At 35.5% G+C, this 72,089-nt stretch overlaps 1 protein-coding gene across 4 annotated transcripts; it reads right to left on the bottom strand.

The window, feature by feature from the left end:
• Nucleotides 1-20,133: 20,133 nt before the first annotated feature.
• LOC138705163 (uncharacterized) lies at nucleotides 20,134-62,606 on the bottom strand. Of its 4 annotated transcripts, none has more exons than XR_011333646.1 (3): nucleotides 52,600-52,620; nucleotides 23,526-23,819; nucleotides 20,134-21,925 (listed from the first exon to the last, which is right to left on the bottom strand). XR_011333646.1 is itself a non-coding variant. In XM_069833833.1 (3 exons), the coding sequence occupies exons 1-3, from the start codon at nucleotides 62,460-62,462 to the stop codon at nucleotides 21,773-21,775; spliced, it is 453 nt and encodes a 150-aa protein (XP_069689934.1). In that variant the 5' UTR covers nucleotides 62,463-62,606; the 3' UTR covers nucleotides 20,134-21,772. The 4 variants fall into 4 exon arrangements, 3 of the variants coding, with proteins under 3 accessions (XP_069689934.1, XP_069689931.1, XP_069689933.1); XM_069833833.1 differs by lacking the exon at nucleotides 52,600-52,620 and adding an exon at nucleotides 62,457-62,606; XM_069833830.1 differs by lacking the exon at nucleotides 52,600-52,620 and adding an exon at nucleotides 28,076-28,204.
• Nucleotides 62,607-72,089: the final 9,483 nt, after the last annotated feature.

Genomic DNA, 72,089 nt, shown 5'->3' with positions numbered 1-72,089 from the left:
GCGCGACCAAGTCGTACGCAGGGTATTTGTTATCATCGGTTGCGTACGGCAACATTCCACAATACAAATCAAATGCCCCGTGTCCATGTTGACCGTCGAAGTTAATGTCAACAAATACGTAAGTAATCGTCTTAACCCTCTCCCCATATCCCGACAGTAAGAAAAAATTCACCTCAGTATATGTTTCGAAACAGTTCACATTCCAGCCACTACCGGCGTTAAGGTACGTATCGGTAAGTACTCTTCTGAAAGAACGCCGTACTTGCTAGGCAACTTCTCTAGCAGATAAGTAATACACCTCTGCGGAAGTGTAGGAAGATTGAATTCTCTAGGCTCATCGACTAGCCACGTGACGACATACAGCGATCCATGACACACTTTGAACTGAACACCCAGTAATCTCTTCCTTTTCCAGAGGTCCGCAGAAGATGCTCCTTTTTCTATTAAAAGCTTCCTTTGCCATTGCTAACCTCCTTTTGACTTCCTGGCAGCAACTCATGTTACTACTTACAGTATATCCGAAGTATTTGAAGCTGTTCATTTGTTCCACAGCTTCATTTCCAATTCGAATAGTGTGTAATTAACTCTTTAATATCTTTCAACGGAACGTTGAAAACGGAGTGAGACAAGTGGTGCAACAGGTTAGGAGGTGACATAAATTCTTCCTCAAAATCTCAAATTTCCTTGCAAGAAAACTTGATCGCGTACTTTTTAATTCTTTCTCCTCTCATTTCGCCTTCTAATGTCATCGTAGTCATCATAATCATTATTCCAATTTTATAAGTATTTTGTTTTCAGTTCTTTGTCTTTCTTTAATCTGATATTTTCCATAATTTATTTATTTTCGACAATCGATTTACTCTTAATACTGTACGGTTTCCTTATTACAGTAGAGCGTCTCGTTTAGGCACAGTGAAAACGTAAAGAAAGTACAGGTGACGTGTGGAGGGAGGACGAGCCGTACGATAAACATGAGGGATGCACAAGGTTTTGGTTACAACATTTATGGCGAAGCATTATTTGAAATTATATTTTCCAAAACACACAAAACAAAAGAACACAAATTGCATAACGTTATCACATATACATTTTAACAAGCGAATGATTGTAAAGTTGAAATAATTCAATATAAGAAATCAAATTTTGCTACTTATATGATGTTGCTTTCAGGCATGAAATTTTATGGTCGTGAATTTCATTCTCTGTATGACTGACATAATATCACCGTCTTCTATGGCTGAATTAACAAAACTACAGTATGTTAGTCTGAAGTGACAACACTATTTCCTCGTACTTAATGGTATAAAAACAAACTGACTAGTCATACTAGTCGAGCAAAATATAATGAGGTGGGCGAGACCTCATTCATATTTGATACATATATGATGTTAACAGTTTAAAGAAACTGTTGTTGAATATGGCCATAAAGTCATGTAATATGCGCTCCTGTACATATATGACGTGTATCGTCTTAAGTGCAGGCAGTAAGGCCGTAACACGTTACTACGAGAGGAGTTCGGCCGGCGTCGTGAATCGGGTCCCGGCATAGCTCAGTTGGTTAGAGAGCACTCAGCGCGCACAGCTGAGAGGTCCTGGGTTCGATTCCCGGTGCCGGTACGAATTTTTCTCTTACTTAATGGTATAAAAATAATTACAGTGTTAATTCGGCCACAGAAGACGGTGATATTATGTTAGTCATATAGAGAACGAAATTCCTGACCGTAAAAAATGCTCTTGAAAGCAACATCGTATAAGTAGCAAAATTTGATTTGTTGTGTTGAATTACGAGTATTTCAACGTTACAATTGCCTGTTTGTTAAATGTGTAGCCTAGGGATGTATAAAATATATTATTGAATTCGTCCGTATACTCTTAGTTTGCTAACCTATTGTTTCCCGATATATTGTTACTTAGTATGTTAATAAATGTATAAAACAAAATGGATTTCTATTATTATCACAACAGCCATCATCATCGAAAACATCATTATTATTCTTCATTCCGAAACGAAATGAATGAGAAATTACATGTAACAATAAGTGGAGAAACATCTCGCTGCGTGATAGTGTTGTGTCTGGTATAAGAGCTGCGCGGCTAAATTTGGCCCTGTAATGAGGGATTAATGACAAGTGCTGACAATAGTGGGCGGCTTAGCCCGGAGTGGTACGAGCTGGTTTCAACATGCAGCCCCACGTACGCGATGTCCTCTCTCTGTAGGTCAACTCGCAAGCAGCACTGAAGGGCAAACGCGCTGTTACAGTGGCAGTACTACTGTGTTGAAATATACTGTAGCATGAGGCGGTGACGCATGCTTCTGTACATAAACAAGTGAAGACGTACTTGGCGTACTTTTCGCCTTCGTCATCATTCCACAGACAAGGAAATAACAAGGAAATCGAAATAAGGCTCTTTCTTTGTAAAGTACGTTGTAAAAAAATACATTCATATTTTTGAAATGCAATTTATGATTATATGACGTTTCAGGAAGATGTAGGAGCTTGCAACATGTCTAATATTTGTATAGAATTTTACATTAGTGTATCACATATTCAATCAGATCAGTTCAAAGATATTTTTTAAGGATAGCATTGATTATTTTCCCTTTGGCACGGAGGAAATTAATTTTTAAGTCCGAACAGTCACGCTTTTGAAGATGTTGGGACTCAGCTGTGTCGTGCTATCTGTCGATTCAGCCTGCAGTTATCCATTAGAGTTCTTCTTAATGTTATTCGACCCTTTTCAATCTGCTATTCAATATGTGACCTGTTGTGCGAAAATGGACCTAAAGTCGTGAAAGGAAATTTCAGAAATTTTACAGGAGAAGAAAATAACGAATTTGCAGTTTAAAAACGGCATTTCTATATTTTGACATCTTGTGCTATCTGTAGGCTTTTTCACATGCTAAACTAGGACGTAGTTTTACACAGTGCTTCTTAAATAGGCCTACCTAAATCTTTCTTTTAGTTGCTAAGAAAACAAATGAAAACTTTAATTTGCATTTTTCTCGAAAAGTACATAAATTAATATCAATATTCAGTAAGTAATATATTTAAAATTATAGCACCTAGAACCATGATTTTTTTAATGCTCAGTATTTCATCCTCTTTTTGAAACCACAAAAAAAAAATGAAAAATCCGACTTTAGGTCCCATTTCTGCAACTAGTCACAATATGGCATTATTGTTTGGGGCAGGAATTACAAAAACTAATCTTAATCCATTAAAGCATTAACGTTTCATATTGGAATGGAATTGGAATTTACAGGGAGGGGCACTATGACCCAGCACTGCGACCTGTTAGGATCTATTGCACTAACCCTCAAACTTGACGCAATCCCAAACCCACACCGGCTGACTGCAACAAGGTTCGCTGCGTACCCAGGTTTCGAACAGGCAACCTCCCTCGTCCCTAGGCCAGCCCCCTCCGTGCGTAGCCAGCCGGCGATCGGAGAATGCTATGGAATGATGACGAAATGTAGAAATGGTGACGGAATGATATAGATGTCATATGGGGAAAAATGGGAGAAACCCCAACTACGACCTTGTCTGCCACAAGAGTCGCTATGGATTTTTCAGTGAAAATCAGCCACCGCAAGGGTAACGTTTCATATTACTGATAATAAAAAAATAAGAATACAGTTGTCAAATGAACTGTGACTATCGTACAGGTTCCAAAACCGCAGATTTTTGTCTTTTTAGATACAATTCATAATTTATAGGTCTATCTTTTTAATGCAGTCAGATTTTGTTTACCTCAACTTAAAACATAAAAATAATTAAACGAAAGTTTTAAGGTTTACAATAACAAATACATTATAAATGGAATAGATTAGAACCTAACAATTCGGGGTTTAGGCCTACTTATCGCTATCATTAATGTCGTCACAACCACCACCACCACCACCTTGTATTCACCACTTCTAGCCTAGGTAGGTTAGCTAACGAATGCCAGTCTATGAATGCCGGTAACACCTTATAAGATTCTACGAGATTTCTAATAAAAGATACAAAGTAGTAAACCTGAAGGCATAACACACATGAAGAAATCTTCTCCGTTATTTGGTTGAATTAAAAAGGAAAAATATAAGAGCATGTGTACAAGTTGGATATTGGTCACACAAGAATGTGGATATTTTCTTTAGGAACAGCCTGTATAAGATGATGGTCAACGCGAGCGTGATAAGAAAGTTTAACACTCCTCACATGAACTTACATTTGCATGACTAAAATACAAAAACAAGAAGAGATAACGAAGCTGGAAGTTTATGGACAAAGTATGGTCATTAAATGCCGGTAAACACCAGGACAAGCTGCTTTAATTTTTAAAAGAGCACACACTCAACAGAATAGCGGGTAGGTAACACTGTAAACACTGTACTAACATTCACAGTATCCTTCTGTTGCTATTCCTGCCATTTTATTCTTGGCGATCTGAATAATTTATGAAGTTAAAAATAAGCGTTAAATAAATAAGAATAAACTGTTAGGGCCGAATTCAAAAGCGAATCATCATTTTCCAGTGTTTATTTCTTTTGCTTTTTCATTAAACAGCCTTGATAGCTTAATTGACACGGGCTGATGAACGAGTTCAAATCCCGGCGATGGTGGAGCTATATTTGTGGTGGAAAGAGTCAAGGTTATGAGCGGTTTTCTCGAGGTTTTTCCTTCTTCATTATACTAATGTTCTTCATAAGTCCCTTTTCATTATCGTCTCTGTTTTGAAAACAGGGAACAATTGTGTTTGTTCGCGTCAGATCGGCCGTCCGTCGTGGCAAGTGTTCCTCGTGACAGTGTTGGTAAATTTATAAACGACTCAGAAATCTGCAGAGAAAAACGGGAGTCCCGTGAAACATGGCGGGGACTTGAGTCCTCTTAAAAATACAAATTGGCAATATACAACCAGTTCTAAAGATTTTTGCATGAATTTGTTTCTTACATGAAATTATGTGTTATTGTGAAATGTCTCCAAAAAGTCCCTCCCCCAGGTAAATGAACTATTTGTAATTTAGTCGTGTTTCCATTCACAAATTTCTTCAGATATAGGCCTAAATATCAGTACTGAAGGATAGGCCTAATCTATGTGCATCAATGACTTTCAAAATTAACATTGACATAGCCGTTAAAAATTACTTTATACAGAGTGAGTGATTCACGAGAATTTACTGTCACTTACGAAGGTTATTTCCGAAGGAATACTGAACAAAAAATTTCATATAAATATGTGTCCTAATCTCAATATTTTCAGAGTTACACTAATTTGAAGTTCTTAGTAAAATAATTTTTTCTTTAGTTTTAAGAGTAAAAAAAAAATCACAAATAGAGAATGAACTATTCAGAAGTAAAATTTTTTTAATTGGCTTGTGTTCTGAAGCTTTGTACAGATTTTGGTTTTCAATTTTTAACTAAAAATTACATTATTCTTACGCACTTATCACAAAAATTGTTACAATCATACGACTTTAGAAAATTGATTCTTTACAGTTTAATAAATGCATCCTAATGTACAGTCTTGAAGAATTTACAAGAGCGGCGTGATTTGTAACAATTGTTGTGATAAATGCATAAGAAAATGTAATTTTGTTGTTAAAAATCGGAAAAAATTCTTTACAAGGCAACTATGGAATTCACAACACATTTTTAGCTTCAGAATACTAGCCAATTAAAGAAATGATAGGGTAAATTATGGTCTGTTGGACAGTCGGGCATGTTGGACACTCTGTACTTTAACGTGTTACCACGCCACTTGTGGGCACCACATTCTGCTAGAAGTCAATGACGGAAGTAGCCCCACTCGTGCCTACTTCCGTCATTGACTTATAGCTGAATGTGGTGCCCACAAGTGGCGTGGTAACACGTTAAAGTACGGAGTGTCCAACATGCCCGACTATCCAACAGACCCTAGTTTACCCTACTCCTGAATAGTTCATTCTTTATCTGTAATATTCTTTTTTAAATCAGTGTAGCTCTGAAAATATTGAGATTAGGACACATGTTTATATGACATTTTTCGCTCAGAATGTCTTCGGAAATAAGCTCCGTAAGTGCCGGTAAATCCTCGTGAATCACTCTGTATAGGCCTATTTATCTTCAAAAATCTAATTATCAATAGAATTTAGCCTGTAATTAACTGAACATTTCTTCAGACAAGAATGTTATAATTTACAAAATTACCATGTCTAGTCGTTACGGAAATAGAGTAAATTAAAAATGTCGTATATCTCTGTGAAAGACTTCTGTAAACGAAGTCATAAATGGGTCTGTGGTCTAAACCAGCGGTTCCCAACCTTTTTCGACTCGCGAACCCTTTCCACAACGATCAGAGTTGGGTGAACCACTGACTTTTAAATATACATACAGCAGACATACATACAATTTAATTCCAAGCAAAATGTATAATAACTTTAAATTAACTTAACCGTTAACGGTTAAACCTATAGTTACTCTAGTTACGGCTTAAAAGTTACACAACGTGTAGACCTAGTTGCAATAATAAATAAAAGTTTCCATTGTAATTACTCACCTCTTCCTTGGAGTTCAGTGAGAAGGTTGCGCCTGCTTTCCATGGCACAGAGCTTTGAAGTGAGGAACCACAGAAGTTAAATAAAGTCTCAAATCACTTTCAGCACAAAGTCTGTTTTCTGTATTTATTTTTTAAATAGGCATGTGAAGAAAACGACTTTTCGCACAAATATGTGGATGAAAAGGGCAATAAAGCCGTTATGGCTTTATTCGCTAACACTGGGAACTCCTTTAAACTCAACCAAAAACCAATTAATGACAAAGATTTATAACTTTTCTGTAACTGAAAATTAGTGGAAATTTCAAGAAGCTGCTCTTTTTCATCTACGCTTAATGTGGATTCTAAAATTGTTGTCTCTTCGAAGGGATTGCGAATCCAATTGTTATAATTGGACATAGCAAGGAAATATTCTCTGGTTCTTTAATCATGTTCTTGACATTTTTGTCCAAATAAAGATGATTTTCCACCAGGAAGTCGTGAAGGGTATCAAAGCACTCAGTTTGATTGCTATTGAAACACGTTTCCCAAAAATTAAGTTTTTTAATGACTGATTCGATACGGTCTTGCACAATATAAACGTTTACATTTGACCCCTGGAGAGATAAGTTTAAACTGTTAATTTTTTAGAAAATATCTGCCAAATAAGCTAAAGTCTGAAGCCAGATTTCATCTTCCTTGCACTTTGCTTGGTGAAAGGCATGGCTGGTGAGAAAAACGTAAACTTCGTCTTTAAGCTCATACAGTCTGGAAATAATTCTACCTCGAGATAGCCACCTAACTTCAGTGTGAGACAATAAACACTTATAAATGCTTCCCATTTCCTCACAAAGCACTGCAAAGATGAGGGAATTTGTAGGGCGAGCATTAATAAAATTAAGCATTTTCACTGCATCGTCCAGCACACATTTCAATCCATCGGGCATGCGTTTAGAAACAAGAGCCTGTCTATGAATGCAACAATGTGTCCAAGATGCGTTCGGCGCTACCGATTTCACTTTGACAAAAAAAAAAAAAAAAAAAAAAAACAGCATAACACCCTCCCATAGATTTCGCACCATCTGAACAAATGCCTTCACAACGAGTCCAGTCTATTGAATTTTTGCTAAAGTATTCGTCGGTTAACTTAAATATATCTCTTCCCGTAGTTCTCTCTCTTAAGGGTTTGCAGAATAGTAGCCTCTCTTCTACAGACTCCCCATTAATATAACGGATGAAAAGTAACAAAATGGCCAAATTGGCAACATCAGTCGATGCGTCAAGTTAAACCGCATAAGAAAGACTGGCACGAACTCTTTCCAAAATTTCATTTTCGACATATTTGCCATGTCTTTAATCCGGCGGTTGATGACAATGGTACCATATTGACTTTTTTGTGAAAGATTCTCTAAGCATGCACTGTACTACATCATCTATACATGGCCGCACTAAATCTTCAGCTATTGAATGAGCTTTTGCAGTTTTAGCAATTCTGTAGCTAACGCGATAAGACGCTTCAAGAGCATTCTCATTGTCACTGTTTGCAGCGGATACAAAAGTAATTAAATCATTTTTCCACTCGTTAGCTTTTCGTGTTAAAAAATCAGCAGATTTGTTTACGTGGGTGGGGTGTTTAGTTCCTAAATGGCGTTTAAGTAGAGAAGGTTTCAGACTATTGTTAACAAGAATGTCGCCACAAAAAACACATTGTGGTCTTGGACAGTTCTTGTCACCTCTATATGAAAATCCAAATCTAATGTAATCATCATCGTACTTTCTTTTCTTTACACGCGGTTCACTTTTGTCGGATTGACACACATCACTAGAAGCTGAATGACCTGTTGACACAACACTAACTTGCAATTTTTTCAAACCCTGTTTCCCTTTGAAACTTCCACTTTTCAACCAGTTATCCATCTTACTGTGAACGGAAACGATTCTGATACACAACTGACAACTTACTGCATTTGCCACAAGGAAAGAAGAAGTAGGCTATTGTTGAAAATACAAAATTAAATATAAATTTGTTGACATTCCACATTAACATCCAAAATCAAAGGCCTGACCGCCATGTAACCGTTCCTTAGTCGGGTCGCGGTATTGTTGTTAGTATTGTTAGAACACAAAAAAGCTGTCAGACTAAATTTCCATTGTAGCGAAATCAAATGCATTTCTAACGTTGTTACATAACTGTAAATCAGGCTTCGCGATAAATATTAATTTATTGTGGAAATAATATGATAAATTCCAGATGTTATACATATGTAACAAGGGGCATTATAGGATTAATTTAATTTTTAAATAATAATAATAATAATAATAATAATAATAATAATAATAATAATAATAATAATAATAATTACAATTCCGCAGAAATGAAGGAAACAATAATAGGCCTAACCTTGAAACCCGCCATTACGGAAAACCTTTGGCGAACCCCTTGAAATATTTTGCCAACCACAGGTTGAGAAACAATGCTCTAAACAATATTTCTTTCAGCAACAAATAGAAAGTCAGGCAGGACGGCAAAATCAATGTGGGTATGTCGAGTGCTGACGTTCACATCAAAATTATAAATTTCAGGGATTAATAATAATAATAATAATAATAATAATAATAATAATAATAATAATAATAATAATCCTTGGCGCCACACCCTTTAGGGACCCAGACTGACCAGCCTCACATCCACATGCCGGCGCAGAGGTGGACGATCATCCAACCATAACGGAGGTATCGTGTGATTAGCACGATGATCCCACCAGTTATAGCTGGCTTTCGTAACCAAATTTCGCTACCTATCGTAGCTTCGTGTTTCACTTTTAAAATAATATTTCCATCATTTCTTTTACGAAAAGATGAAGTCCAACGCTGAGTGATCATGCCTGGATTTTAATTACTTGTGAGGAGAAGATATTACAGATTCTGAAAGTACATATTTTGCAACTTCGTCTGCAGAAAACTGCGGTTTTTACAGAATATTTGCATTTTGGTGTTTGCTGTTTACCCGTAATAACGACAAGATTTTCTTCGAAATATTTCACATCGATTTCTTGCACTAAATTTTTTTCCTAAAGATATTTTTAATCGGAAGGAGGCTTATAATTATATAGGTAGTACTCCCTCCGTTCCAAAATATGGTATAGTAACAAACAAAACAATTTTGATTATTGCGCATGCGCGCACGAAATGTTTTGCGGTGTGGTATTTTCTTCAGTAGTAAATGTTTCTAGTCTTATGTAGTGCATCAAACTAGAATATTTAAATAGTTCATTATGAACAGAAATCAGATAGGTACCTGCTGTGTTGTTTCTGTTGCAGAAAATGTAACACCAACCCAATCAAGGCACAATAGTTATATAAAAACGGATTGTAATTTATTGTAGTTTTTATGTTAATCTGCCTCGCTCAAAACAAAGTTTATTTTTTCTTTTATTAATTTGACATCACACAGAATGAAATGTATTTATTAGTTTTTCTTATGTTAATTAATCAAACAAATAAGTATCTAGAAGATGTATTAAACTTACATTATATTACTGAGAACTTTAAAAAATGTATACCATATTTCGGAACGGAATAAAGGACATCTTCCTATACCATATTTTGAAACAGAGGGAGTAATAATTAATTTCACTAAAATAGTTGTTTTTGGTACATCGTTTCAATTTTCACGTTGTTATAATATAATAACACTTTTGTTTCGAATTAAAAAAAAGATATTACCTTTTTTATATAAAAGTGGTAATGCTTTAGGTGTGTATGTCCGGATGAACTCATTAGTTGGCCACTGACATAGCTCATTCGGTAGACGCGTTTCACTCACCTTGTAGGGATTTTCATGTACTTCTTTCTTCACTTTTACACAGGGACTCCTTCGCAGTTATTTAAGATATGGACAACCCTGTGCTTCCCCTTGTTAACAATTCAAACCACGTCCGTTCTCATTTGCAGGGCGATAACAGCTGCTCACTCCCTAATTTTATTCAAACCTTGTAGCTCAGAGGCTACTGCGTAGCTATCAACTAAGATTGCAAATTGTTTCCTAAGTCCTTTGGAAATAACGAGATCAAAATATTAATACAATCTGATTTCACTCAGATAGTCTTTGGCTTGTTCCAAACATTCACATGTGAGGATTATAATCCATGACAAGCGCGATTCCCTGTCCAAGTTCGAGTGTTTTTATGGATCTTCTGTTAGTGCACTCACCTCTATAATTTTTTAGCGTAGTGGTGTAGCGGGGGTTTGATAATTCTGAACAAATATTACTGTTTGAGAGTTACTCTGCGAAATCCAATTATTATCATAGTGATGACAGCATATACATGGCTAAATGAGGAGTAACTTGAATGAAACCTAATTTTAGTAACGATACTTTTCAACACAATCTCATTATCCGCATTTCAATCATAAAATCTTTCATTAAATAACTGATGATGTACAGTTGTCAAAGAAAAAAAAGTGGCCGCACTCGTGAACAGCGAATATTTTCTAAGTCCACTTCGGGTCGCGGCGATGTTACACGATGCATGTGCTTGTATAAGCAGTTCCGGAACTATGAAAGTATTCCATATCTGCGCCTCATAGACCAGCGGTAGAGTGCTAGCTTAATGATTCGAAGGTTGTGGTTTTGGGCCTTCTTCAAGTGTTCATTTTATTTTTTAATCGTTCTTTAGCGATGCAAATAATATTCAAATTGTCATTTATATTCTGTTATCGCTCTTTATCGATATCAAGTTATTTATATTTTGTTATCGTTCTTTAGAGATATGAATAAAATTCAAGTCATCATTTGTATTCTCTTATCGTTTTATAACGATATGAATAATATTCACGTTTTTTATATTCTGTTATCGTTTTTTAGCGATATAAATAATATTCAAGTTATCATTTATATTCTGTTTTCCTTCATTACCATTATAAATAATATTGAAGTTATTTATATTGTTATTGTTCTTTCGCGATATAAATAATCTGTATTTTATGTAAGTAATTATTATAATACAAATAACCATTTTTCTTTGTAAAATAGGTTATTTTATTTAGATAATTAAATAAGTATTATATAATATGTTAAATTAATTAAACCTATATTTATCATTTATATTGTGTTATCGTTCTTTAGTGATAATGTATAAATAACATTCGAGTTATTTATATTGTAATCGTTCTTTAGCGACATAAATAATATTCAATATATAATTTATATTCAGTTATAGCGATATAAATAACATAAATTTAATATTGGGTTTGGAACAATACAGTTGCATAATACTGGTGTTAGTTTTTCTTTTTGTATTATTACATTATACTATCTTGAACCACAATAAAATGAAAAGGAGTGACGAGGAATTGAACCTGAGACGTTGACATCTAAATTCCGACGTTCTTCCGCTGAGTTACGAGGGCAAAAGTGTGGAAACATTTTCGGAAAAATTGGCTCTATCACATTCTAAGATTTTCTGATGATTCGTAGAAGCTAGTCCAGGATGCGGGGGGGCAAAGGCTAATCCTAAAAATCCTAATGGATTTCTCGGTCTCTGATCGGGTCAAACATCCTGATAGAACTAATATTTAACCCTTGCGGTGACTTTCGGTGAAGTCCGAAGGGCCCAATTAGTCAAATCCACTCTCCTATCTCCACGCTTGGGCCCCCTGGAATTTAATAAGTTGCGAAAGAGACAGTGGTGTGCGGAAAACATCGGGAAGTTACCGCATTTATCCTTCCCAAGGAAAACTGCAAACATGAGCAAAGGAAGCTTTTAATAGAAGAATAAGGATCTTCTGCGGACCTCTGGAAAAATAACTAAGGAAGAGACTAGTGAAGTGCTTTGTGTGGAGTGTGCATTGTATGGGGAAGGAACATGGACATTACGACGAAATGAAGAGAAACGAATAGAAGCATTTGAAATGTGGATGTGGAGAAGAATGGAGCGTGTGAAGTGGACAGACAGAATAAGAAATCAAGTTGTGTTTGAAAAAGTGTGTGAAGAAAGAATGATGCTTAAACTGATTAGAAAGAGAAAAAGGAATTGGTTGGGTCCCTAGTTGAAAAGAATAATAGACGACATTACGGTATGTGGATCATATGCGGAGACTAAGAGGAAGGCAGAAAATAGGAAAGATTGGAGAATGCTGGGTTTGCAATGAAATACCTGCCCACGGCAGAACACTTATGTATGTATGTTCAGAATACCTGGAATATCGTGTCTAAGAACAGTTGCTATTTGCAAAAACTAGTCGATTCCATGCCCACTTGACTGCAAAATGATCGAGATAAGGGGAAGATAGACTAAATATTAAATTGTGGCTTTTTGTTTTCTTTTTTGAACGCTTAATTGTTTGAATGTTCTAAGGCCGACGCCAGTATATTTGTTTTGTTTATGCCACGAAAGATATTTTTATTGAGAATAAAATCTTTTTTTCTTTCCATTTGCAGCCACAATGTCATAATGATAAAGTCATGCCATAATATATTAATGAACCTGATGTTAATTACTAAAATAATCGTAAAAGAGAAAGGAGCAATTATGTATGTTTTGTCTCTCTCTCTCTTAAAAACAAAACAAAAAAGAACATAAAAAGCACGAGATTGTATTCGAACGCAGGACCTCACGAATAAGAGGCCGGAACGCTATCATTACGCTATCGAATAACACAGAGAAAGCTTCAATTATAATTGTAGATATCAGGCAACGTGGTCCAACAACATGTAACATCGCCTGTCTCCGAATTGTAGCAAAGATACCCGAAGGGAACTTTGTTTCAAGAGAGCGGCCACTTTTTCTTTTGACAACTGTACCTTACAAATGTAGCGCTTTTTTCAGTGTATCGTGAGTTAAAGAAATGTTGAAAATAATTATAGATCTGCTCAACAAAATTCTAATTCCTTCAATCTTGCGATATGGAGAACACCAGATTTAAAACCCTTGGTTCATCTTAATGGTTTAATCTGTGCTATTCTACCTTGCGGTGTCGAGATTTTCATATTGTACTTGACCCATAGGCTACCTTAGACGGAAACATAGTAAGACTACTATACATCCGCGGTTTTAATTTATCTTCTCGGAAAAAATGTGGTGTTATTATTTCAGAACAGACCACAAAATCTTCCTATCAGAGCAATTCCTGTTTACGTATTCATAATCGTACGATTTTCTTATTATCATATTACATTAAATATTTTAGACTTTACTAGATACTCTTCTATAGCAATTTTCAACCTTGCCAACCCCTATTGTTCCAGATATTTTTTACTCTCACTGTAGATCCATTTGAGTAAATATGTAGTTGGGGTCTACATCCTCATCACACACATTATTTAGTACCAACCAACGAGCTGGAATAGAGTCTATAAAGCGTCTGTAGCACCGCCATATTAGAAGCCAATTTAAAGCGCGTCCAGCATATTTTAAGGGACTAAAACGAAATGGATGTAGCGATAAGTAAGAGTCGAGTAGTTTGTCATATTTCGTTTACACAAATCAGTTTAGGTAAACTGGGGCCCTAGAGATTCGTCAGAAAGTGGACTTACGTGCTAGTATCGATATTAACTACTTGTGTTGTACTAATGTACTGTAAAACTCTTCTGCATATATTTCAACTAGACTGTAATTATGATAAAGACTTTGTAGTACTATTATTATTTATATATTCCATATTCTAGCTGTGAAGCGATGTATGAATACCATGGAATGTAAATAATACAATACAGTACAAATAACTTAATCTAAAATGCAGAACACACATACTAGATTTAATATAATGCTAACGCTAAATTTAAAACACTTCAGCTATTCCTAGAAGAAAAGCAAGGTAACCAGGAATTGTAAAATGGTCAAAAATGACATTTTTTGTTTGTAGGCCTAACAAATATACATTTGTCTAAGATTAATTTTAAGTAAAATTTACTGTAAAAAATTGTATTTTAAGTCTCTAAGAGAGTTTTTAATTATTGGTGTGAGACATGTGTATTGAAATGTCACGTCCCCTTTTAGACTTTTTTTCAATCCTGAAATAGTTTTAGAATAGATTTTTCTCATCATTATTCTGATTCTGGGTTTTGTGTTTCAAAAATGGACACATCCATCTCCGTTTATTTAAAAAACGGACATAAGCCAATCTTAGTTTAAAAAATGGACAAGTATTGTTTCTTATTTCCCCGTAAACTCTATTTCTCAAACTAAAAAACACACTTTGAAACTTTGCACACACATTATTAAATCATGTCTGAATTCTGTGAAATACAATTATGTAAATATTTTAATTATTTCATAGAAGTCCACATTAATAATCTCTGCAAAATACGAAGAAAATTACATCAATTTTTCAAATTTCCAAAAAACACATAAAATTTCCAAACAAACATAGAAAAATGATTCCAGTTCAAAAAATTAAATTATGTTAAAAATATTTCATTTCAATTACTCCACTAGTTTCTGAGAAAAACTGATATTTATATCACACTGTTTTCAGTTTATTTTTGCAATGTTTATTTTTTAAACATCTTATTAAAAATTTTATATGCTTGATAAAATGTTGAAACTTATAGGGAATGTTCATCAGAGTTTTCTTTACCTGTCTTAAAAATTTCAAATAGATTGCTTTGATAAATCATGAGATACAAAAATGAATGTGCGCTGCTGTATTTTATAGTGGATTTACACTTTTTGGTTATCTTAAGAATTATCTAATAATAATAATTAGTAAATGAGATAGAAGAGAACATTTTTTTATAATTTAAAGTTAACAATAAATAAAGTTTAAATGTAAAAATTTTCATTTTCAAGATATTCATACACTGAGCAGTACTTAAACTTTATCCAACAACCAGATTTTTACTTTTGTTTCTAATTGTTTGTTGTTCAATTTGTTTTTTTCATCGTTCTAGTACTAATAGCCTGTGAGAGAGGAATTTTAACATTTTTATGTCTAGTGTTGTAATTAGGTGGCTGCTGGATATTGCACTGAATAATACATTTGTTCTGTACGTACGACAAGAGCTCCTGTAAGAATACTGAAGGAAATATTAATTTCGGAATATGTATTATATGTCTTTCTCGTGTTAAATTTTGTCGTACCTGGTAACACGTTTCGGCCTGTTATGGGCCTTCTTCAGAACTGGTTGTTGCTGGTGAAATATTAATGTTCTTAAGTTTTTGAAAAGTGATCTGCAAGAGCGTCTATAAAATGAACGACTATGATTCTGATGATTTTTTTAATTGTTTTCCAGTCTCTACATTTCGTCAAACTATTATGTCATAACATATTATAGAATGCAAGTAACTATAGTCTTTCTTATCTGTAAGCTTGGAAATTGAGTACAATCACAACAATACCCAAGAAGTTTGCGGAATTTTGGATACTAGTGTCAAAATACTGTTCTAATATTGTATTACTGTTAGATTTTAGCTACATTTTATATACAATTATAGTGATTTTATTCGTATTTAATTCTAAATCCATTTCTTGTGAACCATTTATTTAGTTATTCTTTGTCTCCGAAATGCTTTTTATAAGTTATACAGCTCATTCTCTTCTCCAAGCACTAAGGACACAAGGAGCAGCAACAAAGATTATTACACAACTTTGTCCATTAAGAAAGCGCTCTATAGGTATAGATATATGCATTTCAAAACATATAGGCATATAATTATATATTAAATACTGTTTGCTATATATTTATCTTCAAAGTTCCGTGAACACAAGAAGCTATGCTCTGTAGGATACCATTTATTACAGTATTAACGAACTTACAGTATTGCTAAGAACTTAAAGTATTGCCGATATCACCTCTATGCCGACGACCTACAACTTTACATAGGCCTACATTCCAGACCCAATACCACCAATGAATCAATTGATGAGTTGAATTGTGTCCTAACCACTTTTCTACTTGGGCGGCCAATTTCGGACTCGCACTTAATCCAATAAGACTCAAGCTACAATTATTGGGCATAAACGTTTAGTTAACTCTCTTAATAACAGTAATCTTCCAGTTGTTACACTTAACAACACACTAATCCCTTATTCATCTGTCGTAAAAAAATCTTGGTTTCTTTCTTGATGATAATCTAAATTAGAATGTGCAAGTTAAAGAAACAATAAAAAAAAATCTGTTCCTCCAATTCACTGTTTGAGTCGCTTAAGAAATTTCTTGCCCCACAACTAAAACTTACCCTAGTACAAATCCTACTAATGCCGAACTTCGATTATAGTGACGTTCTGTTAAGTGACCTAAGTTCTGAACATCAGTCAAGTTACAACGAGTTCAGAATAATGCGTCAGATACGTGAGCAACATCCGACGTTATGATCACATATCACCGTCCTTCGCAAGTCTTTCGTGGCTCCGACTCAAAGAACGTAGACCTTTACACTCTTTGTCTTTACTCTTTCGAATTCTGCATACCTCAACTTCAAATTACCTTTCGTCTCGTTTCTCTTATCTATACTATAACCCAGGGATACAGAACTGGCGAGAGAAGGGTGGAAAGCATGGGAAAAGCGTTGGTTCCCCGTTCACAGTCCACCGGCGTTGAATGACGTATCTGTGTCAGTAAGCAAACACATCACTGAATATAAATCCCCTTCCCTACCAAGTCATTGACGCGGGGATTGGAAGGGGTGAGTGACGTATTCGATGAGTGACGTAACGCCACAATTATCGCCCAGTTCTGCAAGCCTGTTCTAACCACGACGTAAATACCAGAGAACTTATAATTTTATCTGTGGCACTCTAAATATGCCTCTTCATAGAATATCTTGTTATTCATCATCTTTTACAGTATCCACCTCGCGACAATGTAATTCCTTGTCACAAAGTATTAGGGGCTGCAAGACAATAAACATTTTTAAAAATAGCTGAAAGGATAACCTTCTTAGCAATTCACTCTAATTATACTGTCTTAACGGTCACTGACTATATGGTAGGCCTAACTTCTATCTTTAGACATGCATCCTGATAGCGCTGTATTTTCAAAATTGTCTCTCAATTATCTATTCCAATTATCTAACATTATTTGAAATATATTAACATTCTATGTATTTCAGTTTAATTCTGCTACACAGTTTGTATTTCACTGTTTAATTAATAGTTAATAGTATTTTTCTGTTTAATTCATAAGTAACTCTTGTATACACGTAACTTTAATCTAAATCAAATTGTTCTATTCTTTGTAGCTTGTAAGTTCATACCTATGTATGTATACATTTTGCTGGTTGAGTGGAAGAGAAGGCCTTACGGCCTTAACTCTGCGAGCTAAAATAAATTATTATTATTATTATTATTATTATTATTATTATTATTATTATTATTTATCTCATTTCATATTTACTACCCAGTTCCGCATTTTTCAAAGGAAATTTACAAGAAAATAAAGATACCGTACATACGAGTAATATAGCGATATCCTGTGTTTTGTTGCAAGTTTACTTAGGCAACAATTGCTGTTAATCAACAAAACTGTGTACTTAAGGAAATTTACCTGAAATATGATACATCCTTTGCGTTTCTTCTTCTGTTTGTGTAGTTATATGCAGAACACACAGGACGCATATTTTATACCATTTATTCGCTCTATTATGTTCGTAAGTAACATACAGAAAGCAGGCCACACGATATACTAGAGACACCTTAAAATATGGCTTCCACTATTTCGTCTTGGTACCACCCAGTGTACTGTACAATCCACCCTAGCCGCTCTATAGACTCTATTCTAACTCGTTGGTAACCGACTCACAATCTACCCCTATGCTTACCATCATCAGGCTGTAGTTTCAGAGTCACATTAATTTTATACGGCTGTAACTTTTTTTAAAATTTCATAGCTTTTTGCACGAAACCACATCATTACGACATGCGCCGAAGCGATTTGGCAGAACAATTTTACAGTCGAAAGCCAATGTCATTCAAAATCGTCTGTATTAGTACTCTTTGCGCTATAGTTGAGGTATTTTTATCTGTCAAGCACTTCCTGTCTCCCACATTTTATTCACTAAGTTCTATCTTTTTTTTGGCTCATTCTAGACCAATTTAACTCGACATACCTATTTCCGAAATTCTATGATTTGAAAGTTATTTTGTTAGAAACTACGAGGCTTTTCTGTCAGTAACTATGTTTTCCAGGATATAACCATGTTGTGGCCTTCATTTAAATGTTAGGCACGTTACTACAGAATCAAAACTTCAGACAAATTAACTCTACGAAAAGGACTATAAAAGTAATCCTTGAGGATTCCATATATTATGATCTCCTTGCAAGGAGACGGAACTGATATTGCAGGCTATTTGACATTAATACATTATCTAAGAATGCAACTCTCCATTCTTTTAGTATCCGAGTAACAGTGTTTGGCGGTGGAAGTCATTTTGTGTTGCAGAATTTCAATGTTGAGCTCGAAATGCAACAGTGTGTAAATCTTAAGTTTCGTGTTAAACTCGGGTAAAATTAATCCATCGCTTTTAACATGTTAGAAAAACTAACTATGGTGAATACAAGGGAGCATTCAACTATACGAATGGCATGAAAGGTTTCGCAAGGGACAAAGGGATTGAGGACGATGAGCGATCTGGTAGTCCAAGCACATCCAGGCGATGTCGCCGTCCAGAACGGGTGACTTTGTCGCTGGAATCGTGAAATCGTTCGGAAAGACATGTTTAAGCCCTAGAGTAATACTAAAATAAAATTTACAATTGTCAAGAAATAGATACTAATACAACTTTTCAAGATGAGTTCAACGTGATAAAAATTTGAACCAAAGTATTTTCCAAGAATCATACAGTTGGTTAAAAGATCGCCACCAAGAATTTTCTTGGACATACCTCAGATGATCCAAAGCAATCCCTAAATTTCTGTAAAAGATCCTCACGTGCGATGGAGCTCGGGTTTTTCAACCAGAAACCGAAGCAATATTCATACATTGGTAATCCCCATACCCACAAGGTTGTAAGAAATGTTGACCAAATACAAATTTAAGGTCATGCTGATTGATTTCTTCGGCATTAAAGTTATTATAATACCTGAATGGGTTCCTAAAGCTCAGAAGTTTTAACTAAATTCTGAGAAATGGTTCGCAAGAAGAGGCCGGAATCATAGGATTTGTGTAAATGGAATATAAAGATAAATTTTCCGAGTCACATTCTTTTTGTGAAGCACATTTGGCTTAAAAACCATCACTCTTCTGGTGGAACATCCACTGTATTGCCCGAATTTAGAGGTGTTTTGCTTTCCAGAAATTAAAAATAGCTGAAGAGGATCCATTTTCAGTCCCCAGACTCGGCAAAATGAATCATGACACAGATGAAAAATCGTATCACTTCATGAAGGTATGTTAGACATGGGAGGAGAGTACATTAAAGGGGAACGTAATTAAGTTAAACTATGCTACTCAGGAGGACAATTAGAGTGGCTTCTAGGTTTCTCTATTGCTAGACCTCATAATGCTTACAACCGCAAGAAGTTATAGCCACTGAAACACAATTACATTTGCAACTATTGGCATTATTCAATTCTTTATATACAAATTTATTGTGCGTGTTCTGACAGCGCCATATATGAAAATGTTTCTCCCCATCTTCAGTAATGAACTATACATTGGCAGAAAGTTATGAGTTGTTAACAATAAACACACAATATTTATAAACAAATATTATATAATTTAATTCCAGTTGTTGTTTTACAATGACATATTTGACTAGGGTACATTTGGATTGACTGTGGTAAAGTGCACATTCATTTGTGAAATTAATACAAAATTTCATTCTGACACATGAAATACAAAAATATCACACACATACATTGACTGGAAGTGAATATTTACAAATGATAGTGAATACACTGGCGGCTCAGAATTGAGTACCTCAGTTGCCCTTCTTCATATACCTATGAAAGAAAACATATAAACTTAACTTCCACAATATCCACACATGTGTGGCATAGGGATAGTATCTTAAAAATGTGTGCACGATGTTATAGTAGAGGCTAGTTCATAAATAGTAATGTACATAGTGTTGAGGATGTCGGAATGGAATAATTTTATACCATCGTTAATGAATTAGGCTCTTTAGGTGTTAAACAAACCCGTTTTTAATGATTGCATAAATTATTTTAAGTTTAATTGCGCAAGAATTGAAATGAGGAATGTCAAAGTGAATATTCATGTAGAAATAATAACAAAATACAGAAATTATGATAGTTTCTAATATATCTACAAGAAGATCAGAGTGTTTGATGAAATTCAAAGAGTTTTTATTTGAGGGGGTCAGGGGCAAAGGGGTACAAGTGACATTTCTAAGAACATGAGTTAAATGCATCCAGGGCAAGCGAAGACATTTAAAATTTTAGTGGCAAAGGAATACATATTTTAACCACACTACACACTAAAATTGAAATAAAAAATTCCACGGAATTTACGAAATCTTAAGTACTTTCAACCACATTTTCTCACAAATAACTTAAGTGAACTTATATCCCTTTGCTACTGACCCCCTCATTTGAGAAAGAGCGCCACAAGCATTTATAACAACAAATAATGTTCACTAACAAGATATTAAAACATTCTGATAGATAAATTACAATTAAATTGAAATTTAAAAAATAGCTATATTTCTCTTAAAAATTTCACCTGTCATTTGTGGATAATTTTCTCCAGAAAAATGAATATTTTATATTTTTCACAATCTTCGATGTATTAAAATATTATTCTTTGTCCAACATGAAAATATTAATTGTTATAGTATACACCATAATTTCTGTCGCTGTTTGTAACTGAGGTAAGAGTAAAAGGATGTTCTTACGATTTTAAATTAAGCAAATCTAAGAGTAAAATAATTTATGTGGTGGTATTTATAATTAAATACCAAACAAAATTATTCCAACTGCATAAAATTAGGACGAAAAAGAATTTATTTTGTTGATGTAATTCACATTAGTAATATATGTAGCACATAGAGTAACTTTGGTGTTATCTGGCCACGCCACAATCGTCAAATCCTTGCACCAGCTTCATCACAAGCGGGTGAAGGAAACTTCCTCACTGCGTTATCATGACACAGGCGTAAAACTATCACGTTTTATTCTGTTCCAGTTCCCCGTCTCTCGCAGACTCAGCTGATGTCCACATCAGCGGGCAAGGTAGCTCCATCTTATCCTGACATGTGCTACGCGGGGGAGTGACCGACTCATTCCACGTAGTAGGCCTATTTAAGTAGAGATAATATTCTTCTCATGAAGATGCGTTTCACAGCCGTAGTAATTGTTTTCGTGCGCATTCGTTCAACCCGTCGTTGTTTGTTTAGCCTTTTCGTCGATTACAAGGACGGAACAATATGGCGGCGGTGCGTCGAGCTTCACGACGGACTCGTAGCTTGGCGGGAGCTCACCGCTCACTACTAAGTGCAACTGACTGTCCGTGGCGGTCCTCGAGTCCTGATAAAGAAGAAATTTTCGGTTACAGAAAGTGTACAAAAAAATTCATAAGAAATATAAACAAAACCTATGCATACGGTGAAGAAATCTTCGCTTGTGCGACGAAATATGCCTACAATAGAGTATTTCCAGAGCTTTTGAAGATTTGAATTAAAAATAAAAGCAATAATTATTGTATTAAATAGTGAACATGAAATTCCGTCTAAGAATAATTCTGTCGTCGATTTGCAAAAGGGGACACGTCCAAAATGACAAAGTGTTGGGAAATCGCAAAAAAAAATATATATATATATATATATATATATATATACACTTAAAAAATTGAAATGTTCATTGATTCTGAATGTGTGTACCCATAGTGATCTGATTAGAAAAAATATATGAACATTTTAATCTTTTAACTTAGTTATAGTTTTTGCGATTTTCCAACACTTTGTTATTGTGGACAAGTCCTCTTTTGCAAATCGACGACAGAATTGAAATTTCGAAAACGAAAAAAAGTTCGAATATTAAAAAAGCAACATATTTAAAATAATGTTTTGGCAACAATGAACATAATACAAATGAGCTTATCAATATAAAACCTGTTCCTATGAATTTATCCAATGGAGATGCACCTGATGGGAAAACCATTAAGGCATGGTGTGAGAAGTTTCTGGCGACTGGAAGTGTTATCTCTGATATCCCGCTCGAATTTTTTTCTCCTTCTCTTCTGCAATACGTCGACGAGAACCTCCGGATTGTTATTCTTTGAGTTTCTCTTTCTTTTAGTACCACTCGCATTCCATAATTTGGTCTTGTTAGCAATGATCAATTAAAATGTGGGAAGTTCGAACGGAATACTGTATAGCCTAATGTCTGACTTTGTAGCGTGACTTGCAAATTATGATTTTAAAGAAAAATCGTTAGAGCTCGCCCAACAAATAGAGACACAGTAACGAATAGAAGAAGCAAGTTTCCTAAAACTCTCATCTTTCCCCACTTAAGTAACGATAACTACTGTTAACTTCTTCCATTCCTGCATGCCACTAGAACTTGTAAGTTGAGACAGTAAGATTCATCTAAGAAGTTGGGCACTAAGATTAATTATTGTTCGCCTAACAGAGATACCCGCTGAAGGTTTTCAGCAGTTTGAGAGGCCGTGCGAGTGTTGCAAACATTGTAGAAAGTGTTAAAGGGGAAGAAATTCGAGTAACGGAATATGAAAAGCGACGATGCCGCCACAGGGCTCAAGAACGGTTGTGCGGACTGTAATTTTATTGGTGCTTTGTTCTACGTGACACGTGTGGATCTGCATGTTTAACTTCTAATTTAAAATTTACAATGAGAATGTTGGAGTTTCTTATGTCTAGTCTGTTTCTAATTCCGATTTGCAAGCATCAAAATGGAAAATATTAATAACTGTAATAAAATCACTCTTGTAACTAGCATAAAAATACAATACTAGATTACATAAAATAGGAATTTCCTTTCATTTCATTGTTTGTGGTTTAACTAAATGTCATTGTATTAATACATTTATGTATGAAATTTTAGTGGCTAATAAATTGATATGAAGTGTACTGTATTAGAACTTTGAATTAATGAGCAAGTTGCTTACGTTTGATCTCTGACCCTGCTGCGACGACTGAGGTTGCTGTGCCGCCCATATGCAGATGCCCAGACGATGGGTGACGTAGCCACAAACCAGGATGCTTACGAAGAGCAACGCCATCCCTAGGCCGAGCACGTAAAATCGCGTCTCCGTATTTTCCGTCCAGTCGTCCTGCATGTTGGTCTCCAGCATCAGTCCAAACACAACGAGCAGTGGGATAGACACTAGCGCCACCGCTAAATCTACGACGGACTGCCTACTCATCCGCCTCCGGCTGCTGCTGCTGCTCTCTGGAGCGACCTGGAAAAAAATAGTATTCAATATAGTGCTGGGATCTAGACAGAATGTTGTTTTACAACCTGACACTCGCCACCAAGCAATTCTGTCAAACAGATTCGCATCAAAACCAGAATAGAAATACGATGAAAGAGTAATGGAACGGAGAAAAAATCTCTCCGGCGCCGGGATTTGAACCCGGGTTTTCAGCTCTACGTGCTGATGCTTTATCCACTAAGCCACACCGGATACAACCCCGACGCCGGTTAGAATCGTCTCAGATTAAGCTCCAACTGTTGGGTTAACTACTGTTAACTCTTTCATCGTATGATGACGCAGAATATCTGCATGGAAATATCATATGTACTTCGGTACATTAAAAAAAATATGTATATGATATGCGTAAATCACTTCGTGATTTAAGACGGCGCTTATTCCGTCGGATCCCGGCCAACTAGTCACTCATATCGAGTGCACCTCAGCACATGTGTGGACTTCGGTCATAGACATTTATGACATAGTGCAGAGGGCGGCCACTAGAGGGAACCCAAGAGTCGCAGCTTAATCTGAGACGATTCTAACCGGCGTCGGGGTTGTATCCGGTGTGGCTTAGTGGATAAAGCATCAGCACGTAGAGCTGAAAACCCGGGTTCAAATCCCGGCGCCGGAGAGAATTTTTCTCCGTTCCATTACTCTTTCATCGTATGATGACGCAGAATATCTGCATGGAAATATCATATGTACTTCGGTACATTAAAAAAAATATGTATATGATATGCGTAAATCACTTCGTGATTTAAGACGGCGCTTATTCCGTCGGATCCCGGCCAACTAGTCACTCATATCGAGTGCACCTCAGCACATGTGTGGACTTCGGTCCTGCGTTCATAGACATTTATGACATAGTGCAGAGGGCGGCCACTAGAGGGAACCCAAGAGTTGGAGCTTAATCTGAGACGATTCTAACCGCGTCGGGGTTGTATCCGGTGTGGCTTAGTGGATAAAGCATCAGCACGTAGAGCTGGAAACCCGGGTTCAAATTCCGGCGCCGGAGAGAACTTTTCTCCGTTCCATTACTCTTTCATCGTATGATGACGCAGAATATCTGCATGGAAATATCATATGTACTTCGGTACATTAAAAAAAATATATACAGAACAGAAATGTTTTCAGTGAGCATAATTGAAGAGTTCAGAGCCATAGCGGGCCAAGCGCCATTTATTAAAATGGAGAAAGCAAAGGTTAAAGTTAAATAAATACCATAATTTAACGAAGATTGACATATCATTTAATTTTAATGTGCATATTTTATTTTACTTCGTTATTATGGTAACCACTTAATTTTAACTCTTGTTTTCTCCGTTTTTAATAAATGGCGCTTGGCCCACTATGGCTCTGAACCCTTCAATTATACATAATATAGTGTTGGGATCAAGACAGAATGTTGTTTCATAACCTGACACTCGCCACCAAGCAACTCTGACAAACACATTCTCATGAAAACCAGAATAGGAATGTTTTCATTGAGCATAATTATACACAATATAGTGCTGGGATCAACACAATGTTGTTTCATAACCTGACACTCGCCACCAAGCAACTCTGACAAACACATTCTCATGAAAACCAGAATAGGAATGTTTTCATTGAGCATAATTATACACAATATAGTACTGGGATCAACACAATGTTGTTTCATAACCTGACACTCGCCACCAAGCAACTCTGACAAACACATTCTCATGAAAACCAGAATAGGAATGTTTTCATTGAGCATAATTATACACAATATAGTGCTGGGATCAACACAATGTTGTTTCATAACCTGACACTCGCCACCAAGCAACTCTGTCAAACACATTCTCATGAAAACCAGAATAGGAATGTTTTCATTGAGCATAATTATACACAATAAATACGCTGTGTAGAAAATTTGGTTAGAAGAACAGCATAAACTGTTGATCATTTTTTATTACTGAAAGTGTGTACTCTATGTTCGTTCGTAAATTGAAACAGGATATTACATATTCAGAATCAGCTATATTAGCTACAAGTTCAAGTATAATAACCCGTATAATAATAATAATAATAATAATAATAATAATAATAATAATAATAATAATAATAATATATAAGTTCCAGATGGCGTTTAAAATTAATTTAAAATGTATTTAATTAATGTGTGCTCTCTTTAAGTATGGCGATAAACCGAGTCAATATAGAGAAAGTCGGAAACAAAAATAAATAAGGTATATTATTATAAGATACTTTGTTAATGATGAAGTTGTGAAGATTAACTTGTAATTATAACTTATGTACTGCATGAACTATGTATGCAATAACCAATAACGTTTGTACATTATTTATTGACATAATATTTTACAAATATTTCAGACGTAGATTTTGGTTCTGTAATTGTTGTTTAAACAACTGTCCGAAGACAGGTCTGGACCCTATAAGTGACCCCAACAAGGCATCACTCATGAGGCAACTAGGCCAGGAGATAATGGAGTAGGGTGGCCAGTTTCTTTTCCTCTCCATTGCATACAATGCTGCCTAGCTACATATGACTCTAATCAGACTTCAGATGTATACAAATAGTTGTTCTTCCTCTGACACATATCGTCAAGTGAGGTGTAGGCTACTGCCTGATAATAGATGTTCATATCAGCCAGAACCTCAATCAAACGTTGGTTCCGGAATATTAATAAGAAATTTACTAAGTCGGCCTATAATAAATTTTATGCATTACATTGCAGACAAATTTTATAATTACATCGTTAAATTCATATTACGTTTGATTACTGATTCTTCTGACCTGAACAATACTGATTAGCGAAATAGTTGTATTATTATTTGGATTCATAAATCGTCAATTATAATACATACAGCATGTTACGCCGTCTTTTGGGGACAAAGTGAAACCAGCAATGGTGTGCCTATATTTTACAAAATACGCAGGCCCTAATATTCCAGCTATGAAAATGTAAAGAGAGGAAATATTTCGTTCACATATCGGGATTTATTATTATTATTATTATTATTATTATTATTATTATTATTATTGTTTAACGTCCTTTTAATTAATGTTGCACTAGAGACGGCGTTATTATTGTGTGGTTATTATTAACTCAATGTAGATTACCCAATAATTATTTAGTAGACCTACTTCACAAATCAAATAAAAATGTATCATTAAAATAACAGCAACAGACTTGGAATATTATAAGGAAAATTTTCTTACCCCAATTGGGAATTAACAGAAGAATGCAGAACTTAAAAAAAAGTCCAAAAAGAGGGGGACATTTTCCGGCTCTCCTCCCCCTCCCATAAATTTCAAGAATGAAAACATGGAGATATAGGAATTAGTCTTCTATAATTCGTAACTATCTCTTCGGTCTGTGCTAATTAGAAAATATAAAGAAATCTATAAATGAATACAATATAATATTTTATTACTCAGTCAATGACAAATCAATGTAAAATAATGACTTATTTTATAGTCATTAAGTTTTATACATGAATTACAAAATTGCGAACGTTTTCGCCTATTCAGGCATCTGCCTGAGGATGCCTGAATAGGCGAAAACGTTCGCAATTTTGTAATTCATGTATAAAACTTAATGACTATAAAATAAGTCATTATTCTACATTGATTTGTCATTGACTGAGTAGTAAAATATTATATTGTATTCATTTATAGAAATTGACAATCTGAATATTCCATCATGCTTTCTAAGTTAATAAAGAATTCTACTTGACGTGGCGAGAGAGCCAGTATAACATGGAATTCATTAACCACGAAAATAGAATTTTATAACTGGGATTAGGCCATGATGAATAGCAGAGATGAATTTTGACAGGCTGAGAGATTAACTACAAGTTTTATTTGAACCTTCTTTATCCAGTGGGAGGTTTAAGAAGAAAACTATGAATACGTATCTCACTTAAAAATCACTCGTCACGGCTATCGAAAAACTTTGGATACAATCTAATAGCAACCACTTGACCGTTGATAAAAAAAACTTTATTCGTTTCGATGACGTTTTTATAAAGTGCTACAAGCGGCATTCCGTGGAACCATTTCATCATCTGTAAACGTACCTGTCTCAGGAACATTCTGGAATCTTCACGTTAGTTGAGTCTACGAACAAACTTTTTTCTCAATGTGTTCTATGCACAGAGTGAAAAAATAACAAAGTACTACCAAGAACGACTACCATCTCCGTTGAACGGAAGACTTGAACTGCACGGAACCTCACAGAATGAACATACTGTACCTGCGCCTGTGCGCACGCTCTGGTGACACTGCAAGCACGGTACATTTCCGCCGCACGACAAGATAATCCTGAATCAACCGAGAGGGTCCCGGTACTGATAAGAGTAACTAGTTAGTTCCTTGTGTGACTTTCGTAAGCTATCATTGTGAAGAAGCAAATATTGACCGTGGCAATTAGCGGGCATTGTTTGGCCTTCTGAAGTTCTGAACTGGATGCATCCAGAACTGAAAGTGCGAGCTCGGGTCATTTGTGCGACTTACTGGCTGCGAGATATGAATGATCTGTTGAATCGCGAATCGCATAATACTGCATGCGTCAACATATTGCTTTCTCAGCCAATTATATTTTTTCGTGCTGGTTTACAGCATCATTATTCGGTCATAAACCTTTCTGTTTCAAAATAATGGATACATTATTGTTTCCTGTTATGAATCCAGCAGAAAAGAGTTCGATTCCCGAGAGATCAGAGGATATTTATTCGTTTCTCCCCTTTCACAGGAATTGAGTTTAATGGTTTTTCGTGTATTCTGTATTACCTTATGGCATGATAACAGCATAATCTGGAAGTACCATTATTAGTGAACATCCGATTAATGTTGGTTTAGAAAAGATAAGTGAAAACGGAACGAACTGGAGGGATCAACTGGTACGGTAATATTATTAATTCAGCAAGTCTTTTTGCCATTGTTTCAATAATTTCAGTTTATTGTTATGTAATATATGACGGATTAAAAAATAATGAGTACATAACAGCAACTTATGGGGTAACCTCAACTGGAGTGTGAGATACAGTATGTCATGTACCACTTACGGTCAAACATATTTTATTGTCCGTGGACAACACGCAATTCAGCCAGCTCTACGTGAGGCCTATGGAAATGATTTTAATTCTGCAAATGCAGTTCTGAGAATTTTTTTATCCAATACAGGACTTAACAGGATGATATAGTATTTATTGACGCTTTGTTACTGACCCTCCGGACCCTTTACATCCGGAGGTACATTTGTTGTTTTATATTTGTTTTTACTTATACTTGACATTTCGGACCTTCTACATTCTATAGAATTTTATTGTTTTGAATTCCGCCAGATAATTTATTTCTGGTGGTATTTGTTTTATTATTTTATTGTTTCTTTTTTTAAACACTGCGTTAAGTCAAAGAACTGCCCTTTTTGATGATTTTTAAAAATAACCTTATTGGTAATGCATTTGTGTACCTCGATTTTTAATGTGACAACGTTTTTAGTTCATGTTTGAATTCAGCTTATGGTATTGTTTTTTAAATAATTTTATATAAGGGCGCAAATAGCCACAGTAGCTGACGCGCCCTTTTTAAACTCAACTAACTGACTGTAAGTTCACTCTTAGCTGAGAGACTACAACGTGTTCATAATGTGTGCATACGATTCATCTGCAATACTCGTAAATTTGACCATATAACACTTTCCCTCCAGTTACTTTCATGGGTGCGTCTGAAGGAACGAAGAACAATACATTCACTGTCTCTTCTATTTAGAATCATGCATACTTCTACTCCGAATTATCTCTTATCGCGCTTTCAATTTCTTACAACTCTTCGAAACCGACATCAAGCACTTCTTTCTATCCCTCATCATAGAACGTCTCTATACTCATCCTCGTACACTGTAGAAATACCTCGTCTCTGGAATTCGCTACCTAATGATGTCAGGGACTGCCGGACTTTATCACAATTCAAAATTAAATTGGAAAATTTTGTCTTGTTTAATGCTTTTTAGATATTGCTAGAAGTGTCGATTTGTGTTTTTTTTTTACTCCAGATTAAAATCGCAAGTTTCTTGTTTATGTTAGTTAATTAGGATACAATTAATTATACTTAATCACTCATTTAAAGTTTGTGTGACTGCAACCTGTGTATATTTTTGTGTGACTTTACTTCGTTTATAGTGTTTTTTTTTCCTTTTTATTTCTGTTATTGTATTTGTATTCCTGGTGTTGTGGAAGAGAAGGCCTGATGGCCTTAACTACACCAGAATAAATAAATAAATAAATAAATAAATAAATAAATAAATAACTAATTAACTAACTAACTAACTAAAGGGATAAGACAGGGGTGTCCCCTTCTCTCTAAATGTATCTGTTATTTTCTCATGGCAAGTCAATATGTCTGGGAAATCGTAAAAAAAAACATAGCAGACTTAAAAAATTAAAATGTTCATAGATCCTGAATTTATGTATCCAAAGTGATCTAATTGGTGGACTATGCTTTCGTTACCTACTACAACACTACTGAAGTCCACTCTGCCACGTTCCGCCTGACGCCCATGTGCTCCGTGTTCCAAGCAGAACTATTTGCCATCTTACAAGCAGTGAAATGGTGCATTACCAAAGGGATTGACTCATGTATTCATAGCGACTCTCAATCTGCCTTACAAACCATTGACGATAAATACAACTTGCATTCCATAGCCGTCGAAATTAGATCCCTACTACTTAAATTCGAAGGTCGTATTTGCTTAATGTGGGTGCGCGGCCACTCAGGTACTGAAGGAAACGAAAGAGCGGATACATTAGCGAAGCAAGCAGCCTCAACCAACTCAGAATATAAATATTCCACCTGTCCTATTTCATACATTAAGCAGAGGATCAAGCACACAGCTACACTCAAGTGGAATACATACTGGAACTCTAGTGTTAAAGGCTCTGTGACCAAGAAATTATTCTTTCCCAATGTACAAGACAGACTATGTTGCAGTCAGTTCTCACCCGACTTCTTTTTCACTCAATTTATGACCGGCCATGGAAAATTCGGTTCCTACTTTGAAAGATTTAGTATCAAAAGTGCAGAAGAATCTCTGTGCATATGCAAAGACAATCAGACTGTTGAGCATTTGATTTTTCACTGTCCAGTGTTCGAAAGAAAAAGACACTTTTTAAGACATCATACCTCGGACTGCAATATAAATTACTGCACACCCCTTTACTATTTACTTAGGAAAAAATGTTGTTATAAACAATTCACAGAGTTTATACACCACATCCACGCAAGACTGCAGCTATTAAGTGTATGTAAATTAATAATGATATAAAATCCTAATGCACTATCTAAAACAAGTTGTCTCTCTTTGGGACATAATAATAGTAATAACAACAATAACTATGTTTGTATTATAGATTTTACTATTGTTCAGTATTTGATGACAGGTATATAGTTTGTAACCGTAAGTAATTTTGTTTTTATTTCTTGACTATCGCAAACCACCTACATATTAGGTGTTTAATTTGTAACTAAGTCAATTTTGTGCATTATCTCTTTACTATTGCTTAAAATTATGTATAAAATCGCAAATTTATGTCATATTCTTGAAATCTCTCTACACCTTCGATTATAATTTCTAGTTTTATTTAATTTCGTTTTAACTGAATGTAATTATTGCATAACGTATTTAGTATTGTTTACTGTCTATTAATTAGCGTATTTATATTGTAACTATGACTCATGCCTACTACTACTTCTTTAAACTTGTGTATTATCTCTACATAATGTATTTCACATGTAACAAACTACAACCCTAATATACCAAAGGGTAAAATAGGGTTTCAATATTTGGATAATAATAATAATAATAATAATAATAATAATAATAATAATAATAATAATAATAAGTAATCTAATTAGAAAAAATATATGAATGTTTTAATTTGTTAACTTAATTATAATTTTTGCGATTTTCCAACACTTTGTCATTTTGGACATGTCCCCTTTTGCAAATCGATGACAGATGTAGACTACGACGCCCGATGAAGAGATGGACGGGCGACTTTAGATTAAAAGAATTCTATGTGTAATCGCAACACGCTAATTTGGCCTAAACCGTGCTGATGATGGTGATCATCACTAACATTATTGAGATCGAGTTTCCCGCAGAAAAATGGTGATTTATCTTTCTTACAAAATGAGACAGTGCGTATGCTCTGTTTTATGGTCGACTGTGACCTTTCCCCATGCTCTCCACACGGCAAAATATCCAATATCCGTACATAATCACATGAGTAGGGATTGAAGGAGCCAAATGGCACTTTCTTAAAGATAGATTACTGTGATTCGATTAATTATCAATTTTTATTTTTTGGAGACCTGTTTCCAGCTAGTCCATGGTTCCGAACTCGAGATAATACTGGCTTGACAACGGTTGAGAATTTCTACAAAGTACAATAAGAGAGCGCCTTTAAGGGAACAGATAACAAAGTAGAGGCGTTATCTCAGATTCTGGTTGTAACTGGTAAAGAATGTCTTGTTGACGTGACCTAGAGAATGCATGACGGGGCAGAGGGCACAAGACTGGGAGCCGGTCTTACGCACTCGAGGGATCTCCGTCCAGCTCTTATCCGCTTCTCTGACACCACATTCTCGCTCCAAGTTCACACTATACAGATTACAGCGTCTTGTAGACTATTATGTCTTCCATCAATACAATTTATACCCTTATTTATTTTTGAATTTGTTATTCAACGATTTTGTATCAGTTACGCTACTTCTTAATGCGTAATTTCTCTTCAACTTAAGAATCAAACTGCATATAGGCCTAAAGAAATTAACATGACATAGCATTTCATGATTGGCTATCACAGCATAGTAACGAGAACATCCTGAAGTGAAACAATGCAGTGCGATACTGAATTCCCTCTGATAATAACGTACAGTAATCAATTGTTTGGACTCCAGCATTGTAAACAGCTTTCGTCATTAGTGAAAATCATGCATAATTTGCCACATTATTGCACTAGTGACGTAAAGTATTACCGTGCCGACTGTAACGCTTTTCACGCCACATAGTTTTTACGTGTCATCTTCTTCGTGACTAAAATAATTTGTCTGGAAGCATGCAATATTTAATTTATCATAGCTAACAGCGACTGAGTCTTAACTTTACAACTAGGCAGCGTTGCTTAAGCGTGAATGGGCTCATGTTGTTCTGGGCACTTAAAAAGCCGCGACCTCCTTGAACCGAGCCAAACCAAACATAGTACTGCTTTTGTTTTATTTGTTAATTAAATCACCTATTATTTTAGGATCAAACTCGCTCCATACCCATGGCATCATGGGACACAAAAAGCAGATTCCATTTGAAAATGAACACAGTGAAATTATGAAACGATTTGCCGTGCTATAATATTTAATAAATCATTGTTGTCACAGCATCCACTTTCTTCAGAGACCATGATGTCAAACTACCCATAAATACAAATTCGATGTTAATTTCTTGATTAATTGTTTTATAATGCTATCGTACAAAAAATAACGTATAAAACACGCTTATAATGTTATAGGCCTACAGTTATTGCATTAGTCAAAATTACGAAACCCGTTTCGCTCGTTTCCTAAACATTGTCTCGTGTCATAAAGTACAACATTACAAACTTGTTTCGTAATAAACTATTTAACTACTGGGTGTTCATTTCAAAGTGTGTCATGACGTCACTGTTGTTGGGTCACCGATTTGAAGCGAGTTTCAGCTTATATGTTAGAGAAGTTGCCTATTATTTAAGGCGTTCTTCAATCTGAACTTGAGAACGTGTACGGTATAACTTGAACGTCGTAGCAACAGATGGCGGTCTGTACGGTTTGTGTGCTACCATAACCTCTTTCGAACTGTGTTTTGCGCCGGCAAGTCGTACGCAGGGTATTTGTTATCATCGGTTGCGTACGGTAACATTCCACAACACAAATCAAATGCTCCGTGTCCATGTTGACCGTCGAAGTTAATGTAAACAAATACGTAAGTAATCGTCTTAACCCTCTCCCCATATCCCGACAGTACGTATTTCCAAACAGTTCACATTCCTGCCACTACCGGCGTTACCGTACGTATCGGTATGTACTCTTCAGAATGAACGCCATACTTGCTAGGCAACTTTTCTGCCTCTTAGGTTATGCAACTCTGCGGAAGTGTAGGAAGATTGAATTCTCTAGGCTCATCGGCTAGCCACATGACGGCATACAGCGAGCAATGACACATTTTGAACTGAACACCCAGTATTATCAATGTAAATTGTTAGTTATCATTAATTACATTCTAATCTATAGGCGATTCTATAATTCTAGCAACTCTAGTTTATTGTCAAAAGTAAATGTTTCAAAGAACAGAGGAATGACAAGTCTGTGAGAGTTCATTATTCTGTTCTGTTTCAAGTCGAAGATATCTCCAGTTTTGAGCAGGAACGAAGAACTCAAATAGTCGCCAGGCATGAGATCTCAGTTGTCATGGTGCAATTTCGATGGAGAAGAGGAAATGACATTTATGGGACACTTGACCCAAAGACCATAAAAACTGTCACCATAAATTAATGACCACTGGCTGACTCTCTTGGAGGATTAGAGAGCAGGACACATTCCGAACTCTAGAAAACATTGCACAGTTCTCAACGAAATGCTCATTGTTCTCTCGAATTGGGGATAAGGAAAGACGTTCGGCTGTACGAATGTCCTTAATAGAAACAGTGGTCATTAATTTATGGTGACTTTTTTATTGTCTTTGGGTCAAGTGCCGTTTAAAGACTTCCATCAACGTTGTACCAAGAAAATTCAGTTCCATACCTCAGACCTGGCGGCTATTTTAGCTCTTTGCTCCACAGTCAAAACTGGAGATTTCACCTAAAACAGAACAAAATAAAAAAAAACCTTATAGACTTATGCCCTTGTTCTTCGGAACATTGATTTATCACAATAAACAACACAGTTATTAGGGTTTAAAAAACAGGGAGTTACTTATCATATATCCTGTATAATATCATATGTCTAGAAACGATTAATTAATTAATTACATTATTAACAGTAAAACATAAATATAAAGAAAGAAATCAAACACTCCCTTATCAAAACTCGAGGCCAGACGTGAGGCAAACTGAGAGGAAGATGGAGAACCAATCATGACGTAAGGCGAGGAGTGGCACAAAGGTCGCATTGTTGTTGTGAGCTTCCATTGAAATGTTGTTTCCAAATCATCGTCTTCCTGACAAGTACATTAGACTCTGGCCTCTTACGGTTTTCAAGCCTAACCATAGATCTTCGGTTTCTTGGCGTACAATTATAAACAGCTTTGGAGATCTTACTTGAGCTTATTCTTGAAAGATGGTGTTTCCAGTTTATTTGATACTGATGGAGTACTGAAAAACTGCTTTTAACTTATTACAAAATGTCACTGTTTCTTCTTAGATTCCATATCTGTTCTGAGCATGAATAATCGCATTTCCCAAGCTGTTATTCTGCTCTCGTAAGATTTCTTCAATGTCAAACCTCGCTGTCATAACTTAATATAGGTCGTATTAAGGTACTGTGCAGGCATACTCTGGAATGGATTATTAATAATTTTATTAATAATTCCTGTAATCCTAGTGTATCTGTTAATTTTCTTTCGCATATTTGTCTCTTCAAGAATATGAAGATTATAGCCAAAGTAATAACAAATGATTTCCTTTTTGGAATATCTTAATACTGAGAAATTTTACTTAGTGCTGGTTCTTTCCCACAAAATTTCATAATTTTGTCTTATCTGTTGATATTTCCGTGTTATATTTGGCCGATACTATCTGTAAATTATAAATCGACCATTGTAGGTCTTATTCTGAAAGTGCTATAAAGGCTGTCATCGGCAAACAGGACTGAATCCAATTTCAGAATTCTATTGATAATTCCAACAAAATGAGAGGTGTCAAAACAAAAGGATTTAATCCTAAAAGAATGAAAGACAAACGATTTATGCTACAGATGTTGCATGTTTAAAAGTTATATAATGTAACATATTTAGTATTTCAATTTTTAAAATAATTGTACAGGCATGTTTGTCGGTATGTGTCAATATACCGACTGTGTGACTTGTTTAAGAATGTTTTTTCTACGTCCCATTTCCTCCGATTTACTCCACGAACAGTAAACAGTCATTTAAAACAAACACGGTTTTTGAATAAGAGTGGATGTGTGTCCTTGACGTAATGGACTATCAGTGAACTAGGGTTATCGCGCGCACCCAGGCATGAAGTTCCTCGTTGCTCCATGCGCAAATTTGTGGCGAAATACGCTGCTAGATAGACGGACTCTACACTGAAACTTATTTCAGACCCATTTCAAAGATACTGAAGTTTAACAATAAGCGGATACAAGCAGACTGAGCTGGTGCCGATCTAATGAAGGACGATTCTGTTCATGCACGAGTTTAGTGTTGTTTGGAAGTGTTTTGGTATTCTAATGTATTTCTTACTTTAATTATGTTCGGATTATTAAGTGTCACATGAACCCCACTAATTAACAAAAAGAAACACAATTAAATAAGAAAATAGTGAAATAAACATATGTATTGAACCAGAACAACTGAACTTCAGTAAGCATCTAGAGGAAGTTTATATGTTTATAGTGATGTTGATAATAATAATAATTATTATAGTAACAATAATAATATGTATCTAATGAGGGAGAAAGCAATGATGAATAGTTAGGAGGAAGTGTAAGAATACACTGGACGTTTTTTTGCACTCGTTCTATTCCACGAAATCCATTTGTTATTGATATGTTCATATAAGTATTCTTCATACAGTTAATGTAACTTAAAAATAGATATTTGAAGAGCGTTTTTATTATTTTGAATAATTAAGGTGTCATCAGGAAACAAAAGTAGGCTACCTAGGCTTATATCTGTCTTGTGAAACTTTTATTCCAGGACTTATTTATTGTTTAAAGAAGGTGAAAATTTGGTAATTTTTGTTCAAAAATCACATTTTTTCGCTTTTTTTTTTGTAGAAAATGTAGCTGTGTGCCTACTTTACACTTTGATGAAGTTTTATAATCCTAAGCTGGTTGTATAATTAATTAGTCGTCTTCAAAAAATCTGTGCTCATTAGGTTTAAAATGCATGCAAACTATTAAACTCATTTTGTTTTTGGTTGCATCATTAGGCCTAATTACGTCATCGTTAAAAAGTCTGCGCTTATTAAGTTTAAAAAGGATGCAAACTTTTAAATTCATTTTCCCATATTTTGTTCCTAAATTTTGCATGCAAGCTTTTAAACTCATTTTCCCATATTTTGTTTTTGGTTGAGTCATTAATTACGTCATCTTTAAAAAGGCTGTACCTATTAAGCTTAAAATGCATGAAAACTTTTAAACTCGTTTTCCCGTTTTTTTGCCCACATTTTACTTAACAAAGTATATACTTAACAAAGTGATGTTGAAATTTTTTTTTTTTTCAAAAACTAAAATTGTTTTGACTAAAAAGATAAAATGCATTCATGCACTCTGTAAAAGTTATAAATTTGAATATGAATAGATTTAAATTTTCCCCTGTTTTTACAAGATAAAAAAATGTGAGAACACAGAAACTTTCTAAAGAGATATAAGGTAATGTAAAACAATTTCAGTCATGGAACTTAAAATTTAGGGGTGATCAAAATTGTGAAAATATGCAAAATATTATTAATTTTGAAATTTAACATGAAACTTAAACAAGTTATTACTGATATCATTAGGAGTACCGGTATGTACGCAAAAAATCAAGTCCCCAGCTTAAAAAAATATGTGAAATAGAAATTTCACCCATCGTCTCCCTTATGGACAGGTGGAAAAATTGATTATTAATTTCAGAATGCGCTCAAAAGTTATTTTCTCATCATGATCTATTTGTTTCTGAATTCTGTTATTTTGTGCGTAAAATTTTAAGTATCAAGTTTGTTTGTGAATATCTTGATATCTACTCTTATCAACGTCCTGGTCAACTTGATATGTTTAGTCATGTTGGTCTGTTTTCAGCTTTAAATGAATTAAGAGACAAATAGCAGCAGATTTTCTCAGGCAGAAAGTAAAATATCCACTTGGTCCTATTCCTAAATTTTGCTGCCTTGTCTTCTCACGCTCTGTATACTTTAAGAGAGAAAATAACAGAACATTTTGATCGTACTATGAACATCAAGCAGTAACTTGCTCGCCCAAGGACGGCAATCCTCTTATTTTTCGGTTTCCTCCTGCTTTGAACGAGTGCAGCCGTGTGGCAATAACTCGTTCGGGGAAGCCCCGTCGTCAACAGAGCGGACGGATGTAGCACAAGAACCTGCTCGTGAAATTAACGAGACTAGGACGGCCTTCGGGCACTTTGCCTGAACCAAAAACATCGACTAGATACACCAGCACACACCTGTGCATCTCGTTGAAATGTGACAGGAATATTTCTTGACATATCATCAATTTAAACACATTTTCAGTGTAATAAAGTTTAAGGTTTGCGACAGTAATATCCTAATCAATAACTGACGTTACAAGGAAACGCCTCGGCATTTGTTGGTAGGAAACACGTGCTTGTGAAGTGAAGTAATATAGCTATGTAGCAGTATTACACAATATGCTGTAATGATTAATTTATTTCGAGGGCTTGTCATCTATTCAGCCCCGATTACATGGACATTTTCTTCGTCTTCATTTTTTAAATTGTATTCTGTATTATCTGTCACAGACCTCTGCGATCTCGCGAGACATCTCAGTATACAGAGAGATTCAGAACTTATTTACAGAAGAATATGGTAGATAGAGGATACTAAAACAAACATATTTCATTAAGCAATTTTTGTTCTATCTCGCACGGGTACGGCGCTACACTTGTTTTAGTGTTGTGGTCGTTTGCCACGTTGTGATTGTTTGTTGTTGCTATCCACATTGATGCGTCCTTGTCTCAGTCCACATATCATGGCAAATCGCCTAAAGGTAGAAAATTACAGGGACTTTCTGGAAAACACTCTGCCCATTTTATTGGAAAGGTACCGCTTGCAGTACGCTACAGGACATGGTTCCAGCATGGCGGAGTTCCTGCGCACTTCAGTCTTGTGGCAAGGCAAGAGCAGATGACAACATTTTGTGACAGATGGATTGGTTATCAAGGTCTCGTCCCATGTCCAGCAAGATCGCCAGATCTTAATCCGCTTGACTTCTTCTTGTGGGGATAGCTGAAGATCCTAGTGTACGCCATACCTGTAGACCAGGTCGATGATATTCTTCCACGGATTGTCAACGCCTGTAATACCATACGTACTACACCGGGGACAGAACATCTAGAAGCTTGGAGACCGTTATTTTTAAGCGGTCCGACCACCCCCTCCTCCCGCACTAGCTGGTACGGTACCATTCATCTGCAAAACATTTTCTGAACGGAAGTTATTGTATTGTGAGAGCGCAGCTGGATTAGTGAAAGTAAGTGGTCAACGTTTTCAGTTTGTAGTGCAACGAACAATTCTGCTGTGTATGGGCTCTTCTGTAGTGACGTCACTGAAGCCTCTACAGTCCATGAGGATTTACTTGTCTAGTCCCTTTTAGAAAGAGAAAGAATACTCACCATCTCTCTCTACCCTCATTTATGGTGACGGCGGTATGGTCGACACTCCTTCCAGCGACCAGGAGTTAGCAGCGGCGGCACTCTCTTCCCCTCCAAATTCTGACTCCTCTCCGCCAGAAAGTTCCTCGTCCGTGTCCGTGTCGTCCAAATTTATTACGAATCGATCGCTAATTTCGTCTACTAGTCCGTCCTTCTCCCAATAAAATTGTTCGACTTTTTCCACGTGTTCACAGGCCTTTCTCCAATTATCTTCCGTCACTTTTGCAAGAGCGCTCTCAAACAACAATTTCACATCTTTACTTTTGAACGAAATATTACGCTTCGCAACGTCATTTTTAACCTGCCCCCATATTAATTCGATCGCGTTTAAATCACAATGGTATGGTGGCTGTCTCACTACAGTATGGGAGTGCATTGTCGCAATTTGGTCGATTTCATATGTTTTGAAATTATCTTTTTTAGTTTTTACAAGTTCATATAATACAGGTTTCGTGGATCGTAAATCAAATTCAATGTTATTGTTACGAAGCCAGGACTGCATTTCAGATTTCGGTGTTGATGAAATTGGTGCCTTATTGAGTTCTGTTGAATGATAGGGGGCATTGTCCATTACAATGATGCTATTGAGAGGAATGTTTGGTAATAATTGATTAATGAACCAGTTCTTAAACACAGTGCTGTCCATCTCCTCGTGGTAGTCTTTAGTTGATTTAGATTTGAAAGTTAGAAGCGCGTTTGGAATGAAACCTGTCGAACATCCGGCGTGTAAAATAATAAACCGTTGACCTTTTCCTATTGGGGTTTGAAGTGGGAAGTCAATTTCGTGATCATCGCTTTTCCAAACTTTGCTTTTCGTATGGTTCACATTAACCCAAGTTTCGTCTAGATAAACAACGGCGCGTCCAGTGGCGCGTAATTCTTTCATTTTTCTTAAGAATTTAAATCTCTTTAAAATAACATCTGACCTTTCCATTAAAAATTTTCTGCCTTGAGTATTTTTAACATACCTAAATTTCATTTTTTTAAGAATTTCTCTCAAACTCCATATGCTTCCAGTAAATAAGCTTTCCTTAATTAATGCGTCATTTATATCCTTCAAAAAATCAGTCCGATACAAAGAATAAATTACTCGTCTTATAGCGGCGGCAGAAAATGAGTCAATTGCAGTTTTCTGAGGGGTCCTGTTTGGGCGTTTCTTTCCTGGAGTTCGCAGAACACTTCCACTTTCTAGTGCCTCCCTTTGTTTTTTTAAAATCCTGCTAACACTACGAGACGATATACCTGTCGCTGCAGCAGTTCTTTCGATAACACTCGACACAGATATTGTTTGCTTTCCGCGTTTCAGTGCCTCATATTCTTCAGTAAAGAATTTGTGTACATTAATAACCATGTTCATACTGTCCGACTTCAAGGCTTTCCCGCGTTTTCCCATATTGCCTACCATGATTATTAAAAACAAGAGCACAACACACATTACAATGTTTAAGATAACAGGGAAACCATGCAATTCCGAAAACATTTTGTTTAAATTGTGAATTATTGTATATTATATTATATTATATTATATTATATTATATTATATTATATTATATTAAATTGACACAACGAGACACACACTTACTTCACTATTCACTATTCACAAAACACTACTGAATAAATGAACTCGAACAACGCCAAGACGCCACTGAGAGACCCACTAATTGGGTTTGCAAAAGTGTGTTCTAGAAGGGCCAAGGGAGGAGGGAAGGGAATTCCAAGAATTCTACAAAAGAAAACCTTTCCCCCCTTACATCTGTTGACAGTCGATAGACAAGGACCGCAGACAAGGATAGTAGAAATCACGCCAACTTAACCCTCATGCACTGTAGTCGTTCTGTCCCCGGTGTACTCCCGGCATACTTGAACGGATGTGGCAGCCAATGTTTCGGCTGTGCCAGTATTGTTTACAAGAAAGGGGGCGTCGGTTCCTAGCTCTTATGTTATGTATATACAAGTTGTTAAGTGTGATTGCCTGTTGTTTTTCATTGAAAACTCAGTCAGCAGAGAGTCAAGCCATTGGTCCTTACGTGGCCTATCTGCCACAACACTGAAACAATTGCAGCGCCGCACCGGTGCGAGATAGGACACACATTGTTTAATTAAAAAACCTCTACCATATTCTTCTTTAACATAAGTTATGAATCACTCTGTATATTCAGGATATCTGAAGGCTTATTCGATACTCGGGCCCGTAAACTTGTTTACCAGCAAAGTAAGAACTTGGTGCGTAAGCAATTTTTGGTGGAGCCCCCTTGATCAAGAACGAGACTATTTTACGTGCCTTCGGTTTTATTTCATTTCCGTGCTAAGTATTTTATTGCTCCTACAGAACCATGGATTATGAGTGGAAATAAAAACAGAATTAATGAAAGGAAGAGAAGAAAAAGTTGCTTTATCTTGTTTAACTTTGATCAAGAAAACATACTGAAATACAAAATTTAATCAATATTGTAATTAAATTTTACTTTTTGAATTTTTAATAGATCAGAAATCAATGTGAAGTATTGCATAATATTTAAACAGTACGAAATATGTCACTGTTTTTGTTATCAACAACTCAACAACCATCATCTTCCCGTTTTATCCTGTTCGATCGTCAGAAATTTTTAAATTCTTTGAATGAGTGACTACTCATCACAACATACGATGGCACAAAACATGACATCCATACAATTCTTCCTAGATTATTAAATGAAAGTAAATTTATTGAGTTGACAAGTAAATTCAATTTTGGCAGGTATGCATTTTCTAGACTCATTGATAATGACATTTTCGACTCGATTAGAAACTACTTAGCGAACTTTTTTATTTCTAAATTTAATAGTTTTGAAGGTACGACAAAAGAATACTATGAAATAAAATTAAAAAATGAAGGCTTACCAACGAGAGAGAACTTACACGAACTGTATAAGTATTTCTGTAGCGAAAGAGGAATTAAAGATACTAGAATAAGGGGAGATTTATATATGCTAGCTGCACATTGCAGATTGAAACGTGAAGTATAACTTAGGTAAGTATGTATGTAACAACATACTAAAATGAGTTGAGTCTTGCACAAAACTAGACGCAAGTGCAAGATAAAACATCTTATATTACATATTTAAATTGTAGAAATTATATTTAAAAATGGCATATCTATCTGTAAAATTATAAAGTGTGTAATGTAAGGTTTTAAATGATTAAATGTATGTAATTTTCTGTGAATTGTAATATAATAAATATCATCATACAATTCTTCCTAGTGAGAGAGAAAGCTCAGACGATAGTGCGTTTTCCTGCAGATCAGGAGCTGCGTTCGAGCGTGGGTTCTGTACCCGTTTGGATTGCAAATCAAGATTTTCAGGTATAACTCCCTGTAAAGTTGATTTGAATAATTTCGAGGGAAAAATTGTTCCGGAGCCGGGTATCGAACCCGGGACCTTTGGTTTAACGTACCAACGCTCTACCACTGAGCTACTCGGGAACTCTAACCGACACCGATCCAATTTTTCCCTCTATATCCACAGACCTCAAAGTGGGCTGACAACCGTCAAGCAACCAACTTCGAGTGCACACTAACTCCGTGTGACTTAAATTGTGGTTTTCTGTTAACGAACAGTGACGTGTATTATGCAAATCAAGATTTCAGGTATAACTCCCTGTAAAGTTGATTTGAATAATTTCGAGGGAAAAATTGTTCCGGAGCCGGGTATCGAACCCGGGACCTTAGGTTTAACGTACCAACGCTCTACCACTGAGCTACTCGGGAACTCTAACCGACACCGATCCAATTTTTCCCTCTATATCCACAGACCTCAAAGTGGGCTGACAACCGTCAAGCAATCAACTTCGAGTGCACACTAACTCCGTGTGACTTAAATTGTGGTTTTCTGTTAACGAACAGTGACGTGTATTATGCAAATCAAGATTTTCAGGTATAACTCCCTGTAAAGTTGATTTGAATAATTTCGAGGGAAAAATTGTTCCGGAGCCGGGTATCGAACCCGGGACCTTTGGTTTAACGTACCAACGCTCTACCACTGAGCTACTCGGGAACTCTAACCGACACCGATCCAATTTTTTGGATTGATTGTCAGGCTGAGTTCTTTTTTTGAGGTTTCCCTACCCAAGACGAATGTCAAATAATCACATGACGACTTTTCGGCTTCATCTCGCCAAATATCGTCCCGTTATCATTAATTCCATCGGTGCTAAATAATGTAATAGTTCACAAAGCGTCCTTAAATAACGTACTAAAATAATGGAAAAAAAATCTAAATTTCAATAGCGGGGAATCGAAACTTGGAATAATTTCTATAGCTGAATAATACTCGAAATCAATGAATGACTATTTTAGTAAATTAAATTCTCTGTGTTTAAAATGTTAATCACGCCCATCATATAACTTCGTTTAAAATGCGTACAGTAGGCCTACATATGTATGTGTTTCCTTGTAAGGTCACCAAAATAAAAATAATGAATATTCTTTGAAATACTGCAGACCAAAGCAGAGGACTCCACCCCGGGGGCGTTACCGAAAGGAAATCCTGTGGGCGAGGTGCGCCAGACATCAAGAGCGACAACCGGGATGTAGAGACGCCCAGGCAGATCTTCAATGGTCCATAGAACCGTCAGAAGCAGGTGAAAATTTAATTAACTAATTTATGTATGTATTGTGTCAGTTCTAGACTAGATAACAGTTGATACAAAGTTTCTAGGGATAATTTTGAAACTCTTTACTCCATTGTGACCCACGCGATAGCCTTTTGTAGCTACAAAAACAGCGAACCCGCCTTCGATTCTCGAGAGGAAAGTGGAGATTTTAATTCATCTTTATGAGACTGGGCGTGATCCCTTATTTTGTGTTTTTATGCGTCTTTTAAACGGTGACCTTGTACTATCCTGATCCCAAAATGTTCTGCTACTTATGAATAAGTTATATATGATTGAGTTCATTCTTGGAAGTTCTTATCGCAACGCCTGCTTTTTCCACAACGCCCATCACAACCTAGCTGGAGATCGAACCCGAACCGTCTGGATGAAAAACCGAAACACTAGCACCGAGCAGCAGATGTGGCTTGAATGATTGTATCACTTAAGATAGTACTGGACTCTCACTTAGAATTCGACACGGGGAAATTAAAGAGGATATTGCGATCAAGTCCGCAAGACATTTAACAGTAATAAATTAACAACAATAATAATAGTAATAATAATAATAACAATAATAATAATAATAATAATAATAATAATAATAATAATAATAATTTATCCTCCTAGCTGTGGGACTATGAGCAGAAAAGACTTTTTTCTCGAATGGGGTTTGGTTTATTACATCGTATGCAGGTGTTGAGAAACTACACTTAGATATAGGTAAAAAAAAGGTAAAAGGTAAAGGTATCCCCGTAACATGCCATGAAGGCACTTGGGGGGGCATGGAGGTAGAGCCCATGCTTTCCATGACCTCGGCACTAGAATGAGGTGGTGTGGTCGGCACCACGCTCTGGCCGCTTTTTACCCCCGGGAAAGACCCGGTACTCAATTTTTATAGGAGGCTGAGTGAACCTCGGGGCCGTTCTGAAAGTTTGGCAACGAGAAAAAATCCTGTCGCCACCTGGGATCGAACCCCAGACCTTCCAGTCCGTAGCCAGCTGCTCTACCAACTGAGCTACCCGGCCGCCACACTTAGGTATAGGCCTATATTTAAACAGGAAGTTATCTGTTAATGTGAAATATGCTTATGAAGATATCATTAGATAGAGGTTTTTTCGCATAATTCAGTCGGAAATGTAGTTTTTTGCCATCAAATGCGGGTTCTCTGGAATTGTTGTTTGAATGGGACAAGACGGAAGTTTAATTTTCAAAACATCTTGAAAATTTCACATTCTGAAGTTTGTGAACTCAATAAGTAAATTGTGGGAACACACACGCAATGATTAAAAAAATTATCCAATTATGTCTCTCTCCATACAATAATGTAGTCAAGCAATTGGATTCTTTCCTTTATGCATTTTTTTAAATTTTCGGGCAGTGTTTGTTCTTGTGTTGAAATGTTTGCAGTATGTTGAGAAATTCATTCAATTTCATTCAATTCCTGTAGTATGAAATTCATTGTATCATTTTTTTTCCCAGCAGCAACAGAGTAAGAAGTACCGGTATTCAATTCTTGTTTAGATTCTCTTATGAAATAGGGAGAAATCACTATTGTGTTGTAGAAGTACGATGCGGTATAGAAAGACTAATTTCTTAGCAAAACGTTGCTGGATCTCAAAACAAATTTTTATTAATTGAACATAAATCACTTTTTAACTCTATACACTTAACATAACGGTCATTATACAATACTAAGGCCCGGTTGCAGAAACACCGATCAAAATATGATTGGCAATCAAGGAGGGTTTGATTGGCCATCAGTTCTATTTCTGTTGCAGAAAGAACAATCAGTGTTTGATCGGAAATCAGTCTTCCATCAGATTTGATCAACAGATTTTTGCTGGTTAAGTCACTGATCATCGATCAAGCAGGCTATTTATGTTGTTCTGTTTATAATGCAGTATTATATAGTAAATAGTTATAGCGTAACAATATTGTTTTCGACATAATGGATTCTTCTGATGAAGAAATTTTAAATGAAAAAAAAATATTATTAAGAAGAGGGCGTTTCCGTGATAGACATGAATTGTTTTTATGTATAATGACAGAGAATTTGAGCAAAGATTTAGGTTAAGTAAGGATTCCTGTGTTTTGTTACTTTCAAAAATTGAAACAAATATATGCAGACAGACAAATCGAAACCTTCCACTTTCTCCTATGAACCAAGTTCTAATAATGCTGAGATTTTATGCTGTTGGAATTTTTCAGGCGGTCTTGGGTTATCTTGTTAGGGTCCACAAATCAACTATTTGCCGAGTAGTTAGGAATGTTACGTATGAAATTGCTTTGTTATGGCAGGGTCTCATAAATCCCCAAACTTCAAATAGGGAACGATTTGAAATCCAGAGAGAATTTTCAGCCATGTCAGGATTTCCAAGAGTAGCCTAATATTGGTTGTATAGACTGCTCACATCCCCATCCAATCACCTAGTTGAAATGATGCCGAACTTTATCGAAATAGAAAAGGTTTCTTTTCTGTGAATATACAGGCAATATGTAGTATACACCATCATTGAAATTCTGGAATGTTGTAGCCCGTTTGCAGGGTTCTACACATGACAACACAATATTTTTAATGAGTAGGTTACGAGCTCCATTTGTAAACAGAGAGATGGGAAATGGAATTATTTTGGGTTATGGAGGCTATGCATGTTCCAATTTCTTGTCGATTCCCCTAGCAAATCCCACAACAGAAGCCCCCTCACTTTTTTTTTTTTGTTTTCTTCATATTCTTTCACTATATTGTAGTCTATATACAAATAGAAACCGCCTGTTTCCTTTCTACAAAAAGCAACAAAACAGCAAAACATTCACTTGTTTTCCTAGTCACCGCCCACTTGATGCATTCCTTTCGCGACTTTTAAAGAGCATCAAATTGGCTGTGGTTGCTAAATAGCGCTGTTGTCAAATGTATTTCTTTCTTAAATCACCAATTAGTAAATTGAGACAAGTTGATTGGAGATTCATGTTTGTGCAACGCAATGAACAATCAAATAAATCAGACATCAACTGATTGGCGATCAGGGACTGATTTGATTTGCGTTTCTGCAACCGGGCCTAAGCTTTTTTTTTTTTTAAAGTGCCATTTATGCAACACAACTCTTCCACAATACTCTTCCTTCTGTTCCATTCAGTGAAGATTTATTTCTTTTCAATTTTTTTTTCAGTTTTGGAAATAGATGATACTCTGAGATGGCTAAATCTGGCGGTTATGGAGAATGCTCAGTCAATTCAAAGCCAACTTCATCAATTTTCTGCAGCATAATTAGGGTTTTATAAGCGAATGCATTTTATTGCAAGAACAATACGCCTTTAGAAATTTTTCCAAGATAATTTCTTCTCAAAGCTTAGTTAATATAAAAGAATAACACGCTCCCATCACAGTTTTACCTTGTTCTAAGTAATAATCTTTCCGTCTTTGTCCTGAAAACTGATGCGATGTCCTTTCCTGCTGACTTTTGAATGAGAAATTTATTTGGGCAGAGAGGACCAGAGTGTTTTCATTATGTTGAATGTTCTTTGGCTTCTGTATCATAATGATAGATCCATATTTCGTCCACAGTAGTTACAATTTGATCTAGAAAGTTGAAAGAATTCTCTTCAAAATGGCGGCAAAGCGACTTGGAAATTTTAACTCTAAGCCATTCTGATCGGCGTTCAGGCATTTAGACATGATTTTCTGATACTTAAATCGTAAAGAACGAAGGCAATTCTCAAAGTCTCTGATATAGGCCTACGTTTGAGCCCAATTTGTCGATCCTCAGAAATCATGTTATACACGACATCGATATTTTCTGGAGTATTCACAGAAACAGGTTTCCCAACAGGGTGTTCATCTTTGATCTCCGTTCTTTCTCTCTTACATTCCGAAACACAATATTTTATGGTGGCGTACAAAGAAAAATGATTCCTCAATGTAGGCCTATCCACCATATCCACATGAATTTGCTTGCCGGACAATTCTTAAAAAAAAAAAGCACTTTATCAGTGACCGATACTCGCTTTTATCAAAATTTAATTGTACATCTGACATAATTTCTTTAAAAATTTACAATATAGACTCGGCTAAACATTGTATCACCAAACGTGGAGTAACTATTGCCCTAGATCATATACGTAATAGATGGCTCATCCCTATGTTAAAATCGGTAGCACTTTGAATATAACAACAGCCAGGATAGCCACCCGTAAGCCGTAAACGAACACGAGATGGCAGTACAGTCGCTAATGCAATTAAAATGGGAGTTATGACGTGACTCCTTATGTAACAACTAGATGGCTGCATAGCAAACCTGACAAAAGTTGTTACCGTCAGAGCCTATAAGGCCGAGGAATCTGGATATATATATATAAATGATCTAAGCTATTATACAGTATAATCTCTGTTCATAGTAGTCACTTTCGCTTTTGTTTATAATGAAAGTTCAAAGCTATATTAATACTCATTAGTAGTCCTACTACAAGTTTTATCATTACTGTTAAGCAATATTATCTGAATAACTGATTCTAAGAATTCTGTTTCTTTAATAATAATAATCCGTGGCCCCACAGCCCTTGAAGGGCCATACCGACCAGCCGGCTGTTGGCCTCACGTTGACATGTCGAAGCAGAGGTGGACGATCATCCAACCATAATGGAGATATCCTGTGGTCAGCACGATGAATTGTTTCTTTGTTTACCTTTATATTTAAATTTTCCATTTCTGTTATTATTATTATTATTATTATTATTATTATTATTATTATTATTATGTCTATTGATTCTTAATACTGTATGCACACAATTTGCACTATTACTATGTAGGCCTACATTTATGTTCACAGCACTGCTTTTTATCAGTTAGACCTAAACTTGTTCTCATTAGTATTGCCACCTCGATTCTTAAAAGCCCGCTATAAAACAGTGCAGAAATCGCTAAATTGCTATATTTCAATGTAAAGTGATATTATTTTCCCGCTCTAAGTGCTAAAAAAAACGCTAAATCTCTATACTAGCAATACAAATTTCATAAAATTTACCAACTAAACCAGCGTTGTCAGACACAGCCTAAACGGAGCGGAGCGCTCCACTATAACTCGTTGCGAGCTCCGGTGCTTCCACAGACATAAGCAAGTTCACGCTCCGACTGGACGTCTCTAGCACCACAACCGGTTTCGGAGCTTACAACTCTGACACTACTGAACTAAACTAACACAAAAAACGCCAGATCTAGCGGGAAAACCGCTGAATTGGCAACACTTGTTCTCATACAAAAATCTCTCCAATAAAATTCGCAGTGCAATAGGGACGTTGGATATGGGGTTCGCTTTTTTAAACCCGACTGCGGACTATGGATTTTAAAGTACGACTTTAACAAGACTTCCTCTCGGAAGGAAGTAAAGTTGTGAGTCCTGTGTTGTAGATTTACGGCACGTGAAAGTAGTCTGTCTCTGATAGAGGGCTCCAGGCAAAATTTGTCGACCATTGCTCACCCACTTAGAATTTGGACACTTAATAAACTCTATAGATGAAAACGCCGTTAAATAAAACAATAGGTACTACATAATACTAATGAAAAAAACAAACATTAACTAAACAAATTAATTATTATTATCTACTTATTTCAGTACCGGTACTTATGCAAATTATTATTTTTTTGAAGAATGATAAATTACACATAATTTGATGTACAAATTTTCGTTAAATAGTTGAGTAAGCATTATTTTAATTTCACTATTAGGGGGGAGTTGGGTAGTATCGGACATCGAGTAATATCGGACAGTGCGTTTTTTTCGTCTACCACCAGATGGTAGTACCTGAATGACATGGTTACGTTTCTGTAGCGACATAACAGAAACGTAACCATGTCATTCAGGTACTATTTATTATCTGGTGGTAGATGAAAGAAACTCACTGTCCGATATTACCCGATGTCCGATACTACCCAACTCTCCCCTATAATTCACACTGAAGTGGGTAGGCTATACAATTTTCAAGATTTAAGTGCATATACTCGTATGTGCTTAAAAACATACGGTATCGTCTACATTCCTTAGGGCGCTACGACAAAGATGCGGCGACAAAGAACAAGTGAAAGCTACGATACTCGCCAGCCAATGCTATCGCGAGGTCATGTGTCGGATCGGGCCTGTAGCAACTTTCTAGCTCATCAGTAGAACCTTGTCAAATTTACAGTCTAGTTCTCTAACACAACGGTCTATTGCTAAATAGGCCTATGACAAATGTGAACAAAGAAACCAGAGTCGACCATCCAGTAGTCGACATTACTATATATTCTAACATGTACCTATTTTTTTTTTTAACTTTCCCTTACAAAAGTGTAAAATAAATTCATCGCAGTACATTTAGTGAAAGTAAATTGAATACCATTCTTCTGAAATGAATAATACACACAATATCCAAATTGAGAAAATTACAATAAAAAGTAAGAAATTGTTCTACATTTCGTTTCTATGTCAAACGCCTTTTCAAAATTAGTCAATTCTGTAAAGAAAAGAGAGTCTGAAAACTACAGAATGAAGGTAGCTAAAGCAATAAAGTTGTTTATCTGACTCAGGTTTTGTTGACATTGTTGGTTTTTTTCTTACTGCAGAATGTAACCTATTTTTATATTAGCGAAATTTATTTGACAATTACAATTATTATTACAATTACAACTATTACAATCAGAAAAAAACATTTAAAGTGTATTTGTAGTTATGCTATTACTGTTAAAAGAATCCTAATCTTATTATGCGTTCGAGCTTTTGATAAGTTCATTTTATATGTAATAGCATTCATTTCATTGTGCTTAGCATTGTTCTTTTCTACGTTGTTCAACTGATTAAAACTACAAAAAATACAACACGTAGTATTTGTAGCATTTTCACTTTTCAAAACAAAATTAGTGGTTCAATGAACTTGTAATTATATTTTTTGTGCTTAAAATACCGTTTGATATTTTCTTGAAATAATACTAGCTTTTATGTCTCAATTTATAAACATTTTAGAATAACTAAGGTAACCGGGGGTAATAAGGCCCACCTAAGAAATAAAACGTTATTTATTTGAAATGGAGACGTTTAGCAATTTTTTAAATAATGGACTAGCATACTTTTATAGTTCTCCTATAATATTTAACTTCAAATAAATATTCAAACAGACATATAAATGCTGTGAGCAGTAAAAATTAACATCATGTCACTGGGCCTTATATCCTGCTGTGACAGATAATAAGGTTCACAATGAAGAATATAAGTATTGAACATAATTTGGACACACAAAGTCTTCAATTTTTTCCTCAGTGAGACCTACATTTCATCGTGCACCCAACATTCACAAGAGACACACACATGTATATCTACAACAATTTTCTTCGCAGACGGAACACATCCGCGTCCCTTGGATGTTTATAAATTCTGAAATTGATGGTTCATCTGCATTAGGGATTGTAAGTCTTTCGTTTGTTTCATTTCTTGCAAAAAAAAGATTGCGCTTCAGAGTTTGAACTTTATAGTTCAGGGACTTCTATGAACTTGTGGGCGTTTCCACGTATTTATTTCATGGGCCTTATTTCCTGCTCTGTTCGCGCCAATTTTAATTTATGGAGTGCTCATATGCTCATTAGCGAAAGCTTTACGGTAGCCCCAAACTTCTTAATGTTTACACAACAACGTGCATTTAATATTATATTCATAACACATAGTAAAACGATTAAATATCAACTTAAATTTTGCAGAATTTTATGAAGAAAGCAGAAATAATCACACATAACTTGTTGCCACCAACCAACTACAAACAAGAACGAGAATCTAATTTCTTATATACCTCACGCGAATGTAAAAAGGAATAGATCTTAAGAGCTGTTGCTCTCTTTTGCAAAAGTGTATAACTAATGGCAAAGCTAGGTAGTGAGCCTTATAACATGCTGGGCCTTAATACCCTTAGGTACCTTATTATTCCTTGAGTAAAATTAGTTTATTATTATTATTATTATTATTATTATTATTATTAGACTATTCCTCTTCTAAGTCTTGAACATAATATAATATTCTATAACATAATAGTATAATTTGTTGTTGCTATCCAACGCCCGCAGTAGTACATTCAAACGCATAATTTTCTTATACAACAATTTGCGAAGATAAGAGGAGTTTTATGTTTTCAAAATTGTTATGTGTTGCAATAGTTGTGAGACAGGTTTCGTCCTAATCTCTAGTTACAGTCGATATTACAACGATTCGAATTGCCTGAATTGGATAATAAGTTAATAATAATAATAATAATAATAATAATAATAATAATAGTATTATTATTATTATTATTATTATTATTATTATTATTATTATTATTATTATTAATGGACTATTAAGTTGTGATTCGAGTAGTAGTGTTTTCGACTAAAATTGCAGAGAATCCATGTTCGATTTAAGGCATAAAGTGTACAGTGTACAATTATTTTGTACAGAGGCACTGTGTGCCCTTTGTTTTACGTTGCTTTAGTTAGCGGTCTTTATTATGTGTACCTTTCAGTTCGCTGTCCATGAGCACGAGAAGGTTGCACACACCACTAGTGAAGGAGATCCCTGCCTACTTGAACAGAAGGAAAACAACAGTTTTATCTCGAGCGTGAGGCATTCCCTGAGCAAAGGTCTGTACGAAGGCCCAACTACATTTTAATAGCTCCGGTGGCAAATTCCCAAGACCTTGAGTTGAGACAATTGCATGAAGAATCCGCAGGGGTGTCAAACAAGCAGTTTTCGCTCTCATTAAAAGGTACATATTGTTGTATCCCGCCATTATTTAGGAACAAATTTAGTAATATTCCGAATCTGTATCAAATCTATTATATGTCACTCTGGTGATTTGTATAATCTTACTGCTGTAAAGTATATCTGTCCCTAATTTTAAGATGTTAGAGCATAACATGTTCGCCGCTGTTCCGCTGTAGTTCACGCGTTTCTGGGAGTTTATGTTCTCCCAATTGGGACAGGACGTGTATCCTTTGCCATATTTCATACACCAATGACATGATCAGACTTCAACTAATTGTAGCTAACACTGGTTTAAAATTCCCACAAGGGTGAGGGTGAAACGAACGAAAGTGTCCAGTCCTTGAAAATAGGTTATTGTGATGATCATGGTGATGATATTAGATCTAATTTTATTGGAAATTTTTCAAATGAACCGAAAGAAATCACGATATTAGTCATCTCTTTGCGCAAAATAGTTTATTAAACTTGTACAAAAAATGTATCAAGCGCTTGTGAATTCTTTACAGGGAAAGATTACAGACATTTAAGTTTATATTAACTTCGATAAAATGAATTAATCCTAGGGCGTTCTACTTTACATGGATCCATAATTCTCAGTCCTGTTTTCGCCACTTGAAGTCGTTGAAGTATGAAGCCCCTTCAAATGATCGATGGAATAATCTGTACGGGATGGTCAGGCTGTCGTACACCTCTAGGCCAGTGATATATTAATTATGACGGAGCAATGGTGGAATGTATTGGTAGTAGGAGCCTAAGTTTTCGGAGGAAACCTATCCCAGAGCCACTTGCCTAACATAAAGTTCACTGGTATTGCCGGGGATCGAACTCAGTTCGGCTCGGCGAAAGACCGTCGACTAAGAGCCATAGACCTTGGTATCACACAAATGCGAACTTTTAAAATACAGTACATAGCACAAAAATTTAATTCATGCACAGGATCTTAAAAGCTTAGAAAGACTACTGTATGAAAAACAATATGACTTGACTTGTTCTGAATATCATAAGAAATTATCACAGTCATTGTAAATAAAGTGTTGACGTCAATATCTTTGTTCCAGTTTTTATCTCGATTTGTTCACTACGGGAATACATTTTATTTTATAGTGAATTCTTAATTGACTTATTCTCTTTCTTAAGACATTCTTTTGATTGAAACAAATGTCAATTAATTTTGTACCGTACAATCTTTTCGTAATTTTCAATTATTACTGCAAAACCTAGTCTATTAAATGTAAATTTAAATTTTATTTAAACGTTTGTTTCACTTTTTGGATAAATTTTATAAACACATGACACTACCTCTTAATTTCAAGTTTCTAAGTGTCAATTCTAATATATTTCAATTTAATTTTTCCGAGTCCCTGTTTGTAGACAATTCTCAAGTTAGATATGTTTTAATTGTACTTATTTCTTCATTAACGCTCTTGCAAACCACAGACATATTTCAAAATTATTCAATGGTTATTTGGCAAATATTAACAGCATGAAGCAAATCCGTGCCGCTTTCCCTACCAGGATTGTTAAAAGATGTCGTCTATGAATGTCAGAATTGTACCGTAACTGACTGGACTTTGTTACAGCTAGTATAGTGAACAAATATTGTAGTCAAGTAGCCTTATCTAAATTATTTGTTACATAGAATCACTGACAAGGACTGCAAAGAAGAAAACAAGGGAAATATTTAAATTCAGACATACGTAATTTCTTTGTATACTTGGGACAAATTTTCCGCCTAATATAATACCTTGTTGATTTGTCAGGTGAAGTATTTTTTATTCTTGAAAACAATGCAGTATGTCCACTAAGTGACCAATTTTTTAGAAACACGTCACATGAATTTCAAAATGTGACTATTGTGTGGTAGTGGCGGTGATGGCCGTGGTGATGATAATTATGGTTGTAATGATGATTGTTGTTGTGATGATGGTAGTTGTTATGATAGAGATAAGTTATGACAATGATGAAAGGTTATGATAGTGATGGCGGCGGAAATATCAGCTACAGTGCTGGTACTGGTGGTGATGATCATAATGGTGCTGAGGGTGATATTAATTGTAGTGATTACACCAGCGATTGAGAAACTTGTCGAAACTATGTCCTGACGAAATGCGTTTGCTCTGAAAGCTGAAGTGAACCTTAACATCTTTATTACATAGATGTTGTATTAAAGCGGATATTGAGTGCAGTCGTCCTTTCCTGGTCTAGTGTTACCATGCTAATAGCTGAATACGAAGTTCGCGGATTAAAACCGGGAAGACAACAATGGATTTTAAGGCGGGATGAAGTCCTTAGCATGTATTCTTCTTGGAGGAAAGTAAAGCTGGGAGCTGAAAGAACTCTGTCTCTGATAAAGGCTCCAGGAAATAATGTTGCCCACTCTCGCCCACGTTGAATTTTGACGCTGCATATCTTTTGTAGTGTTGACAACGTCGTTAAGTGAAATACTACTACTACTACTACTACTACTACTACTACTACTACTACTACTACTACTACTACTACTACTACTACTAACGGGTGTATGTCTGGAATCAGGTTTCGCTTAGTATATCCACCCACTTAGCTATGACTCGAAGAGTCAATTTTCGGCAATAAAATGTCGCGAATTATAATAATAATAATAATAATAATAATAATAATAATAATAATAATAATTCTTTACTTATACTGGCAGAGTTAAGGCCATAGAGCCTTCTCTTACACTCTACCAGGTTACAAAGTATACAAGCAGTTAAAATTTAACAAAAAGTTAAAGAACAGAATATTAACATATTAGAAAAAAAAATAATAACAATAATAATAATAATAATAATTCTTTATTTATACTGGCAGAGTTAAGGCCATAGGGCCTTTTCTTACACTCTACCAGGTTACAAAGTATACAAGCAGTTAAAATTTAACAAAAAGTTAAAGAACAGAATACTAACATATTACAAAAAAAAAAAAAAGAAATAATAATAATAATAATAATAGCATAATAAAATCGACATTAAACAACATGAAAATAATACCATAATAGAAAAAAAAAGAAAGTAAAATACATTGGAATATAGTGAAAGCAACTCATTTAGTACAAATGGTTAATATGGAAAAACGTAAGGAAGAATATATCAAAATGGGATGTAATAAAATAATAATAAAAAAGAAAAGAAATACGAAAATTAAAAAACATTCACTATAAAAAGGCTATGATAATAAATTCATCGGCTGATAAAGAGAACAAAAAGGGGAAAGGAAGGAAAAAGAAATATATAGCCTATATTTTTACAAAACTATGGCAGAGAAAGGGGCTTATAACTGAAAGGAATCTAATTCAAAAAGTGCAATTTTAATTTATTTTTGAAACTAGACAATGTCCGACAGTCCCTGACATGTTGTGGTAGAGAGTTCCAGAAATGAGCTGCAGAGACGGTGAAAGATGAAGAGTAGAAGGATGTTCTGTGTTTAGGAATGGAGAGTGTGATATGGTGTTGTGAGCGAGTATCTATTTCGTGATATGAGGACAAATGTTGAAAACGAGAAACTAGGTAGCTAGGGTTAGAGGTTTGAAGAATATTGACGAGTAAAGTGAGAGAGTGAATAGTTCTTCGCTCTTTGAGACGGACCCAGGGCAGCATATTTAGTGAAGGTGTGATACGGTCAGATCTACGGACGTTGCAAATAAATCGAACGCATGCATTATACAATAGATTACAGATGTACCAGGCTACGGCTTAAATTTTTAATAGGGGAAGGTTGCCTATATTGGACCAGTTTTTTGTTTTTTAATCCCATGTCTTTAATAATGATTAAATTAAATCAAAATATGTTCTAGTACATTCTACATTCCATGTACTTTCATCCTATAGTGTTATATTTTAAATTACACAATTCCTAATAAATATAAAAAGGTAAAACCAAAATCATGGAAACGGTCCAAATTGGGAAACCGGTTGCCTAATTTGGACTTATAGTGTCCCAACTTGGACCTTGCAAAAATACATTACTAATAGTAAACAAATAAGTAGAAGAAGGGTATTTATTATAAATATCTTTAATTCACCAAATTTTACGTTAAAAATGTATCAGATATTAACATTTGGTGAAAGAAGTTACACAATTCTCTGAACTTTGATGAAAAATTAAAGAAAAACAAGATAAATTAATCACAGAAACACTATTGCATTCAAGCTGATTGTTACACTCAGAATATTTCTCTTTGCACTGAATTAGTTTTATATTAGTTGGTTGTCTCGGTTACATAGCCTATTTCAAAATTAGAGGAAGACTCATAGAAAAGTAAAAAAAAAAAAAAATGCAAAAATGTTACATAGAATTGGAAAGTCCCTGTTTGGCCAGGAAACTCCTGTGATGAAGGAAACGTAGACATAAAAAATAAAAAGGTGACATGATTTCCTCTTGCGTTTGAAAGTTACCAGTGGCAGTATAAAGAACCCCACCGCATTGACAACACAGACTACTGTCGGTCGTGTTTACACCTCTTTCACCACTTACGGCTCCAACTTGGTGTTTCTCTTTCTGAGCTATAACTTTCTGTTGCCTCTTTTGCACCGTTGTATATCCAGATTCGTCAACGTTGAACACAGTATTTGCTGTGATACCATTCACATCGACAGTTTTTTTTCAGCAGGTCGGAAAACTGGATACCACTGTCCCTATGGCACTCCATATACGCGAGCACGCTCGTTGAGTCCATAGTCACCATTTCTTTATGCTGCTACCGCCATCTTCAAAGTATCATTTCATTTCTGGTAGGTTCCCCTTTTTGATATCTTGGAAACATAAAGACACAGGATCCCCCAATATGCTACTTTTTCTTAGCGTTGACCATAATATAATACTTTATATTCATGTTGAAAAAAAACTAACAGTTTCCTAAATTGGACCGTCCAATCCAGGCAACGCGCAGAGGTCCAACCTAGGCAACTTGTTCACTTATGCAAACAGATGACACTAAACAAACACATGAAATTAAAAACTAGTTTTAAAACACGTAGATTGTAGCTAATGAAAAACACTTGGAATGTATAGTATAGAAATTTCTATTACTTACTCCTACTGAATATAGAAGCTTAAGATCCGTAGCGTGAAAATTGTAAGCGAAAACACCAAAACACATTAACGGCAATCCTATTCGCTAAGATAGCTGCAGCTCACTGAACTTCAAGATGAGTACCTTAGGCAGCGTTAGCAAGCAGTGGTGCCATCTGAAATGTTTGAAATACTTCTATATATGGAAATACAACTGCGGTCCAAATTCGGCAACTCTCCCCTAAGTGGGAGATTGTTATAATCTGTAGCCTATGTCATGGAATTTTTCTACATTAAGAACGCGATTTATCAGCCTTCGATTTTATTTAATATAGACCAGTTTCTCTGTTTTTCACTAAATTCTGGATTGTTGAATCAGATGGTTGTTGAACGCTAGACATTTCCGAAGAAATATAACACGACACTTTTTGTATGCTTTCTTCGTAATATACGTATTCTAAATGAGGATTCGCTGTTCTAATGTTTACTGAATTGCAAAGAAATTAACTGAATTTCACTGAATGGAAGTCAGCTGTATACTAATATCTGAACTTGGCGTCCCTTCAGCCTGTGTTATCTATCCATACTAAACAACACAAAATCTTCCTACGATCGATTCAGGTGAAATGTACACACTATTTCCCTGGCAATCGCGTTCGGTCTATAATAGTAAACGGTCTGCAGCATCTCCCTGAGCGAAACCTGTTTCCTGGGGAACGCTGTATACTACTGTTACTCTACTACTGCTACTACCTGAACTACTACTACTACTACTACTACTACTACTACTTGCACTACTACTACTACTACTACTACTACTACTACTACTACTGCCACTACTACTAGCGGAGGCATGTATACAAAATAAGTTTTGATCCCTAATGTATTGAAATACAGGGCACTGCATCCTCAAGGACAGCGTTTCTGTGGTTGAATTAATTCAATAAACTTAAAACTGTAACTCAGAGTAAGATGGTTATTTAATAATGCTATTAAAACAGAAAAATGGGAGGTTCGGGAGTAAAACATGGTAAGTGACGTTTTAATGTTTTGAAGTTATTAGGTAGGTAAACATTTATACATACAACAGTTTGTATAGTTACCAGGAAAGTAAAATCTGTATACTTCTACCATCTGTTGAGATGTTTGAAAACTAACTACTGCATTATTCGCAGAATGTAAAATACCATATTATACGCTACGTATCTCATTTTTGACCAAAATGTCAGTTACCATTTTTATGCCCGATACTCTCAAATATAAATTAAATTAGAACAAATTTTTGCAGAGAGAAATAAACGCTGCCATGTAAATTACACACAAATTCTGATAATTAATTGTAGGGAATTTGACTTATCTTCTATTCGTAAATTCATAAGCCTCTTATAATTTTAGCACAATTACGTCAAAATTATCATTTCAGTTCAAATAAAGGGAAAAGCTTCAGGGTTTTCTACCCCTAAATAATATTTCTCTCCTGAGGTTATAAAAATAATCCAAACTTAAAACGAATTAGACTTTCAATGAAGTCCGCTGATCTCGAAATGGTCGCTATACACTATTTCGTCGACAGATGAGCGGTAAGCGGCAAGCGCAGTTCACAGTTTAGCAGTTATGATGCACAAAATTCGAAATCTTAGAAAATAATAATGCCAAATTGGATATATTGACACTATTTATCGCAGTTGAAATCAAAGATATTGAGTTGAAAACTATTGTATTGTGTAAGAAAATGATCATCGGCTGGAATTTGTTTCGATTCAGTCTATACATTCTTTTGACTATCTATAGTGTGAGTTAACTTTCTCACAGTAATGACGTTATTAAATTAATATTATGACGTAGTGAAAGTTGTGTGACATTAAACATTTTTATGAGATTGTTTTCTTGTCAGAAGTCCCATGTAGAATTTAAGTCACATTAAATACTAAATTCATCCAGTTTCGACCTGAATATCAAACTTCGAACTCAATGAAAATTTAAGATAAAATAAATGGATAAAAGTACTGCTTATCTGTAAATATGTAAACGAAGGCCATAGTATAAATGTATAATCCATATGCTAGCAACCACAAACTTAAATAGGCCAACATAATAGCATTGCTAAGAGATTATTGTAAAGCTTCCATTTTGCATAGAGTTAAATCTGTTTCCCGAACCTAATAATATTTTTAAGCTATAATTACACAAATGGACCGCGGATTTTTATGCAACATAAATACTGATGTATTTTATGTCATTAAATTTTATTTTCGTGTTGTTGCTGAAAATTAATTTGAGATTTCTTTGATGAAACTTTTACATTTATTTCTCAAGAATGTTTTATAGAGAGAAAATGTTCTTTTTAGTGCACAAAATTTTACCGCTAATCACACATTACAGAAACAGAAAAAAAGTAAGATTGCAGGATTTATCTAAACCACACAAAAAACAAACGTAAGATTACTTTTCCAGTACAAATTACAGTGAAGAAAATGTGAATTTTTCATACATCTGACCTTTGAAAAGATAAGCAAAAAAGTGCGGATTTTACTTCAAGAATAAATTATGCTTGAAGCCTATTTTTCAATTGAAATATTTGCATGCAGAATCAAATTAATGTGAAATTATCTACCAAGGCAAAAATGTAGTTTTTCATATAGGCCTACTATATTAAACAGATATTTTACACATAAATCCGAGACATATGTTTGACTACTAAATCACATGCGAAATCAAATATATTCGTAATATTGTATACTGCAAACCAGTGGCGGTTTCGAGCCTGATTTCAGCTTTGCACAATCACCACATTTACTACCATCATAATTATATTATTTTTATTGAATCGAGGTTGAATGGTTACTTTTCGCAACAGCATTTCAATTATTTTTCTTTTCAACAGTGATTCGTGTAACAGTGACAAAATATTAGTTCCCATTCAGTCCGAGAGGTGTGGTAATTGGCCTGTCACCCAGCTGGCGATCGGAATTCTCACTAGTTTCTCGCGCGCGCACATCTATTTCACAAAAGGAGTCGTTAAGCTGTGTGCTCCGAATGGTGGTGGCACTCGGTATGTAACCTTTACGTTGAGTGTGTTTTTGCATTGCAGAGGATAAAAACATTTGTAAGACATACCATGAGACATGAGAAGCATTCGACATTGGAAATATTTCAGTGTAAAAAAACTTTACCAAAAACATTTCCAATTTCAACCAGAAAGTTATTGATAAGTTCGCTCATAGCAAAGAATGTAGAATGGATTCCCATTTTCAAATACGACTAAGTGTTTTCAAAGAAGACACTTAGTAATATGTGTAAAGTATTACGTAGTATTTTAATTGCTTATTTTATTTTAATAACAGCTGATACTGCACATAGTTATGTTTTATTCATAATTTGATTATAAAAAGAAACCTCCTTCATCACATTTCGCTACTTATTTTTGTTTGCCGCAGTTAAGGGGAGAGGACGGTATTTTTTGGTAAAAAATGAGTAAATTAAAAAAATGATTTCTTTAAAACACGCTGTGATATGTGTGCAACACATTTCACAACATTTTGTGGGTATTTTTACCCTTATCGGATGTTGAGACACCATTTTTGAAGTTCCTGCGCTCTAGGTTTTTAAATGACACGCCCCTTTGATTGTTGTTTCAGGTAACTTCATTTTTTTGCTACACTGCCAGACAAAAATGGATATAATTTCTGAACTATTAAAGATACATGCATGAAATTTAGAACACACATTCTCTAGACTGTTAGGAAACGTTTCTCTGTAACAGAATTTTGCTAATTGACTTCATTTTAAAAATATGTCTGTTTGTTTGCAAAAAAAGGAAATAAAATACACGCATGAAATTTAGAACACAGATTCTCTAGACTATTAGGAAACTTTTCTCTGTAACAGAATTTTGTTAATTGATTTCATTTTAAAAATATGTCTGTTTGTTGGAAAAAAAAAATAAATAAAAAATGTGTGTTTCAATTTTAATTGTTTACCGGTATTTTACAATTTTAGGGACTAATATCAAAATTCTGTTATAGACAGTTTGTAGAGCATGCTTTTACAAGTAAAATGTAAAAAACTGTTTCAATTTATCTTTAAAAATTGCTTAGATATATCGGTTTTTAGTAGGCTAAAATTCTGCATTGGGTACATTTTTTTTTAATCTGGGCCCCATTTTTTTTTTTTTTCAAATATTTATATTTGGTTGAGTTGCTATAGCCATGAGCTCTTTACATACAAAAAATAAATAAAATTTTACATCAAAGTGAAAAAAAAAGTAAAAAGAAAAAAAAAATACCGTTCTCTCCCCTTAAATCTATGTAGCATGATTTGAAGACCGTTTTTAGAATGTAACATTTATAGATATAAGTTAACTGCAAGGACCTATAAATTATATCACGAACCGCCACTGATATAAATTAAATTCTCTCAGTATTTCACCTGCGTAAGAAACCGGCGCGGCACACGGATGAAACTGAATCACGGCGTGTCATCACAATGCTTTCCCCTTAAGACTTACGAGTAGAAAGTTGGAAAACGAGATATGATGGCTTTGATTCCATCGCCCACACACGCACACACTCACTTACCGTCATGATTTAATGTGATGTCAGTACGAGCTTCACCACTATTCACACAACCAGCACTGTACAACTGCTACACAACACTGATTCGAACGTATTCGAGGCACTTCATTTTCATTTGACGGCCCGCGCAAGTAACTTCCTTCTACGCATGCGCACAAAATACGTCACGACAATCCGACCCAGACAATGCAATTAGGTTACGTTACATGTTGGGATAATCCGACACAACAGGCGAAACAGAGACGAAATAAGAGTTGCGATACCAGAATAGATTCATTGAGTCATTCTTCTGTACTGTGATTGTTTGCAATTTATTACACAAACATTAAGACGTGACTGCAAGTAATTTCAAGTACATCACACAATGTGAGATGAATTAGTATTATTGCGGAGGCAGAACATGTACAACGGAAGTGAATCATTATTGTACTTAAAAAGTGACATGCATTTATTAAAAGGGTAATGAATTAAGTTCAATGGAACATCACTTTCACATATAATTTTTTGTGTGCATGCAATTTATGGTCCTTTGAAAACAGAAGTGTAAATTTATTAATTAGTGTACTCTGCAACCTAGGTTATAATTCCTCTTGGATTAGGGTTGTTATCCGTCCAATTTTCAGCGTGATCCCGGGCAAAAACACTTTTGTCCCACCTAAGCCGATTTTGCGAGCAGCAAAGAATAATATTCTAGATATATACATGTAAGTGAGCATATATAACAACATTTTCTTAGTGTTCATATTTTTTTATGTTAACTCTATAGTTTCTGCTCAAAGGCAGGTCCTCCACTGCAAACCCAGCAGTTCCCAATCTTCCCTCTTTTCCACCTTTTTCTCGTCTCCTCATGCGATCCATCTTAAAGTGTATAATTTGATATTTTCTTTTGCCCCGAACTTTTTCCCGTTCACCATTCCGTCCAGTTCATCTTCTTAGTCAGTGATAAGCCAATTTCTTTTTCTCGTCCTGAACAGTTACAGCTTTATTCTTTCTTAACCCACTTTTTTTTACCACAGTTTTATTTCTTATTTTGTATGTCAATTTCACACGCTCCATTTTTCTCCATATTCACATTTCATATGCTTCCAGTCGTTTCTCTGCACTTCGTCGTAAAGTCCATGTTTCCGCACCCACACAATGCCACACTCCACACAAAATACTTCACTAGTCCCTGCTTAGTTCTTTTTCCAGAGGTCCGCAGAAGATACACCCTCTTCTGTTAAAAACTTCCTACGCCATTCCTATCCTTCTTTTGAATTTCTGGCAACAGCTAATGTTACTACTTATACAGGAACATCATTTTATTTTACTTCAATTTTTATTGTACGTGAGTTTTTTTTTTAATGTACTTCACTCCCACCCATCTTCCGCACAGAACCAAGGCCGCATATGCAAAGTCGTCTTACGGTCACAGTAAACAGTACTAAGTGAGTATAGTACGTTACACAAATATGGTCGCGTTTTCCAGTGAAAAAAGAGAGTTAATTATTTAATCATATTTTCGTACAGGTACTGTGCGTCCTTTTGGTTACGTCGCATCCCGATTTTCGTCACCCGCTTCTGCTGGACCGTCCTAGTCCTGTTTTGAAAATATTTGCTGTTAGTAATTGGACGTCTACGTAATATTATACAACTGTTTAAAATATTTAATAAAAGGGCCTCGTAAGTAATTAACTGTTACGTCATTTCTCCCTTTCTACGACCCTGTCACATAACCACTTGGACAGACAGTAGATAGCATGTCTGAGTAAATTTATCTGTGCGGATCGGGCAGAAGTGATGATTGAATTTACAGTACGTAAGGTACTCTGTTATACTGGGTGTTCATTTCAAAGTGTGTCATGACGTCACTGTTGTTGGGTCACCGATTTGAAGCGAGTTTCAACTTATATGTTAGAGAAGTTGCCTATTATTTAAGGCGTTCTTCAATCTGAACTTGAGAACGTGTACGGTATAACTTGAACGTCGTAGCAACAGATGGCGGTCTGTACAGTCTGTGTGCTACCATAACCTCGTTCGAACTGTGTTTTGCGCCGGCAAGTCGTACGTAGGGTATTTGTTATCATCGGTTGCGTACGGTAACATTCCACAACACAAATCAAATGCTCCGTGTCCATGTTGACCGTCGAAGTTAATGTCAACAAATACGTAAGTAATCGTCTTAACCCTCTCCCCATATCCCGACAGTACGTATTTCCAAACAGTTCACATTCCTGCCACTACCGGCGTTACCGTACGTATCGGTACGTACTCTTCAGAATGAACGCCGTACTTCCTAGCCAACTTCTCTGCCTCTTACACCTGAGCTGCGGAAGTGTAGGAAGATTGAATTCTCTAGGCTCATCAGCTAGCCACGTGATGGCATACAGCGAGCCAAGACACATTTTGAACTGAACACCCAGTAGAGTACGTACAGAATTATTATAACATGAGTTACTGGTACGAAGGACGAAACAGGAAATTGGAATTAGGTACAATAGGCTACAGTGTGATAATATGCACAAAAGAACTGAAGCCTCTATCGAAATAAACATTTTCAACATTTTGTTTAAATATCCAGATTTTGGTTATTTTACAATTTTAATGCACCCTCTATAATGTATGCTAATGTGCTACAAGACAGTATAATATACACAGCATAATGAATACGTCCGCATGGATAGCTCAGTTCGTATTGTTAATATTGTATTGTATTTTTATTAAATAAAAACCTAACGAAAATTATCAACTCAAAAACGTAATATTTCCGAGTTTAGGTAGGTAAATGGATGCACTAATTTTCTTCCTTCCTATACCTAGTAAAGTGATTTGTTTTTGTTTTACACCAGTATCATCGAACTCCGGTCGTGGAAGGGGGTAATAAACAGTGTTTCCAGTTCTTAACCATTAATCCAAAGGTATAGTCAGATTAATATTAGAAATGTTAGTAAAAACAAAATGATGTCCCTGTAGTACATCCCAAGTATTTGAAGCTTTTCTGCTTGTTCCACTGCCACATTTCGGATTCGCAAGTTTACCTTCTTTAATTTTCTTCCGTTAACCATGGTATTCATCTTGTTTGCATTTATCTTCATCCCATACTGCTCACAGCTGTCATTTAGCTTCAGTAGCATATCCCTTAGTATCATCTCCTCTTCAGTTAACAACGACATGTCATCAGCAAATCTTATGCACTTTATTTTTCCTCCTCTTACTATCACCCCTTCTATGTTCTGAAAACAGTTCTTCACCAAATCCTCCAGGTAGATGCTAAACAGAGCAGGTGATGAAGGGCATTCTTTAGGGTTAATTTATTAAAATTAACAATTCATTTTAAAATTCGTTTCAGATTTAAATGGGAAATATTGGATTTCATGTTAGTTGTTTTCACTTGTGAGATGATATAAACTAGACTGAATTAGAGAAAACAAATTGTCCATCTATCTTTGTAGATGAGGGATGTCCAGTCCATTAGTCCCTGAAATGTGGCAAACCTATTTGAATTGATTACCTAGTTAACTTTTTCCTATATTTTCCAGGACTCACCTCACTTGTTATTAATATCATAGATGCTAGATAACCTTTCAATTGATTTTCTTAATTAAATAACAGATTTTGAAGATTAATTACAATTATTGTTCAAGATTCGTTACATATCTAATTAAAGTAAATTTTATTAAAACTAAAACACATCGATTTAGATGTCCAGAGGGAAGTTGAAATCCAATATTGATTACATAATTGATATTGCTCCCTTACTCCAAGCACATCTTTGAAATTTCAAATTGCATCCGGTACCTTACGATGTTTCATTTTAAATGTGGGATAAGTCATCATTTAATTTGATTTCGTCATTCCGTTTGTGAGTAAAGTAAAATATTGTGACATAAAGCCACAAATAATTTATTAAAAAAATAGAATTTTAGAAAATTCGCTTTATTTTTTTTTTCGAATGCCTGTAGGAGAGAGGACGATTCTATGGACCATACACACCATAAATCGATACATTTGTGGGCCTCCCCTAGCTGGGGGTCATCGAAACGGAGGGCCTCCACAGAGACACACACAGGACAGAACATTAACAAAGGACATTCATCTATGCCCGAGGTGGGATTCGAACACACGAGTCCCGGATGCGATTGGACCGCGTATTCACCTGACCCGTCCACTTTAAATTAAATTATCAAAATTTGCTCCTTTAGTTACTGGCTAGACAATGATAGGCCTACAGTCTATCTAGGAACTCTTCGCAGAAGTTGTGTTATGTTTCATGACTAATCCGCTTACATTCTTGGGTTATCTTATTTATGATTTCTTGAATATACTTGGTCGGAGTTTTGTAAACAACTCTATAAATTTTCGTACTAAATTTATCATCATGGTGGCCTATGCTTTTGTCAGGATGCCTTTCGTTAACAACTCCAGCGGTTCTACAAGCACAACGATTTTCAGCCCCGTAAGCAAAGGTGATTTTTTGCACTGTCTCGTAAGGTACCGACCATTTCTGAAAAAATTGTCACCGAAACACAGCTATTACGTTATAATACTCAATAGCTTTGTAGTCTCATTCTCTGCAACTTTAATCAACAACAATCCTGGTTGTCAGGCACGATAAATAACAAAAGAATAGAATTCACCCAATAGTAAGACGAATGTCAGATAATCTATGGCGAATCCTTGGCCTCATCTCGCGAAATACCATCGTTATCTCACCAATCCCATCGACATTAAATAACCAAGTAGTTGATACAGCGTCGTTAAATAACTGAGAAAATAAAAACTAGTCAAAATTAGGATAGGAGAAGAAATGTCAGAGGGAGATCGAATAGGGAGAGGAGTACGACAAGGATGCCCTTTATCACCTATTTGTTCAACATCTATTTGGAGGCTTTAGTGAAGAACTGTTTTCAGAACATAGGAGGGGTGATGGTAGAAGGAAGAAAAAATAAAGTGTATAAGATATGCTGATGATATGGCGTTGTTAGCAAAAGAAGAAAGGGTACTAAGGGATATGCTAGTAGCGCTAAATGACAGCTGTGAGCAGTATGGGATGAAAATAAATGTAAACAAGACGAAGGCCATGGTTATCAGAAAAAAATTAAATAAGATAAACTTGCAAAAGTGAAACGAGGCAGTGGAACAAGAGGACAGGTTCAAATACTTGGGGTGTACTATAATCAGTAACATGAGCTGCTGTCAGGAAGTCAAAAGGAGGATAGCAATGGCAAGGGAAGTTTTTAATAAGGAAAAGAGTATCTTCTGAGGATTTCTGGAAAAGAAGACTAGTGAAGTGCTTTGTGTGAAGTGTCGCATTGTATGAGGTAGAAACATGGATATTACGACGAAGTGAAGAGAACGAATAGAAGAATTTGAAATGTGGATATGGAGAAGAATGGAGCGTGTGAAGTGGACAAAGAGAATAAGAAACGAAGCTGTGGTAGAAAGAGTGGGTGAAGAAAGAATAACGCTGAAATTGATCAGGAAGAGAAAAAGGAATTGGTTGTGTCACTGTCTAAGAAGAAACTGCCTACTGAAGAATCCACTGGAAGGAATGGTGAACGGGAGAAGAAAATATACCTTCCTGTATTTCTGCCTTTTTATATGTGCTATTGTTCTAATAATGGTTGAGTAGAAGAGAAGGCTTTATGACCTTAACTCTGCCAATAATAAATAAATAAATAAATGAATAAATAAAAATTAAGATAGATGTACTGTACATTATGCGGAGACAAGATGAATAGGAAAAATTGGAGAATGTTGGGTTTGCAGTGATAGGCCTGCCCCTGATCAGAACACTATGAATGAATGAATGAATGAATGAATGAATGAATGAATGAATGAATGAATGAATGAATATTATTTTAAAAGTTAGGCCTAATAGTAATTATGGTAGCTCAGAATACGAAGAAAATGACCGAATTTCAAATTTGTCATAAGAAGGAATGTTTCTAGCACAGAGATGAAGAAAATTTTCATGACTTCCTAAAACACATAAAAATTTAGTTTCGAAAATAATTATATTGTTGTACACATTAAATTAGTCCTATAGACTATATAAATAGAATTCAAAATTAACGAAGGTCCGACTCTTTCTCTTAATTTTTAATTCAGCGAACTGATTTAGTATAAGATGCTGATACCGCCTCGAAAGAATGTTAACTCTAATGATGAAAGTCATGTGCATGCGGATGTTTTTGGCTTTTCACAGTCTGGAATCGTTTTTCTTCCGGAATCTTCTCTGTAGATCGAATAAGTTGGAATTACTTGGAGAAATATCCAGTAAGTATAGCGAATGCAATAGAAGTTCTTATCCATGTTTTTGGAACAGTGATTTTGTGTCATTAGTAGTATGCGGTCATGCATTGTCGTGTTTCAAATTTGAGACACCATTTCGACAAGCTACAAACTCTAGTAATATTCGAGCTATAGGCTAAATCTGTGAATTCTGCCACTTTTTGGATATTTACTCATAAATGTAGCATATCAGTATTGGATGAACGTTTTTAAACTGCCCGTATTTCACCCACTATAGCTCCTCATTGCCATTTCTGGACATATAAATCGACTATAGCACCCTCTAAGTTGACGTGAAATTTAAAATCCTTATTCTGTAACATTAGTGTTTTATATAGAACTCATAATCGACACTCACTTTCTCAGCAACCTAGTGTCATTCTTGTTAAAGTTAGGATATTGAAATCAGTCGGCCTGAGTAGCGTAGTCGGTATAGCGTTGGCCTTCTATGCTCGAAGTTGCGGTTTCGATCCTGGCCCAGGTCGATGGCATTTATGTGTGCTTAAATGCGATAGGCTCATGTCAGTAGATTTACTGCCATGTAAAAGAACTCCTGCGGGACAAAATTCCGGCACGCCGGCGACGCTGATATAATCTCGGCAGTTGTGAGCGTCGTTAAATAAACTATAATTAAAAAAATATATATTGAAATCAATAAGATTTTGCGGAACCGCTCTCATTGAATGTGAAAAGTATCTGCAGTTTGAAACGTACTTTAAGAGTAGAAGTACAATATTACAACTTAGCAGTACAGATTTGAAACCAATTCACCAGGATATAAAGCTAATATATGGACTATGATATAAAGGTTCGCCCTTGTCTGCTGTCACACAAGTCTGGCCTCTGGGTGCCATGCCGGACCTCGTCGCAGAACTCAAGGTGCCCAGGCTTGCAAGGTGAAGGCTGTGGTACCCCGTCGCTAGAGTTGTTAACACTGTGAGAGCGTGGACTTCAGTTTCACAGGCTTGTAAACGCACTGTAGATGCCCGATTTCGTATTTTCGATAACGACTTACGACAAGAAGCCCTAGAATCTTCTTTCACGCGTCATAGATAAGCAATCTGCATGTTTCAACTTTTCTTCTTATTCTTCTATGTTTCATATATACGCTGCCATCTTGTTCGTTCAGAGTTCTATTTTCTTCTTTAAGTATTTTCCTCTAACATTTCATAGATACACAATCTATTTAGTTTCAACTTGTTTTTTCCTTCTCCTCTATACTTCATGAATAAGCAATCTTATCTGTTTAAACTTTTCTTCTTCTTTTTTTTCATTCTGTATCTATTTCATAAAATACGTAACGTCCTTTGCTATTCATTCATTCATTAATAGTGTTCTGCCCAAGAGCAGAACCTTCACTGCAAACTCAGCATTCTCGAATCTTTCCTATTTTCTCCTTCCTCTTAGTCTCCGCATATGATGCATATATCTTACGATCTTACTAATAAACCGTGTATAGTTTTTATACGAGACATGCAGAATTGGGACAGAAAACGTTACTAATAAATCATGCATAAGCGATGTATGTACAGGGACATCATTTTATTTTTACTTCAATTTTTATTGTACCCCTTCTACTAATGAAGTTCAATCGTCCTCCACACAGATCCAAGACCGCATATACAGTCACAGTAGTCTTATGGTCATAGTAAACAGTACGTTCCAGAAATATGTTCGCGTTTTCCAGTCACGAAAGAGCTTTCAATATTGCATCATTTTCCATTTCCCTACGTCGCATCCCGGTTTCCCTCATCTGCTTCTATTCGCCTCTCTGTAAATTCTAGTGACTGGGCTACGTCCTACAAGGGAGTTGGGGCTGTGTAAACCTAAATATGTGAGCTCCAAGCCTTTTGGCCATTTGCCTCACTTCGGGTTTCGCCGCTCCACTGAAGGAACTAGTGGCTGGGCTGTCTTAGCTCTTTTCTGAGAACATTAATTTCTGTTAGGAATTGGACGCTACGTAATATTATACTCATACAATTGTTTAAAATAATTTAAATAAAAGGGCCTCGTTAAGTATTAACTGTCACGTGATTTCCTCCCTTTCTACGACCCTGCGACATAACCATTTGGACGGACAGTAGATAGCATGTCTGAATAATTTTATCTTTTCGGAAAGGGCAGAAGTGAAGATTGAATTTACAGTACGTAAGGTCTCTTTTATAGAGTAGGTACAGAATTATTTCAACATGAATTACTGATACGAAGTACGATCCTGGTAATTGGAATTACGTACACTAGTCTATAGTGTGATAATATGCACATTAGAACTGAAGTCTGTATCGAAATGAACGGCCACCATTTTCAAAAATGTGTTTAAATATCCATATTATGATTATTTTTCAATTTAACTTCATTCTCTATAGTGTACGCTAATGTACAGTAGACAGTATAATATACACTGCATAATGAATACGTCCGCATGGAAAGTTCAGTTCGTGAGTAAAAACACTCATTGTTAATACTGTACTGTATTTTGATTAAACAAAAACCTAATGAAAATTATCAAACTCAAAATCGCGATATTTCCTAGTTTACGTAGCTTAAATGTATGAACTACTTTTCTGTATACCTAGGAAAGTGATTTGTCTGCATATTACGCCAGTATCATCGAACTCCAGTCGTGGAAGGGGGTAGCAAACGGTGTTTCCGGTTCTTAATCATTGATCCAATGGTATGGCCAGCTTAATATTAGACATGTTAGTAAAAATAAAATGATGTCCATGTATAAGCAGCCTGTAACTAAGTATACATGGGAATTGCTTTGCAGTAGTTATATACACGAAACCCTTATTTAAGCGTTGTATAGCTAGAGAGAAAAAATGACCCACGTATCGACTGTCATTTTATGATGATGGTTGCTTTATAACCACAGAAGAACAAACCAGAGAGCACAGAATAATTAGAATTATATTGCTGTAGCTGTAAAATATAGCGTGGTAACGATCAGACCCAGTTGTACTATCGATACTTAGCGTGGCACACTAGCGCGCACTATCGGATCCAATATCGAACCTCAAATATTTTATTACCTTTTGTAATGAAGTAATGACGAAACTATGACGTAGCTGTGTAACAATTGTACTGTTATACATGACGTATGTAGTGATTATTAATAAAGAATTTATACAGACTTCATTGTGTAAGTTTCAGACAGTTAAACGTCAATATAAGAGTTTTTTTATTAGTAAGACCGTTAATGTCGTCTATCATCTGATATGTTCTTCTGCTCCGAACTGTTGTCCTTTCTTTGCTATGATTTTTTCTTATTTTCTTTCTTATTTTAGATAAATAGCCTATCTTTCTTGTTGTAAATTATTTTTGCTTCCTTTTTTTCTTCTATTTCATAGATAGCCTAAACAA

The sequence above is a fragment of the Periplaneta americana genome, chromosome 8, assembly GCF_040183065.1.
Source record: "Periplaneta americana isolate PAMFEO1 chromosome 8, P.americana_PAMFEO1_priV1, whole genome shotgun sequence".
NCBI classification, from domain to species: domain Eukaryota; kingdom Metazoa; phylum Arthropoda; class Insecta; order Blattodea; family Blattidae; genus Periplaneta; species Periplaneta americana.
Note: the sequence above shows the minus strand (reverse complement) of the source record. Positions and strands in the feature narration are given on the sequence as shown.

Excerpts from the sequence above, each read along its gene's own strand:
- LOC138705163 (XM_069833830.1), bottom strand. The coding sequence starts at position 28,120 with ATGTACCGTGCTTGCAGTGTCACCAGAGCGTGCGCACAGGCGCAG. Across the intron at positions 23,820-28,075 it reads GAGCGTGCGCACAGGCGCAG|GTCGCTCCAGAGAGCAGCAG; the intron begins GTACAGTATGTT and ends ATTTTTTTCCAG. Across the intron at positions 21,926-23,525 it reads AGCAGGGTCAGAGATCAAAC|GACTCGAGGACCGCCACGGA; the intron begins GTAAGCAACTTG and ends CTTCTTTATCAG.